Source organism: Sinohyriopsis cumingii, chromosome 6 (genome assembly GCF_028554795.1).
Source record: "Sinohyriopsis cumingii isolate HCF-2022 chromosome 6, ASM2855479v2, whole genome shotgun sequence".
NCBI lineage: Eukaryota > Metazoa > Mollusca > Bivalvia > Unionida > Unionidae > Sinohyriopsis > Sinohyriopsis cumingii.
Window position 1 is genome coordinate 33,729,271 of NC_142966.1, and position 72,089 is coordinate 33,801,359.

The 72,089-nt window shown below is 34.8% G+C and overlaps 1 protein-coding gene across 1 annotated transcript; it reads left to right on the plus strand.

The window, feature by feature from the left end:
* Positions 1-11,647: 11,647 nt before the first annotated feature.
* LOC149796694 (uncharacterized) lies at positions 11,648-59,337 on the plus strand. Its single transcript, XM_089960634.1, has 6 exons — positions 11,648-11,776; positions 33,395-33,616; positions 39,832-40,026; positions 43,481-43,618; positions 50,470-50,610; positions 59,210-59,337. The coding sequence occupies exons 1-6, from the start codon at positions 11,710-11,712 to the stop codon at positions 59,335-59,337; spliced, it is 891 nt and encodes a 296-aa protein (XP_089816760.1). The 5' UTR covers positions 11,648-11,709.
* Positions 59,338-72,089: the final 12,752 nt, after the last annotated feature.

The window sequence follows — 72,089 nt, forward strand, 5'->3', positions numbered from 1 at the left end:
GGCTCATAATAGATTTGAACACAATGAATAACACTTTTAATGTATGATGAATTTCAAATAAAGTTTAAGTCGACATGTAAGGCATGACCTGCATGTCACACATATGCTCTAAACACTGTTGTTAAACGAAATATTTCAAAGCTACTCATATTTATGGAGGTCTTACATATATTTAGTGATTGCTGTTTAAATGTGCTGCAAAAATAAAAAATTCTTACTTATGTTTGAAAATACACAACAAGAGTAGATTCAGTAAGGAAAATATATTTTATACGAAATAAGAAATTGTGTTCAAAACCATTCTCGACAAACAAAGCAAAGAAATATGAACGGCTTTGTTGCAGGACGTATTGTAGTTGCTTCTCAATATGGCTTTGAAAGTGCGAACATAATACCTTGCTGACTCCGGAAACGGTAAACGAGTTGAAAGCTCTAACATAAATCTAAACTAAACCTTGCAGCTGCCATAACAGCTTATCAAGAACATAAAATGGCATGTTTTGGCTTCTGCCTCTTTTGAATATGTTTACAAATGCTCATTTTGTCATAGTAAGTTTATTGGCGATGGACTCAATACAGTTAAAATATATACATCTGCCTCTGCTGTACAAAGACTCTCCTACAACCTCATAGTATTAGCACCAATTTTGGATCGTAGTCAATTAATAGAATTACTATTTTAATTAAATAGTTTTTATAGAAAACTTTCTTTTAACATAATAGTAGTTTTAAATGACAGAAAATACTTTGACTCATGTCCTATGTTTTTGGCAATATATGTTAAGTTTTTACGGTGTTCTTTCATGTACTTTTAAATTTGTATTTTGAGACAGGATAATTATTTGATACATTCAAATTAACAGTATCTTATATAATCATCTACATATAAAACAAAGAATCATCCTAGTGTTTTATTATCTGTGTTGCCAAATTGTGTGGTTACAATGTATATGTTTTATTTCAGTTGGCCTATCAATGTAAAATAAATGTTCTCAAAGATGACGGATCTTTATTAGTGTGATATATATTAGTGCATTAAAAACAATATTTGGAAGCAAATATATCGTACAGATATAGTTACAACTTCTCCATACCACATTTGATAATAAGTAAAATGAAGTTGGGGTGGGGGTGGGAATAAACGACGGTTGTGTTCGTAAAACGAATTTAATCCCATTAACAGTTATCAACAAACTGTTGCAAGCAGATGTCTTATCGTTTCAGCGTATCCTATTTACGTTATGACACAGGTGTACACCTCGTTCTGAAACGACGCAAAAGAAAAAACGCTCATTCCAAATACTTCCCAAACAATGCCACATTTTACATCGCTATTTCTATTCAGTATTTATTTAACAAATAAAGCGCTGCAGCACGGTTTCGATTATGCCGTGCAGTGATGTCTCTAAATCCAATGAAACATCAACTGCTCCATACCATTCCCATAAGCTATTAAACTGATATTTCACATATTACACCTACCTCTGTATCACCCGATTTAGTATAAATGTCTCATCCTGACAAGGAAGTCTGCAAACATCGGCGATTCTATCATCATCCAGTCTTAACTCTAATACAGATCTCATGATCCCTATTCCCATTACCTACCTGCAAATAACTCCGTGTATGATTCCCACGATAACCTCAGTCATCAATAATCCAGTCAACAGCCAACGTGGATTTTACCACTTCATTTTAACCCATGCCAGTATTCAACATTTAGATCACTCACATCTCTCTTGCATAATCAGATGGTCACCACATGGTCAATTAAGCCTTAAATGTACAATTTATACCGCAAGTGGATAGTATGTATCTATTCAGTAGGATGTTAATTCTTTGGATTTAGACCGGTTGAAATACGAATGAGCTTTGTTGCGGCTAAATCATTTATTAAGTAACTTGCAAGCATGTATTTCAGGTTATTATTTGATAAAAGTAATTCCAAATCGGTATAATTCGACTTACGATGGCTGAACACGTACCTAAAATATCGAATTACGTCGCAGGTCGTTCAGTTCAAGCAAGAAATAAGACGAAGAAATAATGTGAGCAGAGTAGATCGTAAGTGGCTGAGCTAGCGTTTGAGACTGAGATTTTGTGCCAACAAATCATAAAATATAAAGTTTGATTGGTTAACAGTGTAACATTAGCATCAAACTCAGTTTGGGATCTGGTGATCTCTGGTAATCTGTGGTAAAAATATATTGCTATAATATATTGCTATTGCAACGGAAACTGGAACTGATAGATCAATTAATTTCATATTAGACGTTCATATTCTTTTTAAACTATTTTAGCATCGGGAGGTAAGGCATATTTTACACAATACACCAAAATATTAAAAACTATGTATATATGATCCATTTGACCTATATGGATTTCTTAAAAGAAAATATAATTCCCATTACAATGTATGTAAACCCGCTAAGCTTATTCGTGAAATAAATGTGTCGTACGAATAGGTACTTTTATTTCTACATTATTGATCTTTTATTTGTAAGTATCTAGAAAACAAATGTATGCCCGTGATATTTAAATACGTAAAGACGTATATATGTTGCTGACATAAGATATTTATCCTGGGGTTTGTTCGGTGAGATGTCCAATCGAGTGCCCCCCCCCCCAACACAATATACATGAATTTGTTTATTGCCGCGATTAAACTCAAAATCACCATTATTGATATATAACCAAATTATCATCATCCATCACCATTTTTTGAACAATTTTACTATATATCACTATGTTGCTATTTACCGTTAACGTTGAAGCATCTCAGTATGCATTTGTAAGCAAATGCAAATATCCTAATGTAAGACAATCCCAAATAACACCGTCCATCACTATTAAAAAATTAAAAATCAGATTCCTGCTATCATGCACGATTTTCCTAAAAGGGTTTTTGCTATAGGTTCAAAATCGGTACTTTACATTTGTTCAAGTAGCATTATTCACTTTGCTAACTTGTCCTTATGTAGGAAATAAATTTTGTTTTATATCATAATGAAGCGAATCTCAGTAATAGTGTAAAGTCAGGAGGTCCCCATCGTCTCCATTGTAATTGTTGGAGTAGTGGTAATTGCAATATTGTTGAGGCACAGGGGCGCATGATACTTAGATGGGGCAGGCATGTAGATCCACCAGTAATAACTCAAGATCTCTGCAAAAATACGATTACGAATAAGGTCAGGAGGTTCAGTGGGAGTCACGCCCCCTTTGGTCATATCGTCGTACTTTATCCTATTACTATTTAAAGGACATTGTGTTACCCTTTCCATTATATTGCATAAAATATCTAAAACTATAAATCACCTTCGTTGAAGGTCTTTCTCTAGAAGTGCCAGCCTGTGTAAGAAGCGGCTAAGGTTGTACCTACATCAAAAATAACGTCAGGTTTCTCACGTGGGCCGTGTTGTCCACATTATTCCTGCGTCACATAAGATACATTTACGCAGCACACTAAAACGGGTTACATTTTACAGGCGTCAGTTTTCCGGCAAGTTAATATTTCGGTGAACGTCTTTGGTGTGGACGATGGCGCTTGAGCTGCGAAATAAAATTTAAACATCTAATAAATTCATCACAAGACTACAGATGGCCACTTATGCTGCGTAAAGCATTTTAGTGGACTGATGAAAGGACAGTACACCAGGCATAAGGTCAAAATATTCTACTGTCGAAATTGTCTGTATGGCATTATACAAGAAGACTTGCTCGTGCGTGCTCTAGATTGCAATGACATTACAAGTGTTGTGATGCCATACAAAAACATTCTTCTAGCGTTTGAGTGTTATTTTTAATTTGTGCCTTTTTTGACGCACTCAGTATTCATATTGCTGGCTGAGACTAAAAAATCAAAAGCTTATTTTATGAGAGAACATCAAGAGCAATTCCCTGCGGATATTCGTACCGATCTGCCTGTATTGGTGACGTCTTACGCAATAGCATACCTTTGTATCACGGTGCTGACTGAGTAGAGTCTTTCATAAGTAGTAAGTGGGATGGAGCAAGATCAGTAGACATTGGTTCAGCAACAAATGTGGTTTATACAGTAGAGGATAACAACCATTTTATTAAAGCAGACCATTCTTATATATTTAAGGAGACACTTAGTTGTGATCAAGCCAGAGATCAATGTAATTTAGCTGACAAATATATAGGTAAGGACCATAACCAATACAATCTTCTTTTAATTATGTTGGTGCGGCATAATCTACGCGGCTAAAATGCATACTCGATCGAAAACCACTTCGGAAACAGGATATCAGCTGCAATTCAAGCAACAGGGAGCGCCACATGTCATTTTTGCTAGGTTACCTGCGCTTTGTAAAGAGTTACCAGTGTTTGCAGGATTTGCTAGATGAACTAGTCAAATATACAAAGTGTTAGACAACATTGTTTTGGTCATGCGCAAAGGAATGTAACCGTATCATTAGATGTGCTCTTTGAACGTATTTGCCTTTGATGAAACGAGTTTGCAAGGAAAACAACATTTTTTTAAGCTGCTTAACAACGCTAAAATTTCGGATGAGGATTGCGAACATGCCTACAATGTATTAAGCCAAATCAATATAGAGAATCATTCCGCATATCACGAACATCATCTGAAAATGAATGTGCTGCTGCTCCCTGTCGTTTATGAAAATTTTCGTGACATGTGCGTGTCTTATTACGGGCTAGATCCTGCTTGGTATAACTCAGATCCAGGCGTATGTTAAGATGTCTAAAGCACAACTAGAATTGATTAACGGACATCGACATCTATCATTTAATCGAGAATGGACTTTTTCACGGTGGAATTTAAATGATTTCTAACATACTTCCTGTCGTAAACATCAAATATATATCCGAATAGCATGCCCCACAGCCATCCAAGGACTTTCTCTATTTTGAACACAATTTTCGTGATCGTTAGGCCTCGATGCAAATTAGCAAGTTTGCAGTTTTTCTTGGATGTAGCCAGAAAGTTTGACCGAAGAAATGTTGCGCGGCGACATTGATACTGGCTGCATTTAGAAGTCAATCTTGAGTATCCTACCGAAATTCATGATCCGCACAATGTTTCACATATTGGTGGATAAGACCCGTTATTTTATTTACTGAGAAAATACGATACAATTTCTTGGCTTAGGCATGAGCCTGGTTACAATGTATCGTGTAATCGAATTAGACTGGATGCAAAACTACAATGATTTTAATACAAACAAAAGAATGCATAAACGTTTTTGATAGAACTTTCTTTAAGCTGATGAACTTATCCCGTATTTGGCAAAATCATCCAAAAAATATAAAAGAGCGAGTCAGTATAGCACTGGTCTACAGACAGGAACGGAGAGACAAGCTGGTTGCAGATCCCGGTTTTTGTCGCGATGAAGATTCTTGTAAATGAAACCCTAGTGTCAATTGGCACAAAGAAAACACTTATCGTTCTCAGTAATCTCAATGTTTTTGACGCACCTTCAAACGCCAAGCACATTCTAATTAGGATCTTCTTTGGAAAACCTGCTTTATGTCTGGTTAAAATATATTGCCAATGGAAAACTGTATGCCACAATACTAACACAACTGATTTGATAAAGTATTTGTTATCTCGGGCTTTAGCGGCCTCATTATGCTCCAAGAGCCAGCATCTTATGAACGTTTGCCATAAACATTTTTTTGTAGATTGCTTGTGTTGAGTAAATCTCAGTATAATAACTCCACGTGCTTAGTTGTTCGCTTGTTCCTATTATCGCCAGGACAGTATGCCGTTTCATACAACAAAAAGTGTGGCACGTAGCTCATTCATGTAGCAGATATTAATACAATTAAGTTCATTCAATAGCTTTCGCTGCTTGTCCTTGATCAAAGCGTACGTCTTAGGATTACTTAATGGCTTGGTCTTAGTGCGATTTAAGTCAAACTTTGCATTTGGTTTGCATAGAGGGTTATAATAACGTTAAGAAGAGTGTTTAGTCTGCTCCGTAAAGACCTCTAATATAAACAAGTTATCAGACATATCTATGATCTGATTTGACAAAACGGTTTGTATAAGCATGTATAATTCCGATGCAAACGAACACGCTGCTGTCCGCGACGATTATAACGAGTACAAACAAGTGGTAATTGAGCACATAAGAACAATTCAACCAAGTCTTTGACGGGTGTGTTATGCTAGATCTGCTAGATTCCTCTCGTATGTATTTTAAAAAGATGTTTCTGCTTATAGGGCTTCCTAAAAAGGCTGTGTTGAACAGACCCGTATAGAGCAAACAAATAAACTAATAGCAGAGTACGACAAAATTGTTTCTCAATATTTCCCGTTGTAAGCCTAGAATTAAAACGATTAGTGTAGCCGAACCATTTTACAAGTGACTTGGTTCCGCGAGTTATGATCACATCCTCTATTCTGAACTCCTGCTCGCATAAAATATAATGGAACACTTTAACCACGAAGATTTACGATCCGAAAAGCTACAGGAGTTGTATTCAGCATCTCTCAAACGGTAAATATTTATTTGGTATAGCTTGATATACAACCCTTTCAGAACGTTTTCAAACCCAAGAAATCCCAACCTTGTCGTCAATAATATTCTTATTTCTGAAATATAGAATTGTTACTGTTACTCAGTCCGAGACCATCATGTCGCAACAATGGTGTTATCTTGTCTTTTTATTGAAAACATAATTGCGAGAAAAGGCTTTTTAATATTTCTCTCTATTGCATCTGACCATGTTTTCCTTCACGTACCGAATCGGAGGGATATTTTGCATCACGTGAGTACTTTTTCCATATAAAGCAATGCGTTCACCTGTTTAACCACCCATCGTTGACTAGTCAACAGCGTTAAACAAATGGCATCGAAAGATTACAAGAGCAATTGAAGCCATGTTGCTCATACATCGGGACAGGCAGAATCTGATAAAAAAAAAACCTGTCAGGAAGAACGCTATCGTTCTGAAAATGGAGCAGGACTTAGTAGTAAATGTACTGCTCCTGGATACAGCAAAGGGAAAATAAGACTGGGAGCGGAGACAAAGATTCCTGCAGAGGCAGAAATATGAACAGCGCTAGAAGCAACAAAACAGAACAACAACAAAAAAGCCGCAGCAGAATAAGGGAAGACAGAAGACGCAGTGAATACTGGAGGCTAAGGACCCCTCCTCCTTCTTTAGAGAGTCCGAAGCTTGTTGTGAGGCCTGTCGAGAGACATGGCCGTCCTCCCAGTATATAAATCCAAGACACAACTCGAAACAACACGGTCCTGTTCAGGACCAACAATATCTTGAAAAAAGATAATACATCATGGTGCCTCCCCTCCAAAAAATATGTTTACCTGTTTTGCGAATATTTGTGTATGTATTATTTATGTCATTCCCCTGGACTCGGTTCAAGGAAACATGATGAACTACTTGGTTCAATAAAATCACTCTCCAGCAACAACTCAATTTCATTTTTCCAAACATTCCTGTTTGGAGGGTTCATCCTGTACATAGGCTGACTTCTTGGTTTTTGTAAGAAGATCTGGAGAAAAAGTGCTCATATTCAGGTAATAGCTGTTTAAGTACTTTCTTTTCTTGTTGTTGCAGATGTAACATTTTTTGGTCAAGATGACTCATAGTTTTTAAACTTTGAAGACTAGTACCACAAACATCATTACAGTCCGATTGCATTCATCGCTTAAATCCTCCCTTTGCAGGATATGTACATCTACATTGCATACATGATTGATCTGACAATCTAAAACATACTCATTTAATATATTTATATGGCAAAGTTCTTTTTGTTTTCGCCTTCAAGGAGTATTAATGATATAATTTAAATCATACGCTTCTTTTTACTGTATATGGACTTAGCCTGAAAAAGGTTTCGAGATAAAGGTAAGAGAGCCATAACTCTATTAACAGGCTGAAAACTCCTTTTCTTTGTACTTTTGCCATACCGTAACATAATTTGTGACTGAGTAGTGTGCAGATTAGATCTTGCGATCCCACAAGCCTTTGATAACTTATACTTAAAATCAGAAACATGGTCGAGAAGATTAATGTTTGTATTTTCATTTGAAAGATGTTTCGTTTTTAACAACTTCAATGGTCCACGGACAGCATGTCAAGAAACTAGTTCAAAAGGAGTAAATGCTAAGGACTCTTGATCTGATTCCTTAACAGCGAAAATCAGTAAAGGATCACTGTTCCAATCTATTCCAGTATCAAAGTCATATGACTGAATCATTTTTTCAAAGTTTGATGAACACGTTATAAAGCCGCCTGCTTTCAGGGTAATAGGCAGAACACAATAATTGTTGGATGAGTAATTCATGCATAAGGTGGTGGAAATTTCCAGTTTTGTTATGTTTTGGCTCCTAATAAGATTGGACAAATTTGAGAAGGCCAAATTGTGTAAGAAGGCTCTATCAATGTTTTTAATATTCTTTTAGTTGTAACGTTCCTCAAAGGAATTGCCACTGTGAATCTTAGAGACTCACATATTATATCAACACGTAATGGTTGCCTGACTTGGTCATAGGTACAGGACCGACACAGTTTATCATTATTCTGCTAAATCGTTGGTCAAATTCAGGAAAAGGTTGCATATGAACCCCATGTATCTTCTGATTGTGTTCATGCAATTAGTGTAACAAGATCTAGATTATTTACGAAGATCACGTTTATTTCATTATCGGTCAATACAAATGATGTGAGATCTTGCTATCTGTCTTGCATTAAATGACCTGCCAAATACGTTGCATGGGCTAGACTAATACGATCCCGTCTAGACAACTTAGGAACAATAATTTAATAGTTCACGGACCACTCGTCACCAGCGGGTACCCCAGTGGTCTCCATTTCTCGTAATGACCCTATTTTGAACAAAGTAACACATATGTAATTCTGATGATTCTGTTTAGTTAATCGACCACTGAAACGAACAGGAGATCTCATGATCATTTTTCTAGTGAACGACAAGTAGATGGTGTTTTCATCTTAATTAGAATAAAGAAAATTAGTAGCTAAAAGAGAATCACAGTGATCAATTACCCTTTGATTGTTCCAAACGAGGAGCAAAAGTGACCTCATCCAAAGCCTGGCCAATACATGTGTCAGCTAAAGTATCACGTTATTGATCAACATCCATCTCAAGAGCTCTTGTTCCCATAGCGTTAGTAACTGCACAAGCAGGGTATAAATCATGGAATTCTTTTAAATAGGATTGACTTTCTGATCTAGAAAGGCTTGTCGTTTCAAGTTGATTAACCACAATCTTATCTCCAACTAATTCATTGCCTAGTAATAAATGAATACATATAATGGGAAGAGACGTCACAGTTCTGATTGTCACGAGTCCTGAGACTAAGTTTGATGACAAATTTACACATTCACAAATCCGCACTATACTCACGAATAAGAAAACTCTCATTAGAAGTAGACTACTCAGAAAAGGCAAATTACCAGATAAGAATATATCGAGAAGCTCCTTTGTACCGTAACATTTTAGTAGAGCTAAAGTTGGTAGAATCACTCATGTTTGATATGGAACATTTCTATTAAATGGTTAATAAGCCTCCATAGTAAAATCAGACTTGAAGTTGTTCGACCCGAACAATGCATTCCTTTCAATACATGACCGTGACCGTGACCGTGACCGTGACCTTGACATCTTAGAAATATGAACATCTGGATTACGCTTATCATCTTTATGCTGCTTATTTTCCATTGGTAGCAAACATAACGTGTCATTTCTTCTTACAACACGTGCACGTAGGAAGCGATAAGAATTTCTGATCAGTCTTATCGGTAAATTTATTCCTAAATTTTCTGCCGGATTGAGATTTGGGAGTGCTCGTATTAGACTGAAATATTTGTTATCGGAAGACTGCTGAGAGGAAGGCTTACTTAAAAGGAAACTTTGTGAGCTAAGCAATATTCGTCAGCTGTTCAAGCAGCATTTTCTAAATTTCGACCTTGTGCTCATGAAGGCAGGTCTATACGTCACCATTGACGCAGTTCTTGAACTCTTCAACTAATATGAATTTTCTGAGATTTTCGTAATCTTCACCAGTTGTCTTGTGTCAAATAATCTTTCTCTCACAGATTTGAGAAGGATTGTTCCAGCTTCTTTGTGTAGCTCCAAGCCTCGAGTACCAACTCATATCTTTCTTCAATTGTATTTGTTTTTTTCCTTCTTCTGTCTGTAACTGAATTGCTATCTCTCTCTTTCTCTCTCTCTCTCTTCTACTTTCACCAGTGTGTGTGTGTGTGTGTTTATGTGTGTGATTTAGATTTTTAACATAGCTTTAACAATATTCCAGTCATATAGCTACGATGTCTGCAGTATGGCAGTTTATAATGATGTCTAGCACAGGGGCTTCATGCCGCAGACATGTAGCATGATGTCCGACCCAGTCACATTATCTTGACACCAGGGCGACAAGTCCTAATACTAACCTCTTAATCCTGAGCTCCAATGTTTATTTATTTTTCACTCGTCTTGCACTAAAACACGAGTCGAATGTCGTAGCTCCCCACATACGCACACCATATCATAATCATATGGGCATCCTTTGATCTCAAAAGACTATAGAGTTACCAAATAAGTAGTCAGTCAGTTTGTTGATGACCATGGTCTGAATAGACACACTCGGGAATGACAATATAAGTTGCATTTGTCACACTTGTAGCCGGTGTCATGGGTTTCTACAAGTGACTTGATCTCATTTTTCTACCGGCACGTTTCGGGTCTGCCAATTGCGACTGTTGCTTCTTGCTTCATTTTAAGTCATTGGATGTGCTCATGGATCCAACTACATCAGTCCACTCTAACTGATTCCCATGAAATTAATATAAACGTAAAATGTTCTCATTTATGATCCAGTATTTCTACTTTATTATGACCTTTCATCATCGGTGAATTAGGTCTTTGGTTCATATTATTAACATGTTACCGTTGTTCAAATCACTTTCTGATAATATCCACATGTACCAAGTATGTAATGACACAGTCAAATGTTATAGCGAAAGATTAAAACCTTGTTCCAATATGGCCACTATAAAGGCACGTGTCTAGTGCCAAAGCGTGTTTACCTTTTCGCTACATTAATCTTGTGACTGCCCGATTGCCTAACTGTATACTTGCATAAACTATCAATAAGTGTGGGTTGTCATTTTCAAAGTACAATTTATAGCATGATAATTTTGAGTGCTGTCATTGTAATTGATACTAGCATGCTTTAAATAGCAAAAAAAAAACAAAACAAAAAAAAACAAGACTGACAGAAAATAAGGAAAGAAAGCAGAAACGAAAAGAAACGAAACTCAAAGAAAAAGAAAACAAGAGAGAAGAGAACACCAGAAATACCGTCCCTCAATCCTCGTTGCCCTCTACAAATATGGTTGATGAACAAAGTATTCAAACTTCTTTATTATTAATATGTTGGTGCATAACGACATATATAAAACGGTTACTGAAAACTTCATGACGCAAAGGGTCAATTTTGTAAGTACATGTATATCATAACCCAGTTAAAAGGTCTTTTAAGAAAAATCCTTCCTTAACCCGATAACAGCGTTAAGGGATAAAGTCAAGTGTCATTATCTATTTTCTTCCGCACTGCATTCGATTAAAGGGGATTTATAGTATTAAGTCTTACTACTGGACCTGGGGCAGTCATTTGTGTGCCTGTTAGAACCGTGGCGATAGCTTCTACGTACACTTCAGAGTTTCTAAAGATGAACTTTGCATTGTTGATAACAGTCAGCATTGGTGTTGTGATTATCGGTTGCAATATCGTCCTATGTAAGTATTACTAAAATCATTTGGATTATCTCAAGCTAAAATATAAGTTACATATATATTCATTAACGTATTACCATGCGACTGACTAGCCCAATGTTCATTCCAACAAAAATGTATAATATATTTCATAATGAGATATTCTCTATATCACTAGGAGATACGTTAAATCGCTTGCAGTGGCGATATCATTATATCATTAGAAAGACTAATTCTTCATTTAGGAAATATATTTGCTCTTTTGTGTCGTATTCAGACCCATGTTTTCATATGTAGGCCTATTTCGATTGTATTACTTTTTCTTCTTCTTCTTCTTCTCTCTCTCTCTTTCTCTATCTCCAAATCAGGATGTACAGCTCATAAAATGTATTAACTGTAGACCGTCTACTGTACATTTATTCAGTAAAAGATGTGTTCTCAAGAAATGCATAAAACAAACTCCAAACAGCAAACTATAAACTGCAAGTGTTCACATTTTATAATTAGTTTCTACACGAATCGTGGAAAGTGGTGGAAACTGTCAATGACTGAAATTACATGACCTATTGTTAATGTTAACCGTGTCGTATTGTATACCTGTGCAACACTATAACAAACGGTACACATTTTAAAGAAGAAAAAACGAACTCGTTATTAAATATAGCAGTATAATTAGCAATTTTAACTTAATCACAATTGTGTTTGATTACTATGGATACATTGAATATAGAAATAAACAAAATGAAGAGCGAAATGTGTGATATGATCAAGCAAATTTTATAAAACGTCGCTGACCTAATATAATTATATCAATTAGGCTCGATGAAGTGATGCGGCTGTAACTCGAATTGGTACAGAATGGTGAAACCCCATACAAATGGACGGCTTTTCTTTTAATCAATATATAATACAAAGACAATATCAGTTAGGTGAATACATACATGGAAACATTTCAATCGTGAAGTGGACGTAATTTTGCAGTGTCACTCGTGGCTTCGCCACTCGTGATATTACAACCTTTCAGCTTCTGAAATATGTTCGTTTATCTGCTCATAAAATGTACATATCCTATATCTATTGCTCCTTTCAGTGTATCCCATTTTTTTGCTTATTCACTTCTTGTTAAATGTTAAATGAATTTGAATTAGGGCAATAGCCCATTTGTGCTCGTGTACATAAGGTTTGGAACAAATGCATGAAATAAAGCAATATATGCTGGCCATCTTTATTACTCTTTATTATTTACTATAAAATATGATTTAGTTTTCTCTCTCTCTCTCTCTCTCTCTCTCTCTCTCTCTCTCTCTCTCTCTCAGGACAGCTCCAGTGACCAAGTGGTTAGAGCGTCCCTCTTGGAAGCGAGAGGTCGTGGGTTCGAACCCCGGCCGAGTCATACCAAAGACTGACAAAAATGGTACCAACAGCTGCCTCGCATGGCGCTCAGCATTAAGAGGTTAGTGTTAGGAATGGTCGGCCTGGTGTCAGGGTAATATGACTGGGTGGGACATCATGCGACATGTATGCGGCATGATGCCCTAGTGCTCGACATCACTATAAACTGCCACACTGCAGACATTATAGCGATATGACTGTAAAATTGTTAAACCTACGTTAAAAAATCTCTCTCTCTCCCTCATGGTACTCTAACTAATGATACTGACACATATTCGTCATTGAATCCGTTATCGCTGTGATACATTCAGCAAACTTGATATCTGCATACGACGCTTAAACTTCTTTAATACTATATATGTATCTCAAGGCAGCTAAACGCACACGTGATAGTTACAACGCAGGATTTTATATAGCTTAAACTATACCTGTTCCTTCAGCCTTCACTTGGCTTCAAGCTAAATATTATATTCGTATCTTTCGATGTATTGATTCAGCCTACTCTATTTCCACATTCATTTGCGTCATAGCGTCCTAAACACCGGTGAATAATAGTCATATCCTGCCTCACATGTAAATTTTATTCTGTCTCATGAACTACTGTGACCGTATTTGCCAACATAGTATACACAAAATAGCAAACACTTTCTGAGTTCCATCATCACTCAACATTCTTTTATTACAATAAGTAAGATAAACACTAATTGCAGCATATTTACTTATTAAAGGGAGCAGTAATTGCCCTTCAAGTGTTCCAAAAAATGTCAGTGTTGTCCTGAATGTCCTACATATATGTAAGACCTAGTGTCTGACACAAAATTCGGACTCTCTGAAGGAATATGCCTATCCCAAAACGAAATATATGATGTATTGTGTCATTCCTAACTGTTCCTTCCACTATAATCAAGTAAAATATCGGCAAATCGTTATCCTTACATAATATACAAGGCGAATTTAAAGTTTAAATGTCAAAGTCTCACTAGAAATATATTTACATTCTGCTACTTGTGGTACTGTTGCTGTTGCTAACGTTGAAGGGTATGCTACTTTTTATCATGGTATACTTCTACACCTGTGTCTACCACTACTACTATGTATCCAGCTAGAGTCACTGAAACATGAACTAAATGGGAAATAAGTAAATTCGATGTATTTTATCTTTTCGTTCCCCCTCAGCACATTTTAGTATTCGTACCACTAATGTCACAACGCATATATAGTTTCTTATATTGTTTTCAATGTAAAATATTTAAATTTTACAATGTTAGAAGCATGTAATTAGATATATTCGTTGTTAACACATGAATCGAGTGTTTTCAAGGAAGGATGGATGAGGGCGTTTTCAGATTGTCAGGTTAACGGGTAATCATCACATTCTGACAATAAGTAATAAAATGTCCAGACATAAATCAGACTGAAATGGATAAATAGTCAATATTAGTAGTGCGTGAGCAGCAGGGAAGGCAGACAGACCTAGGGTTCCCGACAAAGAATAAACCCTCCACAGAAAACTCTCTCGTAGAAAGGTTCTATTTACCGAATAAAGGCTTCCTGGGGAAGTTTACTTGTTACTGAACCCTGTTCCATCAATGAAACCTAAGTTTGAAGATTTTAGCTGAAAAAAAGTATTCTACGTGAATTTTAATTTTTTTTTGTTTATTGCCATACGACCGACCATAGGTAGGGCCCTCCCTGCTGCTATTATCTAATTGCATAGAATTATGCCAGTCGGCGTTAAAAGATTTTATCCAAACCTATTCGATATCTTGACCTGGGATCACATAAATTTACCGTTACAAATCCATAAGGTGTAGCTTGAGCTCGTGAGAAGAAATTTTTGAATTTATTTATATCCATGTCGCCACCGCACCAGGTCTGATGAATATTTCTTAATGTATGAGCATCGACGCCGTTAAAAATAACCAAAATATTACAATTATCTCTGATCACTTTAGGTATCTGAGTATACTTCTGAGTTACATAAATGACATCAGTGTTTTTGTGTCTACCACGGGAGAATATTCTAGCAGGATTAGTTTGTTTATCCAGCATCACGTCGTCGTAGACAACTAAATTATTGATCGACCCATCTAGATCATCAGCAGAGGGAGCCTCTTTGATGTCGGTGATAAATTCAATTATATTTTCACCGTCATTTAGCAACGCTGCATTTTCATTAAATTCTTTCAATACCTGATAACAACGCTGATCATCCACAGATGGTGCAACCAAATACAATTTATCCCATTTTAGCCATCTCATTATCAGATTCAACAATAATTGTGTTTTTCCACTACCAGATGGACCTATTATTATCATTCTAATTGAATTGGGCAATGCAGCATGATGCTTGACAGGAACGGATTTTTTTGATGCTGAAAAATCAATTACATTCATGATATAATAAATATTATGGATCTATATTGTCAAATGTAAAACACGCACACCAACGGTAGAGCTAACTACGGTTGTTACTCGCAATAAGAGATTAGCAGCTACCGGTAAATGTGAAAAATGCGGCACAAAAAAAGTTTAGATTTATCTCATCAACTAAAAAAGAAAATTCCACGGAGGTGACATCACCTCAAAGTTATCCTCGCTACCAGGATTCCCCTGGGCTAAATACTCAGGAGAAAACCACCTACTAGGATACAGCTACTGCGGACCAGGTACCAGACTCGATATCAGATTAAATAATCAGGATCAGCCAAATTCAGGTGAGGAGCCAATTAATGCGATTGATCGGGCCTGTTTGATTCATGACATAGCATATCGAAATAAAGATATTCAACAACGACATCTTGCTGATATAAATTTAATTCACGCAATAAATTACATAAAAAATAAATCTATCAAAGAGAGGTTAGATTCGTGGTTAATTAAAAACGCGATGAAGGGTAAATTAATCTTCGGTGCTGGTAATTAATATGGAATCAATTTATTATTCCCCTGCTGGATTTTGGCGGGGTAAACCAGCTATCAAGAAGCTTGCAAAGGCTGCTCGAGTAAAACCGTCAACGGCTGCTGCTTGGTTATCTAAACAAGCTATATGGCAAATTTATCTACCACCACCTAAGCGGATCGAATACGCGCACTTTGATGTTAGCGTACCAAATGAGGTTCATCAGGGTGATACAATGTTTCTGCCACACGATACTGTTGACGGTAAAATCTACAAGTACGTCCTAACCGTAGTAGATATCGCTAGCAGATACAAAGAAGCTGAGCCATTAACCAAGAAAACAGCCGCTGAGGTAGCTGATGCATTTGAGCGAATATATCAGCGAGGACCACTAACCTGGCCAATTTTACTTCAGGTTGATCCCGGACGGGAATTCCTCGGTGCGGTGACCTCATTAATGAAACAAAAAAATACAAAAATAAGACGAGGCAAGGTTAATATTCACAATGATCAGGCAATTGTGGAGAGATTCAACAAAACATTAGCTTAGCGATTATTTGGTTATCAATACGCGATGGAATTTATTCAGGATAAACGATCTAACGACTGGGTTGTCAGGTTACCCAGTGTTATTTCTGCGATAAATAACGAAACAACGAGAGCTATATCAATGAAACCAGCAATTGCCATACAGAAAGATTTTATACCGATAAAACGACGTGATTTTTCAGCTCGACCTGTTCTTGGTAGTGTCATAGTCAGATATTTATACAAACCAGGTGAGTCTGAGGGTGGCAGAAAAAGAGCGACGGATCCAATCTGGAGCACGACGACACATAAGATAGTATCAGTGACAAAATCATCAGGTAGACCAGCAATTTACATGCTCGATTCGTTAGCACCTCAGCGAGGTTTTACTCGCGAGCAATTACAAGTAATACTAGCTGATACTCAATTACCGCCTCAGTCACTTAGATAATCAACTCCGCGTCGGTTACACTCTAAACACGTCAGCGTAACATTATCGCGATTGTGGCCTAAATCATTATTTATTCTGTCTACGGTAAATTGTCTGGAATCATTTTTTGTTAACTCCACGTCATTATGCAATTACAACCGGCACAATGGTTTTTTTTTTGTTTCTCTTTCAGCGATAAAATAAATTCGACATCTAAATCGAATTCACGATTATTTTTTTATCGGTTTGTTTATAGCTGATCAATTTGTTTTAATCACATACTGGTCAATTTCATCATTAATAATTATTCTATCTAAAACGATCCGTCCTAGTTGGTTTATTTTTCTGACTCTAGATACGGCTAAATACACCAGATTAGACCATTCTATGTGATCGTCAACAATCCAAACTCGAATATCTGTTATGGTTAATCCCTGTGAAGAATGAATTGTCATGGCATATCCTAACGTCCACGGAGATTTTTCTGCTGTCAACATATCACTAACGAAATCGATATCAACATTGACAATATCATTCAACACAAGATTCTGCTTTCCTTGTCCTGGTATATCAACGTCAATATTCTGCAATCTGGTATCGGCTGGTCTGTAACATAATTGTACTGGCATCAGCGGAAATTTTTCTTGATGTAATTTAAATAATCTTTGCTGAAGGACGTCACGTATTATTTTTCTGCTAGCCAAAATCAAATCATTTGGAGTCCACGTTGATAAGAAATCTTCCATGGATGTTTTTGGAATTATTTCTCGCATCACACTGCATTGAATTTTATTTGGTTGTAATCGAATTAATCTCTTAAATTCGCTCAACCGACCATCAAGAGATCTGTAGTCGGTGTTAACTTCCTCATAATAATCAACGAAATTCTTTAGCCATTCATGAGGTGATTCTCCATCAATAGGATTGGGATGGCCGTGGTCGCCGCACATAATTACCGCTGTGTTTTTTATTAGCAACCAATCTAGAAACATCTTTAACGTTTTAACGAATACAGTGCAGATCTCATCCCATATAATTACTCTGTTCACGTATTTTTCTCCCATTCGCGAAGGAGTCCATGTACCACCATTGTATTTGAAAACAACTGTGGTACGTACATCAGTTGACGCCGCGTTGCCTCATCTCTCGTGCTAATCTGTGTGTTGGCGTCAGTACAATTACGTCAGAATTCTTTAATAATTCTATAATTCTGGTCGTTTTACCTGATCGACCCGGTCCATTCACGTAGACTGTCTTGTATCTTGATGCGGGATCATACACTGATGGTGCTGTCGAAATTTCTGATATACTATCAGAATAATAATTATCCTCAACAGGTACATCGGCGTTTTTACAATACCATAAAATACGTTCGTCTTTTACTCGCCACGTACCCCATGATCCATTGCCGGTTAATTTTTCCAACTCTGGTAGAAATTTTTCACTAACATAGAATGAATCAATAGCTACCCTAACAGCGTCATTAGGGAATCTGTTGATCATCGATAGCAGATTTATACTCGCCTTACGCCAGCATTGACGATCTTAAATGAGTATACTGCGGTGACTCTCCCTCGAGATAGCTAACTACAGTACCTAATTTTGTTCCGTTTGATAAATAAGCATTTTCTCGGTCACAAAATATACCTCGCTCAGCGGTATCAGCGATTATAAAATCTAAATCAGCTTCATCCATGATCAATCTGCAATGATGTCGCTAATGATCGCACGAACCACCCTGAGTAAATTTTCCGATTATTTTTCTGCCTAAATCTTTCGCGTCTTCATGTTCAGTTGGTAGCCAAACGTCATTTTGTTTTTTATATCATACAATAGCCTCGCTGACCGTCAACGATGTCAACATCGCAGAATCTAGCATATATCTCAATAAAACAATTGGAACCCATTTTTGTTCTGAAAAATGCTTAACAAACCAAACGTAACATATCTTATGCAAACCATCATTAAATTTAAACGATACAACACGAGCGAATCCTGTCAGGCGAATATCTGGCAATGATCCATTAATAGATATTCTGGTCATCTCATCGCGGGGATGGCCAAATTGAGTAAAATATTTACTGCACTCTCCTAATCCGAGAAAACTACCAGGATAACACGATATCATGTCAAATGAAATCATCTTCATAAGATTATACTCAGTATTCCATAATCCACCATGACCGTATTCGATACAGCTCTGCTGAATATCTTTAAGAAACTCACGTCGAGTTGGTTTCCACGAATTTTTCTCTTTCGCTGCGTGAGCAACAACAGATGGAATCGTGAAACAATTAACCAACAAATTTTCATCCGCAGAGTATTTTTTTGCTATTGCTGTCATCGAATCATGTAAAGATTTACTTCGATATAATTCTCCGTTAGGCCGTACGAACTGATCCTATTTCTGATCACTGGAAAACAACCAAATAGATACAGGGTCAGATTTCCTTATTTCATGAATAAAATCAAAAATATATCCGCTATAAAAATTTAACAACGCGCTCTCGAGGAAAAATTGTTACCGCGCTGCTCCATGCATGTGAATTATGATCAATTATTTCTATGGGTTCTCCTCTGGATTTATACGCAGATGAGTCTAAAATCTCGCCTGATATCGTTTTTACCGTGATGGGAAATTTCAATTTCGCTGATAACACAGCAACATCGTCAATTGATGCACCATCAGCAACAGATTCTGACCAAGCATTAATCTTTTCTCGCCGCAGATCGGTTAACCCATTCCCGCGTTTCGCGTTTGTAAAATGATCTATTATTCGCTCAGCTACGCAATTTATCTTCGTGGACATCTTCATCTTGGCAAGATTCTCAACGGTGGGTTTATTTAATTTATATACACCATAAACAACCGCTGTGACAGGATAAACTCGCACGTAGTATGGCTTATCTATTCCTCTTAGTAGTCCTGGTTTAGATTTTTTACTCACTGTTACAGATTTTTTCCGCTAATTACAGGATCGCGCTTGTCTCAATTAATCCATACGTCATTTTCGTTGTATACAATGAATTTGATTCTGAGTATGTATTTGTCATCACCGAGTAAATCAATTAATTTTTTAGCTCTTGTATCGTTCATTGTATTGTCTATGTCGTTTGTTCTCCATGTGGACCACACATTAGCCGCTCCATCATTGTAGAATTCTTTCTTGGCGAGATCTACCTCAGGAACGACATACTCGATATCATCGAGGTCGAATATTTTCATTATTATATTTTAGACAAATGTTTAATAAATAAAATGAACAATTGCAAATGGTTGATGGTCGGCTCGTTAAATTATTGCAACAGGTCATGTAGAAAAGAATACTGTGGAATACATTTAGCTTATATGAAACGAGGTGGAGTTGGTCCAACCAGATGTATCAGATGTAACTCGGAATACGAGGGAAAACGCGTATTTGTTCAGACTGCGGTGGGAAAAAATATAGAGAACTAAAACGATATTACAATAAAAAATCACAAGATAGTGATCTCGCTATCAAGTGCGAAGAAGATTATCTAGATAGATTTTCGGACAAACTTTGATTTAGACAAATGGATATTGTATAATGAACCCTATATTCATAAAGCATCCAATTTTTAATAAATACGAGGCATCGAGCGATGGTGCTGTTAGAAATTGCGGAACAAAAAAACGGTTGGTAACATTGGTAACACCGGTTCTCTTATGTTTGGAGCCGGAAAAAATCCCTATTAAAATCACAGATTTGTATTTGAATGTTTTCATGGACCAATCAAACGTGATCTGGTAATCGATCATATTGATGGAAATAAACTCAACAATGCCATATAAAGTCTTCAAGCCATAACACAGAGCGAAAATCTGAAAAAAGGCAATACGGGTAAATATAATAAAATTCCTATAGCGGTCAAATTAATCAACGTGGAGACCGGTGAGGAATTGTATTTTAAATCAATGACCTCTGCTGGTAGGTATTTTGGTATTCATTCTGCATCAGTACAGCACGTCGCAACAGGGAGAGAGAAATCAACATTCTCATACAAGTTTGGTTATTGGGTCAAATGCGGTTATTATCCTATGATATTAGATTCAGATGAGTATTAGATTCTGAATAAAGATCTTATGTATATGACTCAGACGAATATTATTTAAAATAATTATTATTTTTTTTCGCACATTTAGAATTAAGCTAATATAAATATGAACCAAGAAAATATTAAGGGAATAATCAAATCTATTGAGGTACTTCGAATCAAAGAAATTCCTTTACCGGATGATTTAGACGCCGACAAAATCACAATGGATTTTGAAACGCTGATGCAGAACGAACAAGAAGGCCGATATACCCTATCGTCCGAATACAGATTCATAAAGAAAATACACTCTGAGATGTACAAATCACTCATTAACATCGACGACACGCAGATATCAGATTTTACTCCATTAGCTCGTGCGATTGAGAAGACTAGATCAGCGCTATCTGACGAGTATGAATCTAAAAAAATGATTGATACACGTGCGAGGCAGCTGCGAAAACTGATTTCTGAATAATTTATTTCTGAATAATTTTATTTTATTTCTGAATAATTTTTTTTTCTGAATAATTTTAATAAAATCAACCATTTTGGTGAAAAAATCAACCATTTTATCCGATTTTGTCAAATTACAGATTTTCGTCGGGTCAAACCTCAAGCGATCCTCTAATTGATTTATCGATAAAATGCGAAAAAACGTCAAAATTAACCCCAAAACCACCAGGAATTTATCAAAAAAACCATCAGTAATTGTTGATTTTTGAGCTAATTTTGTTGATTTTTGATAATTTATCGATAAATCAATTAAAGAATCGCTTGAGGTTTGACCTGACAAAATTAGCAAAATTGTGGATTTTTCTTTGATTTTTTCACCAAAATGGTTGATTTTCATCAAAAACGGCCGAATTTTTCAAAATCTTCAGAACAAAACACAAATAAAATAAATAATTTTTTTTTTGTTGCTATAATGACAAAATTAAGATTTTATTAGCAGATTTATGCTCAGGGTCTCGCCACGTATATCTAACAAATTCCCAGATTGGTCAGTTAGTGAGAAATTCACTCTCGACAGTAGATTATTGTGACACCTCAAGTAAACAGGATTGATCGGTTCTTGCACAAGTTAAAATCCAGGTGGAGATGCTGGTGAAAACGAATATAAAACAAACCCCTGTTTTGCCTGATCAGACACAGACGCGTCTGCGCTGTAGCTGTTCTCGATGATATCACAATTAAGATTAACCGCGACAACATTTGTTATATTTACCACATCAGGCGAAATATGCCCTCCGGCACCATCTGGTGCATTATCGCGCTTAAGAATAGATGATGGTGGTAATTTTTTTCTCCACGCAGCGTGTAGTTTGGGAAACAGCTCATCAATGGTATCCTCGAGGGATTTTTCTAATCTATCTGCGTTGTATCCTGGAAATTTAAAATTTTCTAACTGATCCTCAGTGATCGAGTACGCGTCTAAAAATTTTTGTTTGTTATTTGATTCTTTTATTACCCGAATTAATTTTTTATTAAATCTTTTCATAGATGATACAAATCATATCATGATTTCTATTCGTTCAATAATTTTATCACATGAACTTGTTATATCAAAAATACAGTCCTGAAAATAATTTCGTAATCGTTGTAAATCTTATTCATTATGAATTCGCTCATATTCATTAAATATTTTGATAACATCACTCAATTCAAAGTTCGTACCATTATCAAATATCCATAACATATCATCTTTTTTTTAATGATAAAATTTGATACATGATATCTGCGAAGATCGTATTTACTTAATTCTACGATCATATCTTTTTTGAAATTAATAAAATTCTCTCTCTTAGGTTCTGGTGGTGCTGGCTGCGCAACCTCTGGCCAACCTAGTATGGTTCTTATTGAACTCGCGTAGGTATCTACGCTGTAATTTGAGCTCACTTCGATAACCGAGGCCAGTGTTGGCTCGTGCCCAGATATCTTTATTCCAGGATCCTCTCCGGTTATATTTTTTATTCTCCATGTTAATTCGTCGCTGATTTGCTCAATCTGATAACTGCCTGTTGGTAATCCAACTACGTTCCAATCAGGTGTTCCATGGGGTTTATTTTTATTAGCAAAAACAAATGAATTATTCGACTGTAAATTTCCAAATGATTTGGATCTGATATTAGGCCAGCTGTAATAAACTCTCAAGTGCGCCAGTGCTATTTCGCTAATAGAAATAGGTGTTGGAAAAATAATACTGAACTCGGGCTTAGTCGAGCTCGCCGAGATCATCGTTGTCTTTTGCGGATTTGTGTTTGTCGCTATGTGCGTCAGTAATTCTGTCATTATTTATATTGACATCTTTAATCGTTTGATTATAAATTTTAGTCATCAGCGAGAACTCTGTATCAGATACAATACCGTCATTGAGACTTTCTGATAACATCGAGGATAATCTTGAATACGCCGCCATCGTTGTGTTTAATTTATCTTTGTATTCGGTTAATTTTGCGCTGGTACATGAAGATATCTTTTTTTTGTTATTATACCAAACACACCGGATAGCGTGGTAGTCACAGAAACAACGATGGTTATCGCTGTCGGTGCTATCATTGTTAACGCGGATAATATTATTCCGGTACCAACAACAACGGCAGATACAGAATAAACAGTAACATCGATTACGACTAATCTGTGCTAATATTTTTTTATTTTTGTTTGATAAATATCGATTATGTTTTTCAGAGACTCCTGCCACGCACGAGCCTGATCGTATCGGTATTTTGATGCACTCATTTTATATTAATTAGGATGTTTTAAATACAAACTCAAGCACGTACGAATAATTTGTTCTAGATAAAGCACCATCAATTGACTGTAATTCAAATACTGCTTCAGTATCTTTTTGTAATTCAACTGTTACCGGGTGAGGCAATTCAATTGATAGTCCAGCTATAATTACTCTAAATTTCATTGGACTAATCACTGTTAATCTGTATATGCCGGTAACAACTGGAATATATTTTATTTTATTATCTGTTCTTGTCCACGTTACAAATGTAGATGATGATACCACACGAACCACTTCATCGAATATTTTTTTAATTTCTGAGTATTTTATACTGATTGCAGGTGATCTACCAAAAAATTCGAGAGTTATTTTGTTTAGGTCTAAAGTATTTCTTCTAAAACTTGTGAAAGCTGCGAATGCACTTAAATGTTGATCATGCTCTTCACGTAAAATACCTAATTTTAAATTTACGTCATCGACGTACTTTTTTTGTTACAGCATCCTCACCTGCTATTGGATCTCCTAGTGAAGATATTTTGTTTTTGCCCATGTTAAGTTCTCCTAACATTGTATCGCCTGTGATTTTTACATGATTATCGAATTTTGCATTAATATCGCGAGCATTTTCAATAACTTTTTTGATGGAGTCATCAATTTTTTTAATATCTTCCCTAGCAGTATTAAAATCACCTACATGAGTACTGTATTCATCTCGTTTGATTATATCGCCTATCTTAACGTTGCTGGTTTTTAATTTTCCATGCTGATCCTGAAAAATAACAACCTCGTCAGGATCTGCTCCTGCCATCGACAAAAGATTATTTATGTAATCTTTTGTTGCATATTTAGATAAATCAACATCGACGGGTGTTTTTTTTATTGATCGCGATGAGAGAGATCTACCAAAAATATCAACCATTATTTATACCTGATTGATCTAATTTATTTGACGTGTGCTCGTGGACTGTTTTATGGTATGGTTTGTTAGATTTTGATATCGCATCGAGTATATTAATCCCCTCATCGCCGCAAATCGGAGGATCGGTTAGTGTTTGTGTTGGTAGCGTAGAATACCATACTGGTATATTTAATTGAGATACATAATTAAGAAACTCACGAGGCGGAGCTAATCCATATGAGTCGGCGTAGATAACCTCGTGAGGATTTATCGCGTAAGCAACCCAGTGAGTACCTGGTCCGGTGTTTTTATCGAGATTTATAATTCCCGTTTCATATTTATTGGGACGAGCTGGTAATTGATCTCGCATGAATACTCCTCTGAAAATTTTTTTTTTGTCTTTTTTTTAGCAGCGTTAATTAGATCTAAATTTGACATCGGTGTTATTTTACTAATCGAAGACCTTTCCTGTACCACGAAGGGGGTGTTCCCGGTAGACAATAACCTCGACCTATTTTTTGCCGTATTTTCCACCGACTATCTTATTTACGGCTAATCCTCCTAGTGATCCAACAGCGCCTAACGCAACGGCTTTTGCTATAGCTGGTGCAGCCACGGCGGCTATCGCGGGTAACGCAGCGGCCTTTGCTGCGATTAGGCTGGTATCGCAGCTAACAGTGGGAAAAATCCACCTGTTTTTACCATATCTTTAATGGCACCAGCGGATAAATTAACCTGAATTCCTTTGTTACCTGATTTAGCTTTACTGAAAAGTGCTAGCTGCTTTTTGGTTAGAGATAGCTTATTTGGTCCAACTTGAATTTGATCATGTTTCAACGTTAATTTTGTCCCGCAGGTTTTTGTGATACTCGATTGTAATTTTTATCTGACCCGAAGTCAGAGTTACGCTAACGTGCTCATACATTCTATAAATAAACCGGTTGATTTAAATTACATTTTCTCCACAGGAGCGTCCATGATCCTCGTGCGACCACCAATACCCTCAAGAATCATGGTCCTGTCGCTGAGTAGAACAGCAATTGCTCTAAATTGAGCAGCACCTGAGTTGGTTATTCTTGCTTTAAAATCTATATCAACAACAGACTGTTTTATCAAATCCATATGCTCTAACGAAAAATAATAGATGGGGTAAAATGATTTAAAATCCAATTGAGCTATCTGCAGACTGGTATCTATATTTTGATCTCGCCCCATAAAGCTCCATAATCGATGATGACCACGCGCCACAGAATTACCTGTGTAATCTAATGAAATTTCTTCGATTGGTTCTTGATATCCATTTATTCGCAGTGAGATCTCGCTGGCATTAAAATGATCAAAAATTATGTGAGTTCGTTCTTGACTACCTAACCGATTAGCCGCTTGAAGAGCCACAAAGAAACACCCCGTTGTGATGCTATATGCCAAGTAAAATTACCGTTGATGTTACTTTGAATGCTATCCGTGAATGCTGTCAACCAAAACATCACTGATTTACCAACCTGATTCATAAATGATAGTAATTTTCATTCTTCGCTCACTGATGGTGTCATCGATGGCATCCACAGGGTTAGTTTGGTTAGTACAACCTTACCGGCGTCAACGCCAGCCCCCCTCCAGATAGCATCATTGCTGTCACCTTTTCGATAAAAGACAATTGTGTGTTTAGCTCCAAAAATAACCTTTCTGAAGTATCTGCAAAAACCAAAAACGTGAGATAATGGAATCGCGCATGAAAACCTTCGACGATCACCATCTAGCATAGACTTACGCGCAGCATATCCGAGGTTGTAAGTGTTAACGGTATTATGAAGATTTGTAAAAGCAGCACCTGGTCGTGGTACTGTTCCATCAACAGCATCAACCGCAGCATTTTGAGCCAATTGTATCTTAGTAAACATACTTGGTTCAGCACTATTTGAATTATCCTTGGTAAACATCATGTTAGGTCCAGCTGATCTGGTAAAATCGTCTGAGTATCTTGCTAAACCAATAATTGTTGTTGCCACATCAACATTATCATTGATTGACTCAATTTCTCTTCCATCGATCATATATGCGGCGCTCTTGAATAAAGCCATGATACCGTTGTTAACAAATCCAATATTGTCACCCGCGGCATACGCAGTACCATCAGCTAATTTGACGATCTCACCAACAACCTCAATATAAGCCTCGCAAGGAAGAAAATACCGCGTTGTGTCTTGTACTTGCAATTCAATTCTGCTGCTGCTATTTGGTGTCACCGCGTCATATGAGTAAAATTGATAATCCTGAACAGAGAAATCTTTTCTCACTGGCTCATCCATATTAAAAGCATCATTGGATGTCGGTGAAAACATTTTATTAATAAAAATATTTATCGTCTAAAACGAATATTACCTCCGTATGCGCTGGTGTTAATTACATTTTGAAGTTGTTCTAATGATTGTATCAGAGCCTCTTGTTGCGCTAACTCTGCTAATTTTTGATTAGCTGCATCATTTACTACCTTACTAACCTCGGCGGACATCTCAGCGGTGATAGGTAATTTTGCTGGTGGTTTTTTTCGCACCAAATTTGATAATTTTTCCTTGATGGCATCAAATCCTTTGCTAGCGGCATCACCAACAGCACTGAAGACCTTATTACGAATGACGCCTATTGCTTTCGCTGATAATTGTTTAGCAATAGATCCAACCTTAGGAGCTATCCTGGTGAAGAGATCATCCAATCCTGACCCGTAATTGTATTTGTATACAGGTAACCGCGAGTTGACCACGTGAATCTGTACTGGTCGCTGATTATATTTATGGATAATCATTTTTATTTATCATTTGATTTGTTTAATCGCTGTAATAATCAACGATCTCATCGATGCAATCGCGGTAAATAGATGCGTCGATGATACCACCCTGAAATAACCTTCTGCAGATATCGGTTGCTTCATTAATTATTTCATGAGAATTATTTCCGGCTCTCATTCCTCCAATTAAAACCTCCAACCGAGATGCATCGTTAACAACGCTATCGGGACAAATAGTATTGTATCCACTACCTGTTACAGGCTTTCGCGTTCGTATTTTATATGCATACTCTCGGAAAGATTTATACTCCGGATCATTTAGATCAACATTAGATTTCTTGTGAGCAAAATACACAGCAGGAATCCAATTATCCTCAGTAATCTCAGAATATTTTGGTATCACATATTTTCCTCGATTTTTATACTCAAATGCGGCTATTTCGGTAGCTCTTTCTTCATCTTCAAGCTCTTTGAGGGTATCTTTATTAAATATCCTACTAATATTTCCCCCCGGTAAATTAGATTTTTCCGGTGGGGCGACAGATTCTTCAGCTTCTTCATATATTTCTCCCTCTGGCGTTAATTTTTCCTTATTGACCTTCTTGATGAAAAGTCGATAATCCGGATCGTCATTCTTAAAATCCTTATTATAATATTTGAAATATAATGCAGCAGTCCAATCTTCTGGATCCATATTGATATACTCTGGCAGTAAATATTTATCTCTTTTATCATAATCATGTGCAGCAAGCTCAATTATTCTATCACGATTTTTGAGAAATTTAGAAACATCCACTTTGAATACATCAGCGGGCTCTGGTTGTTGCATAGGTCGATCCTGCTGCACAGGTTGAGATTGTTTTAATCTTGCAGTATACTTGTTTACTGCATCCATGTAATTAACAAACTTTGGATCGGTTGTCATGACCTTATTGGTATTGTGATGCACATTAAACACCCATCTAAACCAAAGTTTACGAGCTGCTGGTTTATAATCGGGTTTCAATATCGTTCTTTGTTTTTTAAGATTTTCCACAGCAAACCTAGCAAGATCATCGTCATTTCTGATTGATCTTATTTTATTGATATTTTCTTCGGTAAACTTTTCAATAAAGGAACTCTAGCAGAAGTTTGTTCTGTTTCATCCTCCTCATATACATCCTCTTCTTCGTCTGCGGTTGGAATTTCCTGTTCAGGTTTTTGTCTAATTCCACTAGGTCCTGCTTCGACAGGTACAGGCCGAGGTTGTGTTTGTTCTTCAATATTTTTCAATATAGGAAGAATACCATGTTTCTTATCCTCAATATATTTTGTATCACCCAAAATAATCTGCTCGGTGGTCTCGGTAATTGGTTTAAATAATAATTCGGTTGACTCAGTAAATCCTTGTTTTGCATCTTCGAAGGCACGTATTTTCTGCTTAACCGCTTCTTTTATTGGTATACATTTCTTCAGAGTTTCCTGTCGCTCTCTTGATATTCTTGGCCTCAATGATTCTCCAACATCCATGATTATGTCATTATTGATGTAAACTTTAATATAATTCTATGCAATTAGATAATAGCAGCAGGGAAGGCCCTACCTATGGTCGGTCGTATGGCAATAAACAAAACAAAAAAAATTAAAATTCACGTAGAATACTTTTTTTTCAGCTAAAATCTTCAGACTACGGTTTTATTGATGGAACAGGGTTCAGTAACATGTAAACTTCCCCAGGAAGCCTTTATTCGGTAAATATAACCTTTCTACGAGAGAGTTTTCTGTGGAGGGTTTATTCTTTGTCGGGAACCCTAGGTCTGTCTGCCTTCCCTGCTGCCGTGCGTGTTTGTCTCTCATTCGTAAATAATTCAAATTTCACTCAGACAGTGCATTCTAGATCTATTTATAGGCACAATGTGACAAAGGTATAGGCAATACAACAATGATCCCGTAATCCACGGGCCAAAAACAATAGATAAATATGAGATGACCAAAGAAAACAAATTTGGAACAGGTAAACACTATATCATTTCGACGAATATCGATAAAAGAATGACAACATTTGGCTCTCTCTAAACTGTAGGATGTCCTTACAGGTTTTGATTTTCATTGCAGTATGTTGCACCGCATACCAATCTGCTGTACACATCGTTAGACAATTCTATGACCTTTCCTTGAGTTTCTCGTCATACACAACAAAACTAATTCGCTTTGACAATTTATACGAACCCAAGCGAGTATTTGTATCTTTTTTTTCAAACCAACGACCATGCAGTTTCAAATCTCTATAAAGTAATTACATACTGGCAGTTTCTGATTTCAAAGCAATGAACCATGCGTTGTTGTGAAAGAGGGCCGAACAGATAAATGTAACTTCAGTTAGTGTAATTTGCGGAAGGATTTATAAGGTGAGAATTGACTAAGCCTGATTGTTGACTTTGGGCACGTTTGTTAATTGATTTCATATTTGTGCTAATAACAACGTAAATGTATATATTGTTTTAAGGTTATAAAAAGCTGCAGTCATAATGTAATGATAATTGAACTATTATTCTCACATAGAAAGACTACTTTCTCATTTGATTTCAAACATTTTAGTTTTCCAACTAGTTAAATGAAGGTTCCTGCATCATAACAAAATTGATACACTATAATTTCGATTATACAGCAAGGAGATTGTTTATAGCAAAACGTGCCAGAGATATTTATTTTATTTTATTTTAGTTCAAATTTGCCGTTCTTGAGCTTTGAAAAAGTTACACACTTTCAATTTCTAACCCTTTTAATTTCAAATGAAAGCAATATAAACAAGGAACTGACACGGTCTAAAAATTGCCTGATAAGGTTTATATCACAAATTGTGAAGAAATTATTTTCCTAAGTAATTAAGACATCAATGTTCTTGTTTCAAATTTATTTGCGAAATTTAAATGTGATTTACAATAATCTATTTTCTTTAGTATATTTTGTCTATTTTAATTATATGAAAAGAAATTTGAATATAAATGTATACACTTGCAAATTCTACAATTCACCACCCTTCCTCACATGTTTCTTTGTATTTTCATTGAGTCATTTTACATTTTAGCTTAAAGAAAGAACGTTTAAGCATAAAGGATTCCTTACACCAACCACACCAGAAATTGAAAACAATACATAATAAATAAGAAATAAAATGAGAAAAAATTAATAAATATAATCTAATGAAAGAAACAACTCTCTAGACAGTATTGCATCGAAATTGCAAGTGACATTAAACCTGTCGTTACATTTTTAAAATCGATTTCACCTCGAATTTATAAACCAGACATGCAATTTGCTAAAGTCGGAAATGACCCATTACTAAGGCACATGTTTTCGCTTCATATTCTGGATTTTTGAAACATAATTTTAGGATAAAAACATAGTTATCGTTTGTTGGGGGAGGATTTCTTGTTCATAGATAAATATATTTCAAGCAAAATTGTTCTTGTGCAAGTATTTATCTTCAATGTTCAGCATCCATACAAAAATATATGCACACAAATAAATAAGACTATATATATTCTTCTTAATACATGTAAGTAAAAAGAGAATGCTTATGCCGAGCCATGAAATTAATCTTTAGGATATTCGTTCATTCCACCATTATATGATATGTTTTTATAATATAAGAGTATACTGAATATAATTATGAAATATCACCGAATATTGTAAGCTTGAAAATGTCATCAAAATTTTGATTAAAAGTCCGTTAAAGTGATTGCACATATTGTTTATAATAAGAACACATTAATGGCATTTATTCACCTAAAAATACACCTTTAAATTACTAATATGATAATATGACGAAATTTGTATAAACATTTACTTATTTTTCCTGCACTCACCAAATGATTCTGCATCCATACAAAAATTTCCATGGGCTAATTTAATAGTCAACATAACATGACCCAGAAGAGGTCGCTCTCAGATCTGTGATCAAGAAAGAGCTCGCAGTGGCAGACGTGTAAATCAATCTGATTTACATTCCGACTGTCCTGCGTGAATATCTGATAGCAACCACTAAAGATACATGTTCTGATGATCAACATTATTATCATAATCTGTAATTTTGTCAGCCAATCAGATGAAGTGTTATATCTTCGCGTTTGCGAGTTTGAGCAATATGACTGAAGAGCATGAAGTTTTGCCAAAAGATTTGATTCACTTTCAGTTTCCAAAACCTGCATTTCCTTTGGCTAATTTTAATAGTCAACATAACATGACCCAGAAGAGGTCGCTATCAGATCTGTACTTTAGACAGTTAAGATCTATGTTAATCAGATTTGCATGTAGATATACTCTAACTTAAATACAACTAGTGGTTGCTGCATATGTCAATTTTCACTAATATCAATAGATAGTTAAAGGTAAAACATGTTGAATAGACGAAAGAATGTATATGTGAAAATATATGCACTACGGTTTCCACGCAATAATCGTTTTTTAAATATATCTTTGTAAAATGTAACCCTTGTTCTTTAAATTTGCCTATACTTTAATTCCCAATAAGCCTTGTGAAGGTAAAACGTACGGATGTCACAAGTTTTAAATTTCTAGAAAGATTCATCATGGTCTTATTATCAACAATGGAGAGTGGAGGGAGTGATAGGAAAGGAGGGAAGTGATAGGAGTGGAGGGGAGTGATAGGAGGGGAGGGGAGTGGTAGGAGGGGAAGAAGGTAAAAAGTGTTTGCAGTACTACGTTGAGTTAGAAAAAAGTTCCAATGAATATTTTAATATTTTTTTGGGTCAAAAAGTAATAAAGTAAGCTCATTAACTGTGAGGGATGATTACAACACTCGTTGCAACTTTTAACAAAGTATGGCAAATAGTTTCTTGGAAACTAAAGAGCATGGTAAAAACTTCCTTTTTCTACAAGTACAGTTAAAATACATCTAAAAGAACTCTGCTCAACTTTCACTGGTTTTCAACCATGTATTTTCAAAACCCACAGTCACTGTGTCTAAGCACAGTATAACATTAATTTGCATATGTAAACAGCTCATTGACTTGAACTAGGCTCGACTAACTTACCAGGACTGAGTGTATGATGTAGCCAAAGTATATTTTAAACTAGAAATTTTATTTAAACACGAGAGGATCCTCTTGAAATGCAAATCCGTTCTTCCAACTGAACTTTACATTAGAAAATATTACAATTTAGCCATGGCTTCATCGGAAGTTAAGGACCAAAAAAGGCGCTGCTGTATGAGCCAGTGCAACGTGATCTAGATATTTCTACACCGCAAAGTATCTAGAATGTATCGTATAAGGTTACATAAACATCATGAAATTGGTGAGAAACTTTGCCAGTACATAAGAAACAACTTGCACTGAGGTAAGAGTTGTACACGCAATGATAATTAAGTGAATATTGTACCTTCCTAACAATGGTGTTGACTGCTTTTGTTCTGAATGTCATGTCTTTGTGTTTTGCTTGGCCTGTCGTAAAATTATACATGCTTACCGAACCGATCCCTGTTAACAGTCAATTGTACACACTGAAGGATGTGAAATTCGTCGTCACCTCACACTGTAAACAGTTTATATTCGTAAGAGAAAACAACGAACCGTACCGACTTATCTAAAGCTCTTTCTTCCCCAGTAGAAGCAGATTTTCCGATACGTTTACTTCTTCACTCTTCGCTAGAAACTGCAATCATGAATGGTGGTGATGGGGATTTTGGAACCCGGGCGTTTCCGAATGAAACTGTCATCTGACTATGTTGATCGACGTATCACGATACAAAAACGTTATTACATAAATCGTTTGGGGTATCTTGTTGTCATTGGACAGTTAATATCCCATTGTGATGTATGTAATACCTGAATGTAGCCATTCAATTTCTATGACATGTTTATCTTTGCTAACCATGCCTTCAGTGAGAGAGAATTTTTTTATGTTTCCTAAGGTATGCGCAATTTTGCCCTGGGGAAGTCTGCTAGCCAGTCCTCTACATTATGGGATGCTCATTATGCCGTCGATGGAAATACAAGCGGAAGCAATCCGACAGAATCCAGAACATGCAGTGCAACCCATCCTTCAACCACTTGGAAAGACCATTACTGGGAGGTTGACATTGGATTCCCTATAATTGTCAAGAACATCACTGTTTATGGAAGAACGGATCAAGGTAGGTTGCATGCATGTTTCCTTCCAAATAACCATTTTTGCAAATTTAAATGCATGTATTTTGATATAAAGGTATATAACCGATATTTATCGTTGTTTATACAATTATGCAATTGCTAATCAAGTTCAAACATGTAATCTGTCTACTTGTCCATCTGCATATCTACATAATGTCTTTATCTATATATCTAAATATGTAAATAGTTAACTGTACTTTTCATTTGATTTACTCATTGCGTTACAAGTCGTTTGTCGTTAACTGGATCAATGCTGCTCAAGCACTGGCATTCAAAATCGTTTTTCAAACAATTGATTCTGAAATTACATTCAACAATCTACATTATTTCCAAAACTTAATGCAATTGTTTTTCATCTGCTGTGTTATGTATATTTAATTTATATTATATGCCTGCCTTTTGTCTATGATTGAGGATAGAGATTTTTCAAACGAACTTTTACTTTTGCCATGTTTTTAAAACATATTAATTAAAATTACAGTTCAATATCTAACCTTTATTTAAAAGCTTAGAATGTTCTGGAGGCGAACATGTTGACAATTCGATGGATGTTTCCATTACAAATGACACACATCTAGGGAAGTACAGAACGGTCTATTGCATCGTGGATCAAGTAGCTGTGTGTATATATAGATGATATAGATGATTTGACAAACAAATATTCATTCCTGTTTCATGTCGATCTGTGGAATCATGTGTTTAGAGTTGTAGTTGTGTTCAGATATAATTCTAAAAGAAGTATTTATTTAAATTATTCATTGGAATTACAATGTGCCCATCGACGTCTTGGAATAATCACTATTTTGGGGTTATTAAGAACTCGTTTCAAAACATTATATATTTTACCAATGTGGTACATTATAATATTCAAGAATATTGGTACATCATGTCATTCAAGAGTGTGCGTAAGTGTATGAATTGGATTTTTAATGTAACTTTAACAAAGTTTCAGTCATATCGATACGATATCTGATTTGTGGCAGCTTATATTGATGTCTAACACTGCGGCATCATACAGCAGACATGTCCCACCCAGTCATATTTTCCTGACACCAGGTCGACGAGTCCTAACAGTAACCTCATATTGCTGAGTACCTAGCGAGACAACTTTTAATACCATCTTTTATAAGTCTTCGGTATGACTCGGCAGGTGTTAGAATGCTCTAACCACTAGGCCACCGGAGCGGTTAGTCAAACAAGACAATAGGAATTAATTATATAGTTTTGGAATTGTGATAGGACATGTAAGATTATTTGAAATTTAATTCACAATGTTATGAGTGTCTCTTACATTTTCACGCTGTCTCTAAGATAAATTAGTTGTTAATGTTACTACACTTATTGATTTTGTTCCATCCTGTTACATAGTTGAAGACCTAGAGTCATACCATTTTTAACTTCACTAACTGACACGTGACTATGGACAGGGCAAGGGCATACATTTCCAGCTTATTTCGCGGTTTTTTCAGTCTCATTTACGCCATTCAACATTTAAAACATTCGAGTAAATTCTGAGAATACAAATGTCACCTCCATGATATAATTTGGGACTGTACTTCTGTTGAAAGATGATATAATGAATTTTAAACAAGTTAGGCCCATTGTTTCAGATTGTTCAAGTGTAACTCGGCATATTGCTAATTAATATACTTTTATTTATTGATAATTTTGTTAAAGCATCCGCATAACATATTCTGTTTCTCTAAAGGAGGTATATAATATAGTTAGTGTCGCTATAATATTAATTATCTATCCCATCTGATTTGCTCAACAGTTTCCTATATATAGCTTGCACTAGCATGTACCTGAACATTGCATGAGAAAAATAAATTGTTTGTTTTCATGATTTAGATTAGGCTCATAATATTCGCAATTTTCAGTTTTTTGTCCGTACAGAATTTGCAATTAGCTTCAGGATATGTATGCAGTTAAACTTTATTTCTACTTCTTATTCTACTCTAAATGTAACAGGAGCATATCGTAACATGTTAACATATCAAATTATAATTATGTTAGTATCAAACCTAGGCGGTGGACTAAACCTGGATTATTCTATGTTGTACGTTGCAATAACCTGGATTATTATATGTTGTACGTTGCAATAATTACCTTTCTAAACTTCCAAAAACAAAATTTAGATATAATCAATTTATATTTAGTTACGTAATGGTCGTGATGATCACCAAGTGTAGTGAGTTAAAAATAATCAATGCATCCTTAAGGTTATTGTAGTGATCAATGAATATGTTCGAATCATTTGGAGACAAGTATAATTTGTCTATCAGTAGTGTATCTTCTTTATTATATATTTCAAACATTAGATGTATGCAAATGACATATACCTCTCTCACAAAGTCAGGCTGAAACGTTGAAGCCATTTCATCATATTGTTGGACTTATCTTGGTTGAAATGTCCGAATAGCTGCCCATGAAACTGGAAACTATCTTCAAATCTAATTGTCGTTTTAAGTATTATTTCTCTTAATTCGTTTATGAACAGATAAACACTGACATCCTTGTTAAACAAATTTATATTAGCTGTTATATTATTGCCTAATATAGCCATTACGTACCGGTCAGGATCTTGTTCAATTCCTTCATAAAATGGTGGCTGAGCTGCCACAAAGTTGTAAGTAATGAAAAAACAGTTGAATGCATTTTGAGGATATCTAAATTGAAATTACATCCTTTATGCCCTGGAACTCTATACTTGCCCGCTTAGTTCTCGTCGGTTCATCTGTTATTTCTTTTCATGCAAATAGGACATTTGTTACATCAGATAAAATGTTTCTAATCTTATTTTATGTACACCAATGACGTTGCAATTATTGGTTTTAACTCAATATTTAAAGAATCAGTTCTGAAAGCGTTGTAAACTACATATGCAGTCTTTTCCTTTCTAAACCAAAGGTTTGATACAATCGTTGAAAGCTAATTCAATACATATACGGAAGTCAGATTTTGTGTGTTTAGAATTTTGTGATCTCTACATTAGTTACCTTTGTCTGCTACATACTGCATTTGTCTACATCACATATAACGTAACCATTATAAATTTTTAAAGTAAAATATATAGACCATGGAACATATAAATTGTGTTCCAAGTTTAATAACATTAAGACACAGCCTCTTTCGGGCAACGTTTATTATTATTTTGAATACAGCATTTATTATTTTGTGTCTAGTTAATATTCCTTCCGAACAGAAGCAAACTCTTGATCATTGTAGACATACACTTGTTTCCTGTGTATATTTTTTTAAACCTTTACATGAATTGTACATTCCCTATTTGTAGCCATCATATTTGGTTACATTTGCATTAGTAAACGTTAATGTATTAAACATTTAACCTTCCCAATATTATGTACGTACAAATTCATGCAAGTTAATCGTTTATCGTTAATCTCACTTTTATGAGTGTAGGTTGATGTTTTACACAGCGGCTCGATGTTAGTACTATCTGTCGTTTTGTTTGTGCCATTTGACGGATTCGTTTATGTTCATTGACATTATTTAAAGAGACATTATTAAGCTCAATTTGGTGACTTTTAGATGGTAACTTCCAGGCAATCTTAATGACTTTGAATGACAAACCTTTAGTGGCTATAAATGGATTTAATTGACAAATAGTTTCAGGGAGGTGTAGTTTGTCATTTATTCACTTTGTATGTTTCCTGAAAAGGTAGGATACATAAACATTGCCATCTTAGACCCTTCTTACCAAGGAATATATATATCTCAATTGTTCAAGGACATATATCCTAGTGAAATAAATGATAACAACACAAAAAGGCAGAACGTCTCGCAGGAGAATGAACATAACATGGAACAAAGTTGAAATATATCGTCGAAGAAATTAATGTTAATGCAAACATTAACTAAAAGATAGGTTTCGAATCTACCAAAGCAATTACGCATTGTTACAGAAAGAATGAACAGTTTTTATGACAATCTGGAGGAGATGGAACAATGACGGAACAGTTTAACTATTCTGAAAGAAATAGATGTTGAGCTTAAACAGATTGAAAATGAATATCTTAGTTTATGACAAGAAGAGACAAAGGAAGAAAAAAAAAGAAGAAAAAGAACAGGATTACTTGGAACAATTATTGTATCAAATTTCCTGTTACTTAACAATACTGGTTACATGATACACAAAATCTAGAGACAAGTCAAAGAGACATGGTATACAAAGTATAGCTACGAAAGAACAAATTAAGCGAAAAAGCAAAAACAACGTAAATTTAAAGACAATAATATGCAACTACGTTTATTTAATCCGAACTACTGTGACATCTCGAAAAAGGTATAGTTAGCGTGCCATTTGCATATTCTAGCATCGTAAAGCTCAGTTTTAAGCAAGGATTATGTGGTTGTAGCTAAGCGTTTCATTTCTTGCTTTTAATTAACTCTTTATCCACATGATCATTATCACATATTTACTGATTGAGTTTAAGTTATAAGTCTCTCTATCTGTTGTGTGATATAAACGTCTGATCCAAAGAACATCATACAAATAACTCAGCTTGCATTGTTAGAAGCTAGTAGCCTATTATTTTAAATATTATATTCGATTACAAGACAGACCCACTAATTAAAGTCAGTAGTAGTTAAGTTGTTTCTGCCATTCGCTAACTGAGATGTCACTATGGACTGTAAACCATTTTGCATTCGGTGGAAGTGTTCTCCTGCTTTGTCAGTAAATTGTTGTTTCTATATAATATCTCTCAATGACTACAACGTTTATTGTATTGCAAACATTATATATTATAATTTCTTCTTCATTCTACAGAATGCTTGCATCTAATAAGTTCATATTTCAATCATTTTGGATGTCGCTATCATTCTACTTGAAGCAACTGTGATTTTGTGTAATTATGTGTAAATGCAATATATAGCTTTGTAGAAGTTATCTATGTATGTATATAAGAACACATATCATGGTACAAAATACAGGTCTGTCTTTGAACACATTTCCCTATTTTAGTACATTATTGTAATTTTTAAATTTAAATTTAAATTTCATGTCTAATATAATATTTCTCCATTTATTTAATATAGCTAGTGTGAGTTAAAAGTTCATAAATTCATAAATGTAGTATGAAGGGGAGTGCTTCTTTTGATCAAGATTCTATGGCTCGAATTACTTGAGACTTTGGTCATTTAAATTGAAACTGGCATTGCCTATTGAAACATAAATACAGAGACACATTGATAATTTTACGTATCTAACATAATTACATTATTTATGCCAATATTTATTTTACTTATCATGTCATTGATTTTATCTACTGATAAATACAACAATATGCACATCATATAAAATATATTAACTTACGTGAACTGAAAATTATTTCAGCGTTGCATTTTATGCAACTGATATCCCAAACTCTGAGTAAAAACTAGTTACAGCGTGTAGACATACCACGGAAGAAACGGTACACAACACAACGGCTTTAATTTAACATGTTTTTTTTATTATATCGGAGACATGTTCGCAAATTAGAACCAATTATACGGTTTCAACATAATCTGTGTTTAGCAGTTCTAGTTAGTTACTTGAATAGTTCTTTAAAATTTCATGAAAGTCTTACTCCGCGTCATGTTGCCTTAGTCATTCACTCCTCCTGGCGTAATGCTACTGCATATATTATCTCAAAACTAATTACATATCACACGAGTAACGCCTTGACACTGACATACATAGAGGAATAAATAAGCATCACAATTGGATGTTGAGCCATGTTGGTGAGGCAAAAAAATGTTTCGTTGTTGCTCCTAATTAAATACAATGTGCATGAAGTTAAATGTATTTTCTATAAATATTGATTGGTTAAAAAGCGAGACCAACAGCTTGATGAATAGGCGGGAATATGTTTTATAGAAAGGAATTAAAGGATAGATATTTTTCTATGTTCCATATAAACTCCAATTACACCATAAGGAAAAACAAAGTCGCATTTCCGTCTGAAAAATAGTCAATTAGTAAATGTATTATTGAAGAAGAATCTGGTCATCCGGGAGTCATATATCATCAGATAAATTAATCAGCCATTATAAGGCTTAGGTGTAAAATACTGCGTGTTGATGATTAGGATAATATATTCAACTTGAAAACGTGATTTATGATGTGGCGCATAGATGATGAAGTAAACGCTTGCAGATATTCATTAGTAATTGTTGTTTTCTACTATTACAGAAGACGATCAACTGTCCAGCTTTAAAATTTACCTTGGAAATCATTCGGCATCATGGACTTCAAATCCGCTATTAAGTGTGGAATCATCAGGACATAACGTATACATTATTAATCCTGCAAACAGTGTCGCTCAATTTGTTTCACTGAAGAGAACAAATAATATCTTGACTTTATGTGAAGTTATTGTCCAAGGTGGTGAGTTATTGACATTTTGTATATATACAAGCATGCCAATTAGAAGAAATTACATCATATGGTTTCCACTGCAAATAATATCTGCTTCAAATGCAAAATATTATCGGGATATCTATCTAGCTAAAAATGTTTTAACTTGATGATAAAAAATGTTTCTGCCTCTTGGTGTTGAAATACGCTCTTTTATGACCGTGCCTGCGAGGTATTCATGCTAGTATCTATATTTTCGCCTTGCTTGTGTTGACGTTTCAAAATAATATTAATATTGACAGTTTCAAAACACTTGCTTAGAACCCGTTATTTTCTCAGGATGAGTGGGTGTACTTGTCACATTGTGGTCTGCTACTCCTTAGGACAGGAGTTACCATTATGCGGCTTTATGTCAATAATTCAGTAATCCTTACCTACGTTTGGGAAGAGGGTAATAAGAATTTTAAATGATTTGTCTCTTCTCAAAGATAATTTGGTGTCCCTGCTTTCTCCCTGATAATGTGGATCGGTTTTCCATTTTTTCGTCTTTCATATCATCTACTTGATGACAGAACAGTGCATGTTGTATCCTTGTCTTACTGTTTTGTATACGCAATAACCCGTGCAAGAGAATAGTGTCTTAGAGTTTATTACCGCCTCATCCGTAACAGATGCGAACTTCACGAAACGGTATCAAGTAGATTTAATGTCAGCAAATTAGATGCTATTTGCAGATACAACGGAGGATTGCCTTAAAGGGTATACTAGAAAAACAACCAATTAAAGATTTGGATACCTTCTTGACATGGCAAAATCAAAGTAATATGTTGTTATTTATTTCATATTACCTTATTTAAGTGGACATAACACAAAGTTAGAGTGGGTCTGTAATTCATGTAAATGTCTTAAAGACCGCTGAGTACTGTGAGAAATTGGGGTTCTGGCCAATTTTATCGCTGCGAGATAAAAATGCTTGAGAGATCTCCATTGGATCAATGCTACTGTGTTGTGTGGGTTTGGAACAAATTTTTTAAAGCTCACTTTTGTTGGAGCTGCTGCGTTTTTTTGGGTTGTATTAGAGATGTGATTGTAGTATAGCGAAGATGTCTCTTCTATGTGATCAAGAAGTGTCGATCGATTGGGATGTAGTAATGAGGTTCGCAAAAGTATTCCAGTGGTGTATATAAGTGGAGAGGAGTCCAAGGGGTGGCTGAAGCTTGTTATGTAGCTTGTAAAGTATGCGAATAAGCTTTTAGTCATGTTCCTGAGATGATATATTGGGATGAGAGTGAAGACGATTATGAGAATGAGGAGTTGGTGAGGTTTACCTATAATCAACATCGTCTGTTGCAGCGTTATAATCAGCAATACTACATCAAAACGTAAGCCGAAGCGTTTTAATTCTTCAACGCCACAGGGAGATAAGTTTTATTATTTCTGAATAATTGGAGCCGAGGTCAGTTGTTAGTTCGTGGGAAAGTAATACATGTATAGCATAGCTCTTTACGAACATGCGGATAAATGTAAGACGGTCTCTGTGAAGAGCATAGGCGAGGCGTATGATAAGATTATTTCAGAGGTGTTGACGTCTGATGAGGCAATGGCGTCAGCGATGCGGTTGGAATCCACGAGGTGAAGTGTAAGGATAAACAAACACCTGATGAGAGATTGTTTATCTAGGATAGAGATCACATTTACGATCATGAAGACGTCCTGTCTGGTGTTTTGTAATTCCTGCTCGTAAAGAGAACCTTGGATGATCTCTCCCGAGAAGTCTTTGAGGTTGTAGGTGACTGGAATGGTGTTTTGAACGTTATCGACGACGAAGACTTCTTCGGTCAAGTTTTCTCGTCTAATAATTATGATGTGGTCACCTACTTTGAATTTGGATCTAAAATATATGGCGTCTGTGACCTGTTGTTTTAATTGTAAGTGAAGATGCTTCCATGAGGGGTCATTGTAAATATAAGGTACAATGTGTAATTGTATTAGTCATTGTTTTCTGATTTAAACAATCTAATCTGAAACGGTTTTGTTATAAACATTACTACCATAATCTGCCTATCATTTACTGGACTTTCGTGCACCTACAATACTATCGAATGCTTCAACGATAGAATTTCCTTTTTTTCTATTTGAGAGGAACCACCCATGCTTATTCGCTGATTACGTCGATGACCGTCATGAGATATTTGAATTTGTACGCGCTGTAATATCTCATGTCGAGGAGATCTGCCGACCGTACATTGTCTGAGTTGTTGCAAATGCTAGTGTGCAGGTCTATGCAGCTCTTGTGTAAGCGTTGAAATATCTTTCATCACAGCTGTCGATTTCATTTTACCTGTAATCGATGCCCAGCTTATGTTTGGTGCCAATGATGCCACATACAAGAGATCGGACTGCACGTTCTCTGAAATATTTTGGCTTGAATGGTTTTAAGTCTCTCATCACGATTGGATCGCATCCCGCTTTTTCGTCGGGATGATCTCTATAACATATATTGTGTTGCATCGCGATTGCATCGACGCCGTTGTGGGGCTCTTGACCGGTCAGGAGCTGATCGTTTCCATCTAGTTGCTGTTCTGAAGGATTCCACGGTCCGGTATCTTTATCTCCGGCAACATCTATTAACCATTAAGCCTTGAAAGTTTTCCATTCAGCTCATGAACGTCTACGGCGCCACAGAAAATACGTCTTTCCCTCAGCATTTACCGTCTCACACACATATTTCTTCCCACGCGAAGGTCTTTGCAACTCATGTAGTTGTCACAGTGTCTACAATGTCATAGTTTTAATATATAGCCATGACAATAATTCGCACACAACTCTGTTGTCGGTAGCATAGTTGCACATAATCTACATTTTAGTGGTCTCTGCTGGTGACAGCGATGCTGTCGGCGTCACTTTACCTGTGACTTATGCGCTTTGTTTGAACCACATACGGCACACCTCCATTTGGTCATGAGGAAATGATTCTTCGTGACCATCTCGACGGGATAGATACTCTCCGTTCTGGTTTTGCACTTAAGGCACCACGATTTCATGTTTGATGTTTTATGTTACATTGTACATTAATTTAGCGAAAAATGACTTCCAGGGGTGATTTTCCTTTCTACATACGTTTTATGTAATTGATACAGTACCATCCATACGTGCTATCATTAACGTCTTGAAGCTGTAACGAGTTTTACTAGGCTGCTTTGTGCGGTTTTAAATATATTGTTTGACTTCATCGGGAGGATGTAAACCCAATGAATCAAAATATTCTACGTCTCCATAACGTGGATCGTTAAGCACGGCGATCGGGTATGTGCCATGTCCATCGTGATAATTTTGCATGTTAATCAGGCAACTCTCGTCAGTATGATGAATTCCGGAAGCTGACCCTTAGAATGTAAAAAGTAATTTTTTCACATGCATAGTATTAACATAACTATATTGAAATCCTTTAAATATGCATCTTACCTTTGTGCAAATAATACAGATTGTCTAGATGGCTTTTACTCCGAGACATGCAGCCAACAATGTGGAAAGTGTTACGATTCTTGGACCTGTGAAAAGGAGACAGGGGAATGTTTCAAAGGATGTGAACAAGGTTGGAAAGGATATCGTTGTGACGAAGGTAGGCCTATACTTGACGTTACATGTAAATTGTGTATTGTATCCTTCCTGCATTTAGCTGTTTCTTTACATTGTTGACACATTCGTGGCAACTGTTCAATGAACCTGTTGTGTGCACTAAGAGACACCGTCTAAATTAAACACAATTAAAGAATTGTTTATATTGTTTAGAAATCTACGAATGATTATTATTCGTTAGCATGCATATGGGTGGGAAGGTTTTATATTCTACGTAACTTCATCTTCCTAAGTGCCTATGGATAGGGAATAAATATATGTACTATCACACTTTCCAATTACAACAATCCCAATTAAAGTTTGATTCCAAGGAGAATGATCACTATAATTATATGAAATCGTTTAACGTTTCTAAATGACTAATAGAATCTTCTACTCTTCATTCATGCTTGAACGTTTCTAGACCGTTGCCACCGGATGAAACCGCGTGGTATTGGCTCAGGCGAAAACACTTACCATATTTACCTGATTGAAACGTTTTATTAAAGTGAAAGTGAATGCTTAATTAATCTCATGCATTACTCGTGCGCATAACGTTCAGTAATGGAAATGCCAAATGAAGCGCACAATATTCAATAATGGATATACTAAACATAAATTGTTCCTAAATGGAACTGATGAAAAGAATGTAATTTTAACAAATGCATCACAAACAACTTTGTATATCAATGGAAGTGATCAATGTATGAAATTTTTGAACCAATATGACTGATGTCTGGAGCTATCAATATACGACAAAATATATGAAATCTGTACAAATATGAACAGTACATGGTACATCAACTAGCATGGTTGATGTATGATTGATCGTCACACGTAAGTGACATTCAGTCAGGGAACTACAAGATACTTTTGATTCCATAACTCCCATCAACGTCACGTTGTCCACTCTTCCTAGCCTGTTGAAGGATAACTCTAGAATCTAATGAAAACGGATACCAATAAAATTAATAACCTTTGACCTCTCGAACGCAGTACACCAATATCATCCTTCCAGCCAACGTTACTATCGACCGTAGTATCCTGACTGCGCAAACCCCTTCCTAATTTGACGATTCTTTATAAACAGGTACAAGTGCAATGCCTGAGCTGCGTCATACATGTTGCACAGTGCAGTACGAATATCATGATATTATTTACGCATTCACGCACATGAATTAACTTTGATATGCATTTTATTCTTTCATTAGAACGAATGTACACACTTATTATTCACAAAACCAGGTTAGTACACACATCTATTTAGGACAAGATTAACCACTCTGGATTACAAAACTCTAAAATTATTCGTAATTTAATGCAAAATATGATTGAATTGAAACTGTTTGTTCAGATATAAAAGTGGCTAACTTGAAAAAATACATATCTAACAGCATGACGTTATGCGACATAGTTCTATTTTTTGGGAGATTTCAGAATCAGTTCCAAGGCATTCGGTAAAATAAAGAATTCCATCACATATACGACATTACACAAAACTAAATATCGAGGTCTGACTTCCTGTATTTATTCCTACGCCGTATAAAACTAGTTCTTTTGCCCCGACTAAGCTCAAACCACGTACGAACCTTTTTCATTTATTAATTTAAGTTGTTCCATATTCCTCATTTATGTTGAAAACTTCATGTCGAAGATTGAAGATGAAAGACAATGTGACAACTCTGATTTAGCTTTACAGTCGTTAATATCAAACTGCTGGAGATAATTTGATCAAATGTAGTTTGTTCATTATTGTTACATCATCATTATTTGAGCCTTATGTCTGTCATCACTAATAATGCAAAAGCTAAACACATCCAGCGTAAGATACATACACACTTCATATTGCTTTAACATTCAACATTTAACTTTTAAATCATTTCGTATTAAGTATCATTATTATTAGGTGAGATAAGGAACTCCTCGGAGCCAAGAAGAAGAAGAAAAAAGTCATGAGCAGTATTGCTGACCCAAGAAAAGGTCAAAGAGTAGACTAATACCTACTTTGAAAGGACAATTATGCAAAACATTTAACCGCTGAAAACGGCATAGAGAAGATTCCTTTATCTCAGACGGTTTATACTGGAAATGCATGATAAAACTGAGCTGAATTTTGACTCTGTAGTAGGTGTTATCCAGAGATAAAATAATAACAAAAATGTGTGCATAGAACACAGATTATCTAGTATGATGTGTGTGTGATTTGGATTTTTAACATAGCTTTACAAACAAAATCAGTCACATCGCTACAATGTCTGAGGGGTGACAGTTTATAGTGATGTCTAACACTGGGACATCATGCCGCAGACATGTAGCATCATGACCCATCCACACACACCCAGTAAGATTATCCTAACACCAGGCCAACCAGTTCTAATACTAACCTCTTAATGATGAGCGCCAAGCGAGGCAGCTGCTAGTACCATTTTTATCAGTCTTTGTTGACTCTGCCGAGGTTCAAACGCACGACCGCCCGCATCTGAAGCGGATGCTTTAACCAGTAGGCCACCGGAGCCTCGCTCCAGCATAGTACATGAAATGGCAGAAATACAAACTTTATCCGATGTATGAGGGACTGACGGAAAAGGTTAATAACATGTGCATCTAGCACATACCATTGTCGTAATGGGGCATAAAAGACTGCTCGCTCTTGAGCAATGTAACGGGGTATCTTAACTCTTTTTGTCACACAACTACATGAACTGGCATTCAACTGTACACGAAATTATCAATCGCGACTCTTTGGCTTCACGTGCCTTTTATATGCTAATTTAACTAAAACGGAACCTACAGTTAAGGATTTTATGTAGCTTGTGTTAACTATTTAAACGAAGACATTAGCTACTCAACAACAGTTTTACAGAACCAAAAAGGATGTCTAACCCGATGGCATGACAAAAATGGAAAACTATGTAAGCTAGAAAGACACTTTTAGTGAAACGATCTCTGTAGAAATGTCAATTTATCTTTCTTTCAGTCTTGTTTTTATTTTAACAACGTGTCATTGTATGAATAGCATGCACTATAATCATGTAACTGAAAAAGGTTTTTATATGAATGTAATGAAAAATTATACATATAATTTATGTGAGATCGTACTATGCATATGACTACAGTGTACAATATAGTAAGTTTTCGTTTGGCGCGAAAAAGTCTGCAAATTTTAAAATTCTTCTCGATTAAAATTTAAAACAATATACTTTTCATCCAACATTGGCTCGACGTTGATTATATTTGGACGTTTATGTGTGTTTCTGTGTGTGTGTGTGTGTGTGTGTGTGTGTGTGTTTGTCACTGTTTAGTGTCAATCCTTCTTTTTTATAAGACCAAGACATACAAATAATTCCCTCTCCAGAAAATGCATTTTAGGTCAATAATCCAAGAATGTGGCCGCTGTTTCAAGTAAACCTTGATGATAAATGTCAAGCCAAACGGCGGAATATATCTTGCAAACTACGTCTATTGCACTGTCACTAATTTAAACACACCTCCGAAGAAATCTTTAAATTTGTAAAATTTGAACTTCTATGTTTCTGTCTTTAACATTTTTCTGCTATACTAGGATCTAAAATACGTTATGTTACGATAATAGCCTATATAATGCTTATGACACAATCTCTACAACGCTAACGTTTATATTATTGATTTTAATAAATATTTAAGTATTGCCAATCAGCACGTTATCAGCCTGTCCGGTTAGGGCAATTGAATTGAAAACCTAAAACAGACATAGACATGTCTCACATATATATGCACTGTTTCCAGTGTAAATACATAGTGTTTAAAGTCTATTTTAGTATATTTAGATGAGTCGTTGAAGAAGTCTCTGAAACTTAAAATGCTTCTCGATTACAATTTCAATCGAATATATTTCCCATGTCAAACAATTAGGTTTCTTTAGATGTTGGATGTAATTGTAGACTTTATTTTCATTATATATCTCAAGCTTAAACTTTATTATTTCAATAGTAGGGGCAAATGATATCCAAATGATATCCAAATGATCTCCACGGTGAATCTTCTATCTGATCAAGATTATACATAGGAATGCCAAAAATATAACCTCTTCAGTAATGCTGTTTTATGCAAACCTCGGCTGCTCAAAAGCAGATGCACAGTACATTAATTCCACTATCGATTTAATGCATTCAAGTAAGTCATCGAAGAACGAGTCTGTGAATTGTCTAATTTTGTTTCTCGATTAGAATTTCAAACAAATGTAATTTCCACATCACACAAGTAGGATCTCATCATGGTGGATATATGTTTACGTTTTACTTTCATAATATATTTTAAGACTAAGGTTTAGTTTACATTTGTAGGGAACAATGATCTGATCAATTGGTACGAAAGGTATATTTTCTATCTGAACAATAATGTACTTAGGGTTGTTAAACTCTTTCAGCAATGTTTTTTTTATGTTAATTTTCTTAGAATGCAACGTAGGAACCTACGGTTACGAATGCAATGAAACATGTGGTAATTGTTTGAATGGAAACATCAACTGCTCAAAAACAGATGGACAGTGTTTTGGTGGCTGTCAAACGGGATGGCGGGACAAAACGTGCAAACTAGGTAGGTTATCGTGCATATCTGTATACAGGTAACGAAAATTCAACTTGTTTTCTTTCTGTCGTTGACACCATTCCTGTTATATTGGTTCATCCTGAGTTGCAATCAGTAATGGTGCGAGAATTTTGATTCATCAACTCTTGACAACCAGGGCAACATTTTTGCTTCTTAAAAGCGTTAATCAAGTATTAGATTTAGTCTGAAATGTACTTAATTTCGAGAATGAAAGATATTTAAAAATGTTGAATCGTTTGGATTCCTAGCCATCCAGCTGCCTAATGTTTAGTTACACTATTTTAAGATCGTGTACGATTTTCGACTGTTCATTCCAAAGAGCTATTTCCGCAATGGAAAACACCTACATCAGCATTTTTGGTCAAATGCAGCCGCTTAGCCCAGCTATAAGTGATAACGCGTTACAGTTCACAACGTTTCATTGAAGATACAAGAAAAGAATGAACAGAATAAAAAGAAAGAATATATATATATATATATATATATATATATATATATATATATATATATATATATATATATATATATATATATATATATATATATATATATATATATCTCTGTGTGTGTGTGTGTGTGTGTGTGTGTGTGTGTGTGTGTTAAATGCCCCCTTCGGAAACGGAATAATTGTTAACCCCAGAGAAAGACGAACAATTACAAGATTAGATAGCTCAGAGCCTACCTTCAGCAAGGCATATGGTCTAGGTGTATACATTATAAAATATAATAAGGTGAAACGTACAACACTTTAATAAAGCATATCACGATATTTAACAATTACAGGGCAATGTTTCAATACCATTACTGCCAACATATACAAGACTTATACAAATAGGCAGTTATTTCATCGCGCGAAATTAAAGGTGTGAGTATTACCTTCCCGTGTTCCTGTGTTGCCCTACGCCTTCGCACAACTGTATATTCTTCCGGGTCTGCTCTTTCGAATAAGTGCCTATTCTACCGTGCTCTCCACGCTTCTCTTCTCTAATCATCGGGTGGTGTCCAATCCCAAACTGAACACTTCCTGTAGATTAGAAGGGATATACAATTTTGTCTCCTTGTTGAATCACACAAGAAATAACACACTGTAACAACCCTTTCATAAGCGAAATGGCAATTAAATCATTAGGTTAACACATACACTCATATATAAATATTCCATACACTTGTTCTATAATAAAGACTATAACAACAACAATAATATCACTCCTTCTGATACATACTCGCATATCCCTAATTCTCGATATAGTAAACTATAAACATCAACACTATTTCCCCATATTTACTACCATACAAATATGAAATGCCTAATTATACGCACAAGACCACCAACACCTAACTTTGCATAATCCACACCTATATATTTAAATACAAACAGGTACAAGTTGTAACACTGCTCACTATTAAATTCAGCTATGGACCAAGCATCATCGTAGCAGAATACACTATCCACTTCGATTATATCATAACAACTTACATACATCAATATTGAATATTTATAATTTGCTATACACTACGTTACGTGAAGTTCATAATTCACCTATACATAAAAATTTATACTAAATTGAATGTACATAATAACGTATAGATCTTACAACACCTAGTTTGGAAAGTAAGACAGATTCGGGCGAGAAAGTTTTACCTCAGAAGCCTTTGTTCCAAATGTTGTCAGAACTTCCTAGAACGTCTTTTTCCCATTAATTTTATGAGTGCTGAATTTGTTCTTGGAGTATGTGAAGTTTTTCTTCGTTTATCACTTCCAAAACTGTACATACTGACTCTTCCAGAATGAATGTAACGGGATAATGTCTGGATGCGTGAGAAACCCGCCCAAAATTTGATTATTTGTAGTTCTGATTGGATACCGGTGGTCTTTTTGAAAATTGTCTGAGGTTGTAGCATTGATATGTTATAATGTCGGGTTTTCTGGTCTCAAAGGCTAAGTTGACCGATGACATCAATGGCTGATTTCAAAACGTACAGAGTTTCTCACCACCGTCGCAAGGGTCTCTTTGAATTAACCGCGAACTTGATTGTGAGGCAATGGCTAAGTCACCGGCATATAGTTTCTTTGTTTCAGAATCGATCTAACGTTGTAATAATATATACCACGTATTGACATTAAACAAAGTACTTTGAATTACGAATTCTATCAGACATTTGTAAGTACTTTCAGTGCTGTTTTTTTATGAATTTTCTATCTGAACAATAATTTACTTAGGATTGTCAAACTCTTTTAGCAATGCTTTTCTATGTAAATTTTCTTAGAATGCAACGTAGGAACATACGGCTACGAATGCAATGAAACATGTGGTAATTATTTGAATGGAAACCTCAACTGCTCAAAAACAGATGGACAGTGTCTTGGTGGCTGTCAAGCGGGATGGCGGGACAAAACGTGCAAACTAGGTAAGTTATGTTGCATATCTGTACACGGGTAACTAACGTTCATCTTGTTTTCTTTCTGTCGTTGACACTATTCCTGTTATATTGGTTCATCCTAAGTTACATTCAGTAATAGTGAGAATTTAATGCACCAGCTCTTGACAAACATGATAACATTTTTGTTTCTTAAAACCGTTAATCAAAGTACAACAGATATTTATATAAAGTTGAATCACGTGGATTCTTTGCAATTCAGCAGCCTAATGCATATTTGTGTTATGACAAGATAGTGTGAAATTCTTCACTATTCGATTCATGGACCTATTTCTACAATACAAACACTTATATTTTCGAGGGTTTTCGAATGTATCGGCACTCCCAACTATATGTGATTAAACGATCCGCTTAAGAGTCTTACATTGGATAAATTAAGTAGATAACTAACACATTTATGTGCACAGGATGCTTATAAAAAATGATAGATTGCACTGTCGATGTAATACATTCAAATCGAAGAAGTCTTTGAAACATTTATCCATTACAATTTCAAACAAACTTTATTTTTCACATGGAACAAGTAGGTTCTCTTATATAGTGTATTAGGAAATAATTTGTAAACAAACTATGTACACTCATTTAGTTCACGCTTTAGCTTTTGGTTTATTAGGTTTGTTTGTAGATGAACTAAACAATCTGTTTAGTACATTTGAAAGAAGAGATCATAACGTTAACCATGCGGAAGAGTTCACCGAGTCGCAAATGAAATTTTCAAACAAGCAAACAAACGAAAATGATATTAGCGACGTCAAAAACGTACGTGAGAGACACAGTAATTGAAAATAACATTCTGGTCATTTAGACAATTATTTAGGATTTTGTTTCCGCAACGGAGGGATCATGCTTGGGCCAGTGCTATATATATCAGAGACGTACGATTTTACTGGTCAGTCAAAACACTGAATTCGAGAAGACAATGCAGCTGAAGGTGTGGGTAGGAAACCAAGGGCATGAGAGCCAATATGCCAAGCTATCCGCTAGCTAAATGGTTTGGCACACAACATATAATTTGTAAATGCCTCCGTTCAACTAATTGACACAATGTTAGGCTAGCAATAGAAGACATACACCTTATGATACAAATCATATATGGGCTTCTTCCAACAGAGAACATACAAGTGAAAGGGCATAAACATTGGTTCTTTAGCTGGTAATAAGAATGGTAATAAACATATATTTATGCATCTTAAATTTCCTCAAAATGTACCTTTTACATTTTCAAATCCGAATGACATGACCCATGTCATGAAAAACCTAATACTCACCGAAGTTGTACTGCAGTTTCGACTACATTTCCAACTGAAATCACATTCTCTTTACTGTACTGAATTGGCCAAAACAATCGAGAGCCCATCGTAAGCAGAAAAGCAGAATTTAGTTGGATCAACACAAAAATAAAATCCATCCATCATAGACCTAATGGATAATTTTTATTTCAATGCGCATTTATTCAAACTATGACCCTTTCAATTTTAAGTAAACTAGATCGATAATCTAATTTTAAAGCCAAAGTCAACGGTCACTGGGCGGTACTAAGAGCGCATTAATAGCATTACTGTGTATTGGTGGATCTACAGTTGAGTATTTATTTTGACATATTGCATAAATTTAATTACTTTGTTTCTTGTATTATATTCAGTTATTATTAGACCTTATAGAGGAAAACGAAATCAGTACATAATAAAAAGGTTACTGCACGTTTTCTCGGAGTAAAACTGAAATTCCAAGTTCGTGCGGTATTACTTAGAAAACACGTGTTCAAATTTTCACATAACAGTGCAGAAACCTATAACTACAGTATGTGATATGTGCGATCTTCGTATATTACGGAAGAAGGAACTAGCATAAAATGCATACAAGGATAAGGAAAAGGTGAATCACATCACATCAACGTCCCATATTTCATCCAAGTAGGACTGTCTTTAAAACTCACCCCCACAAGCACACACCCACGCTATATATATATATATATATATATATATATATATATATATATATATATATATATATATATATATATATGTATGTGTGTGTGTGTGTGTGTGTGTGTGTGTGTGTGAACTGCATATATGTCTGTTTATTGGGTATTTTATTCTCATTAAAAACTCCTCAGTAACTTGTATTTTCATTACTTTGGTCTAGTCCATGCGACCCATATCTGATACGTTTGCCAAATACAGCAAGATGATATTCGTATTACGTATGTGAGGTTCTTTCGTTTCTACTACATATATAATACCACTGTTATCTTCCCTAATATATTGCATAATAACAATAAACATGCCACACATACATGCAATGATCCTCTGTAAAAGCATGGACGGAAACATTGATTTCAGTAGATTCAAGTAATTTATCGAAGAAGACGTCATTTGTTTCAAAACAACTTTAAAATCGCACAGATAGTTTCTTTTCATGCTGGATGTATCACATAATTTCTTTTATAAACAAAAAAGATCAATTTTATGTTTAATCATTCATTGTTTTGTGACAATGGTCTTAATTAATAGATCAGGAGGATTACTAATCTGATATGAGATGTACTTTCGGAACGTTTTACATTTCTACGTGTTGCGTAGTAACAATCTCTTCTATATCCATCTTGTAAGAATGCGACTTAGGCACCTAATCAATCATATATATGTGCTAATAACTAAACCACTGTGATTATGTATAGTAATATAGCTAATAAGAGTAGATACATCTGACATTATCTATTGTGATAACTTTCTTAGAATGCAGCGCAAGCTCGTACGGTGTGGGATGCAACGAAACATGCGGAAACTGTTTGAATGGCAGTACGAGCTGTTCAATAACAGATGGAGAGTGTTATGATGGTTGTCAAAGCGGATGGTCGGAGAAAACATGTAACCTATGTATGACTGTTTGCAACAGCGTATGAAGATATGATTCCAAAACAAATTATTCCAGATGCTAAATATCATCATGTTCATCATTTCATGGATGTGTTTGCTTCATCGACATCGATATATTGGTTCGTGTCTCGTAAAAGGTCTGAATAAATAGTATTCAATTGGATTTTGATATTAATTTTAATAATAGTCATGAATCTAAGCAAGTAAAGTTTAATTAATGTGCACAAGTTATATATATATATATATATATATATATATATATATATATATATATATATATATATATATATATATATATATACATATGCGTGCGCGCAAGTATTTGGCATGAAATCATATGATATTGTATTTTCATGTAAATATCAAAATGGATAGGATATTAACTACCAAAACGGTTAAGAGGAAGTTGAAACATTTCAAGATCTGTTATCAATAAAAGAGCAGGCTACAATTTATTGTAGACAATTTACCCAAGGCACCTTTTCTAGACCTTAATTTCCTCTTTGATATGTTTTGTCCATATACAGCGTATATATATGTTCAAGTTTGTGTTTCAGATGCTGCTTGCAAAACAATTTGCCTGACATGCTGGCTTGCTACTTTTGCTGAACGTCTGCATGAAATAAAGTTTTCAGAATTAAATAAAAGGAATTTTTCCAATATATGATCGTATGAAGCACATCAAAATGGTTACATTAATTTGGAATGTATCTTATACACATATACACCGACGGTACTAAGTGAACTTACGGACATTAATGCAATGTAATCCGTGGTAAGTACAAACATAATAGAAAAAGTGTGAAAAGATTGCAAAATGCTATGTCAACTGTACTCGAAAACTAAATGGAACAATATTTACTTTAATGGTGTGCCTACAGTGAGTTAAAATATGGAGACAAATAAACAAACACAAATCATATATAAACTGATATGAATTATTCTATCAGTCATTTTAAGTATACACACATGTAAATATCTGAAGTAAAGTGGAGATGGACACGATTTCCCTAACTTAACATGTATGCACTGTACATCATACTTTTCTTGACTTAAAATTAATCAGGTACAACCTCAAACCAGGAAAATGCCTTTACCATTGGAGTGACAATAAACAGCTATTATTATCGAATGAAAATGCATGTTCTGCTCGTGACCTCCTACAGACCATGACTGATGATTGATAATCTGGACTTCACATGTGAGTGTATGATTCATATTTCAATAAAGAATAAGAAATAATGACAGACAACAATACAAATAAACTAAAGGTGAATTAACGTGGTTACCATACGTTAGCTAATTAATCGCTAGTGTGATTCAGTCAATGATCGCCTTAATAGTTGGGGTGGGGGTGGCACTTATACCTTTTGCTTTAAGGAAATGATTCTAATTTTATTGTCTGTAAAGCGACTACCCCACGCTTCCTTATCTGTAATCAGAGTGTTAGGTAATTTTCCATTTTCCATAGTTTCGAATTCAGCCATGCTAATTTTCCTATCCTTCTATAGCCACTGAATAGTTTATAGATCGTATTAACAATGATTTTTGCAACCATGAGAATTCTGTGTAAACGCATATTATCGAATAAAACTGTATCTAAATAATTGTAACATCACCACAAAACAAACAGGCTCATGTTGACAGCCTGGATAATAATTCCGATTGAGTTCCTGTCATTCCAGCCATACCAATAACCAATTATTTGTTGACTGCGAATTATTAAAAGATCATGCCCTGAAGCAGAAAAGATTGCACAAGAAAAACTGATACCTCAAGAAAAACTGATTGCCATACCGATTCATCACAAAATCACGAGAAGAGTTACACAACCGGGCATTACTGACTGCGATTATTATTAAATCACGACCAGGTATTGCTGACTCCGATTGAGTTGCTGATGATTAGCAAATCACGAGCATGCATTTGTTGACTGCACGGCGGAATCATTTATTACTGACTGCTATCATGAGTAAATCACGAATAGTCATTTGTTGACTTACGGACTTAAAAAATTATCTTTTACGACTGTGGATTATAAAAAAAATCTGACAAGAACATTGTTGGCGGCGAAAATTATCAAATTAATTAATTGGTGACATGCGGAATCACGACCAGGCATTCTTGACTGCAATTAATAGCTAATATACTTATTGTTGACTGAGAATATCCGCAATCCTATTCATGGTTGAATGCAATTATTAATAAATTTATTCATTGTTGACTGCGAGAATTAAGAAATCATAAACATGTCATTTCTGACCCATTTTATTAACAAATTTCGTCCTCGTTTAATATGATTAATATATACATATATTCATATTTACTGCGATTATAAAAAAATCTCTTCATGGTTCACAAGGGATGCTTATCAAATCACGACCAGGACACTGTTGGCTGCGATTTGACTTACGGATGATTAAGAAATCACAACCAGACATTATTTGGTTTGTGCTGATTAACAAATCACGCCCAGGCTAATGTTGATTGTGAGTATAAACAAATCAAGACCAGAAGATAGATGCTTGCGATGATTAACGAATTTAGTCATTGCTGACTGCTATTTTTAGCAAGTTTATTCATGGATAACTGCTCTTATTAATACATTTATTCATGTTTGACTGCGATGATTAACAATTAACGACTAAGATTTGTTGGATAAGGTTTATTAAAATTTTTTACTCATTTTTGACAACGATGATTAAAACATCTCGACCAAATAATTGTGCAACTTCCGATTGTTAATACATTTCAATCAATATTTGTTGGCTGCGATTGAGAACTTATTATATAGATTGCTTCAAACCTGCTCACGTTTCAGCTCACTTTTTCAACTAACAGCAATCAGACAATTGTCAAACCAAAAAGGAAACGTTAACAACAGCATGAAGTCTATTTGCTTATGTTTTTCACCACCAAAACCAATACACAAGACATTTAAGGAATCTGCCACCAAATGAGCAAACAATTATAACAAACCGATGAATATTCCGAATACCCGAACAATTCCATTTACAAGGATTGCTGCATTATTAACAAATGAAGACAATGCCTTCTTAATCGCGATTATTATCAAATGTATTCATTGATAATTTGTACTTTTTTAACAAATTACAAGCAGGACTTCACTGACTGCAATTACTAATAATACCTTTATTCATTGTTAACTGTGATCATTAGCAAAGTTATTTGCCACAGTACTGAAACTACTCTTCTAAAAGTAGTTAATGACATTCTCTCTGCGTTGGATAGCGGAAAGATTACAGTCCTCACCCTCCTTGATTTGTCTGCAGCATTAGAAACAATAGACTATGAGATATTACTTCACCGTCTCCAGCATGTATTTTGCATTCATGATTCAGCCTTACTGCGGTTCAAGTCCTTCTTGGTTAACAGAACACAAATTTTATCTGCAAATGGAATACACTTCAGCCCAGTTGATCTATGTTGTGGTGTTCCACAGGGGTCTATTCTTGGACCTGTTCTCTTCATTTTGTACACCCAGTCGCTCTCAAGTGTCATAGATCATGATTCAGTGTCTCAACAATTGTATGCTGATGACACCCAAATATACAAATCTAGCCACCCAACTGAAGTTGATGCTGCCATCCAAGGTGTAGAGAGGTGCATTTCTGATGTGAAATCATGGATGACATATAACAAGCTGAAGATGACTGATGATACAACTGAGGCCATTCTGATCACAACACAAAGACTTTCTCATTCTCATTCAAGAATACCTCAAACAATACATATCAGCAACGCCAACATTAAATTCACACAATCAATACGAAACCTAGGTGTTACTCTGGACAGTACTCTCACATTGCACCAACATGTCATGAACATATGCAAGGATGCATATCTTGAACGATGACGCATCAGCTCAGTTCGCAAATATCTTTCAGTTGATGCCACTAAAACACTTGTGTGTTCATTAGTACTTTCAAAACTGGACTATTGTAACTCAATTATGTCTGATTCATCTCAATATCTGCTCCAAAAACTTCAAAAAGTTCAAAACACCGCTGCTCGGATCATACTTTGAGTACCACGATCAGAGCACACCTCCGCGATGCTCTGTACCCTACACTGGCTATCCATTAGATCAAGAAGAAAATACAAAATTTGTTCTCTGTGCTAAGTTTCACTGTCGGACTCTAGTCCAACATACCTATCCGACCTTTACCCATGTGTACACACCAGCAAGATACTTACACTCCTCTTTAGACAATCGTATAATCATTATTCCCACTATGAAAACAAAGTCATATTGACAGCGTTCTTTTGAATACCAGGGCCCAGCAATGTGGAATGAATTGCCCACTGAACTTAGACACAAAGACACAATGATCACATTCAAGAGGGCTCTCAAAACTCACTTATTTCGACTGCAAGAACAAACTTAAAATCCTAATAACGTTTCCTACCTGAGATATTCTCAGCATGTTTTTGTTTTTTAATGTTTTTTTTCTTCTAATTTCTCGGTGTTTGTTTCTGTAATAATATTATTATATGTCTTTTTATCTTATAGGTGTTGTCTAATGTTGTAAAGTTCTTAGAGCTTCTAAAGATTGGGCGCAATACAAAGTCCTCATTATTATTAGTATTATTTTATGGTTGACTGCAATGCTTAATAAAACACGACCAGTCATTGGTAACAGCGGATTATTATTATTTACGGTTTCCTTGTGGATGATTAAGAAATCCCGACAACGACATTCTTGACTGTCGATTATGAATAAATTATTAATAGTTGAAAGCTAATAATTAACTCCGCACAGCTATGGAACCGTAGAGTAGCGGATTTACAGACAAGACCAGTCGAGTCAGGTCCGTAAAATAAACCATACAAATAGAAACAAAACCAGATAGTATGATGATTACTGACTTAATCACGCAGGTGATTAAGCAGACATATGTTGATTTTTTATTTGATTCAAATAATCAATATGTGTACCACTACATTTCGGATTTGGTTTTCTTTTTAGTGCAATAATTATTTTATTTATTGGCATATGGCACATACACTCACGTGTAACGGCGACATTAAAAATCAAGTCATGGACATTTGAAGGCCGTCCACTTTATCAATACCTAAATACAAAAGATCCATTATGACACGACTGCAGTAAATTGTCCCTTGTATACGTCTGGAAATAAAAAAACATAATTTAAAACATAAGACCTTTGACCATGCTTTTACTGGTTAGTATACCTAATAAGTTAACATTTATCAGAAACAAATACATTTCAATCTCAAGCTCAGTCACCTACATGCTTCCTCAAGCTCCGATATTTAAACAAATGCAGATATTACGCTCATTATACATTCTTCTTCGAAAATAATACCTAGAAAATCTGATGTGTAAAGATTTAAAAGCATGGAAAGATGATTTATATATCTTAGTAATTCACAAGACACTAGGTAACAAACGTAATCTTCGCAAATATGTCAAAGAAAATATTTATTATACACACCAATATATGAATCAATGACAGCACAGAAAGAAGATATTTAGCATGAAATATTGAAACACTAGCTGCAAAATCATCCCAAGTGAATTTTAGTTTATTAAGACACTTGGATTAATAATAAGACAACTGAACTGCAAACTTGAATAATTTTAAATGAAATGGCATACTTGCTCACAGTGCTAAGATCTTTTGTATTCGTTGTCTGATTTCAGTGAAGCTAGAGACATCGAATCCATCTGACAAGAAGATTGTTGTAATTACAGTTGTTTCCTCTGTGACACTTGCCGTAATTGTGATAGTAGTTGTAATCGTCCTCAGAATGAGAAGGATCCGAAGGTAATGATCTGCTCAGTATTGTAACTTAAGACAAAGCCTCGTGTAGTTTGTTTTTCGCGATTAAATTGTTGGACCTTTAATTGGTGAATTTTTTTTAACCAGTTGCACATGATGCTAGAAGATTGTTTTAATATTTATACAGTCAGCCTAAGGAAGCGGTTCCCGGAAGACAGAAGAGACAACAAAAGATGTTACACACAAGGGGCGAGGAAGATGTTAGAAATGATTCACAAGTGCAACTCAAAGAAGTGTATCTTCCAAGCGGTAACCTATGTTCACGCCATTCTCCTGACTGTATGTAATTGAGTGCGTACATACCGATGTACACACGTATAAGCCTCTCAACGTAAGCGTGTTAATAGTACATTGACATCCCAGAAACTACCTTTTTATGTTAAGTAAAAGAGAGCCTATACTTTGAGCACCTATTAAGAAAGTGGAATTAATTTTCTTAAAGTTGTATCATCTGTCACACAATATAAAGTATGAACAAGCAATAATGATTACATGAAACGACTAATAAAGAGTTAAAGAATGCTATGAGTAATTTATCCTCAAAGCAGACTGAATAATCATTTTGAAATTATGAATGAAAATAATAACTAAAATGTTTTTTAAAGTAAAAGTGTTTTTTACTTTATATAATACAGTAATATGCTAGACGTTCAATCAACTCTAATTACAGATGGTACTTACCAAAATACAGATAGAAGAGCACATCTGATGGCCCAACGTATACCAATCCTTTCCTTTTGGTCCCACGTAGTTAAGAAGAAACGCAACAAAGCAGAATATGAATCAGAGTTCCAAGTGAGCAAAAGTATTCACTCAATAAAAATAAAATCATGCAAAAATCGTGAAAGGATCATCGGTGCATTGTACTTAAATAGTGCGAAAAGAAATGTTTGTTTAATGGTCTATTAGAACCTACGCACAAAAAACATTGTTTTTAATTTGGATTTATTAATATTAGCAGAGAGACGTTGGCAGGGGATGAGGTCGTAACGTAATTGCGATGCCAATTAACATATACATCTAAACCTATGGTGAACAAATATCGCTGCGATTATGAAGAGAAATGTATATGTAAAGGCACGGTAATTAAGAAATGGAAGCGATAAGCAAGGATCATTTGCTAACAAGATTACAACTTTAAAGGTAATGAAACCATTTCTATTGAATTAGTAATTAGTAGTAGATCATTTATTTACTTTATTCACCATCGAAATCGTTTAAGACGTTTCATTCTCTAGTTAAAAACGAAATGGTAAACGATCTTTAATGTAGTACAATGCTAATGTTCTATAAACATGGAATGTGACTATAAACGGAAAACCCAGTCTACATGAATACCATCAAGACCTCATGACCAAAATTTGTTTATTGTCTCCAATTTTTCCTTTCTTAATATCTTCGTTTTTCTGCTGTAAACCGAAACCATACAGCTCCGAATACTGAAACAAATAAAAATCCAAAATTTAAATTTTACGCTTAAAAACCCCATGCTAAACTTTCTGCATGTCTGTGTCTTTGTCTGTGTGTGTGTGTGTGAGAGAGAGAGAGACAGACATTCATTGAGAAAGAAAGAGAGAGAGAGGGAGAGCCTGCAAAGAAATATCAATAAATACTTTTAAAATTGGCACTAAAGAACAGCAATTAACACAATAAGATCCTTCGCGTGTCTCGAATATGTATAAAAAGTAATATATACGAAATGACTATGCATTTGTGAAGGACTCTATATGACTTGTTCATGTGATCGAACGGAAAGTAATGGCCGAGATTAAAGAAACATAAAGCAGAGCTTGATATTGTCATACAATCTATGCTGAGCGGATTGTAGTCTTATATCAGTCTTTTATATTCATTTGTCACTGTAACATTATATGCGTATGTTAATAATACTACTAAGTAATACCCTCTGTAATACGCATGGATGCTATTACCTACAACATATGATGGATACTTGTGACGCTTAGCTTGGAAAGGTTATCTTTGCTCTTAGTCATTCCATGCAATGCGATTATTCGATCATGATATAGGAGTGTTGCACGAAAGAATTATAATCCTGTCATAAAATAAGAATGTAGTTTTCAACACCATTGAATGTTTTATTGTGTAGGATTTTAGATATTTGCTTCTTGTCTTTTTGTTCGTCTTTATCATCGATGGTTTATTGACTGATTCATGTGAATATGTTTCTGATGAGGTACCCGTGATTCCCTACTTGGTTTACAATGTGTTGTCAGTTTATTTCACACATACACACATACATATATATTTCTTTCCTTTCAATTATAAGCATCTGGTTTTGTTTCACATAATAATTGTTTCTTTTTGTAAGGAACTAACCCATGGACTATCAAAAGCTCACGAAGCAGCCCTGACAAATCCTTCCAAGAACCGATACAAATCCATGTACCCATGTAAGTAGCTTAATTAGCAGTCATATGTGAGAGTATGCTGCGTATCATTAGTTTATTTAAAGAGTCCCTTTATTTTCCATTACGTCTACAGATGATTTTAATTTGTTTTTATTTTATTATATTTTTACGCCTGACAAATATATTTCAATAAATATCTAGTGTTCGGTGATTAAAAGACAAGATTCCGTTTTATTTTCCATTAAACAATCACGAATTTATGTCCGTAATTCAAATTTTTAATTAAGTATGCCAAGAAGATCGAATGTGGCCCATTTGGCTCCACATTTTATGAGACTGAAAAATGCCATATACACGATATCTTAAATAGATTTTGACGCATTATTATAATTAAATTTTATCCAAAATATTTAGAACGAAATACGCTGAGTCTTTTAATCTGAAGCATAACTTAAGGAACCTTTTGTATCTTCACTTCACGATTGTAAAAGAGAACATGATAACGCCACGATATTTCCAAGAAATGAAACGGTAATCACTCCAAAATGTTGTAAATGAATAATATTCACTTGTGTCAGCTATCCCCTAGAAAATACATCCACTACCATTTATATTCGACATAGCTTGTGTTAGACAAAGGTTGGAAGCGAAATCGTCAGGTTTGTTTCATTAAATAACAGAACGTGTTTGTAATACATTGAACAATTGTGCAAGGAATAATAACATTATTTGCTATAAAACCAAGTTTGCTTCTAATTCAATTTTCATAAAATGGTCACTTTAGATTGCTCAAATAGAAAATGTATAATTCGAAACAATACACAAACTAATTTTCAGATGATTTCAACAGGGTAGTTCTCAATAGAAATTCAACCAAAGATGCAGAATACGTGAACGACCTGAACTATATTAATGCCAGCCATATAAAGGTATGCCTTTATAACAGAAAGAATTAGAAATATTATATGATAATAATAGTGTGCTTAATGGTAACAATAATGATTCATAAGTATTAATGTTCCCTATTAATTGTTTTGCGCATACAGTTGGACAGTGTTAACTTGATTGTATTATAATTCATATTTGTTTCATCCTGACTCAATTACTACATAACGGGTTCTATTTCGGATTCTGAAACATGTCTGTGTATTCGGTTGCAGAGACGAGACAACTCTAATCAATAAATTGACGGTATGCAATTTATTTTGCTAAACTTTTATTAAAAAAAAGTCCTGTTGCAAAAATTATATATTGATCACTATTGAAGTAATAATACACATCAATATAAGATCGACAGTTTTTGAATATTTACAAATCCGTGTGTAAAATAGGCTGCTGCTATGTTCATTTAATTAGTATTGTTTCTTAATGTTTCTTAACGATTGTATACTTCGTATAACTGTATTTTGTACTTGTCCTTTGTTCAAAACCAAGATAATAGTGTACCTGTACAGTGCAATTTATTGTGTAAAGGGATAATACATATCTAATATTCCTCTAATAGTAATTATTAAATATTCGATCATTATTACTTGCGAACATGTTTACTTCAGTTTGAGTTAAAGATATAGTTTTGATTCTGACCTTAGAAACTTCCAGTAAGGATAATTCCTATTAACTTGACGGAGTATTTCCAGAAAATGGTAATTGCGAACTAGGTCAAATAGAGGGGTATATAAACTTGTTTATATTAGGATTATTCTTTCTTGTCTTAACTGCCGAAGCAGAATCATTCTTATGGTTGTTTTCAGTTTTTAATTTAAGTGGACTAATTTATTCTGATTATTATTCATTGGAATTACAATGCGTTGAATGATATTCTTGGACTAAAACAACAATTTGGAAATAAATTGAATTAAGTCAAGGAATGTATTACTGTGATACATCACCAAACGGTTGACATTTGTCCACATTCCAGGCTATTTGCACATTAGCACACTCTAGACTACATGGACATCAACAAATTCAATATTGCAATTTATTTGGAACATCACTGGAATTCAATTGGAACAATGCATATTTGAATTTGAGATAGAACATTTAGGACTATTTGGGATTTAATACAAAATGCATAAATTATTTCTAAATTTTCACTTTTATTAAAGGGAAATATAATACTTGTTGAATGTTTCAAAACATGTTGGTTTTATCTCTTTCCTGTTACTTAGTTTAAGACAACAGGGTCGTAACACTATACTGTTCACTAAAATACCTTGTATGGTTTCTATAAAACTCATCACTCGTAATTATAAGGTTCGGACATAATTTGTGAAGAAATAGCCACACAAATGAGTCTTTTAATCTATGGTTCAAAAGGCGCGTGTGTTTGTCATATCTAGAGGTAGCGAAACATCAGAAAACGATAGAAGATCTACATAGAAATACGAACCATTAATATGTGTTTCAATTATAAAAGAGTCTTAGGAATTTATTAAAACATTTCCAGGAATTGGGTTGATAAGACCGAACCCTGTACATAACTCCCGATAAAAGAATCAAATGTTTGAAGCTGAATTCCCATCAGTAGTAATAATAAACTAGGTCATAAGGATTCTAAATCAAATAACATTTTACCTTTGATGTCATTCGAAACATTTGCCAAGACACAAATAATTTCTTCTTTCCCGAGGGCTCCATAAAATGAGTCCGTTTACAGTCTCTCTCTCTCCCAAACATACTAATCGAGATAATCCTGGCTAATACAAACTATACTGAAATCACCAGCTATGTCATTATATAATTATAGGTTACTGCATTTATATAGGACAATATGACCGAGCTTTTCAGATGAATATACTGCACGACCTTTTTATTGTATGTTCATTTTCTTATTCTACTGACGACTTAATTGTATCAACACAAAGATACTACAGGAAACAACGTACCTGAATTTATGCCGTATTCCAAACTAAATACACAAGCGCAGGTTCATCAGTACATAACGAAAACGTTGTTAATGCTCACATAACTCCGTCCAGATAAATTTGAACTTAGTCGCGCCCTAGTCGTAACGTTATAATGAAAATTGCATCATAGGCTATTTACAATTGAAATTTAGATTCATATTGTAAATGAATGTGCATTGCAACAACTTTTCCCTTTAGTCTGGAATGAATAGATTTTGGTATTTTTGTCGATGCTGCTAAAGTTTGTGATAATGACTGGATTTACCTGTGTACATGACCTACATTTGATTTTAGCAGTGAGCGAACAGCGTGTTGACAAGTGGGTTTCTGTTCTGTCATTAATATATTTGAAATAATAATGTGGGAAAAATGTGAAGTCTTTCAATTGCAATTATCAAAATGACGGTATGGAATGTAATGTTTGTTTCCTTTTGAGTGCAGTAAGAAAGACGTAATTGCACTTGGAATATAGTCGAAATTACAGTACAATTTCGAAATTTGTAATCAAGCTTGAGAACACATGACATGGCTCATGTAATTAGGATTTGCAGAATTAATAAAGTACATTTTGAGGAAATTCAGGATATTAAACTGTAAGTATGTTTTGCCATTCTTATTACCAACTAAAGAAGACGGTTTATGACTTGCCACTTGCATGTTATTTGTAGGGACCCAGATCTGTCTGGCTTCTATATCTAGCCTAAATCCAAAACATTGGATCTAAAAATATACCGCGGAATATAGCTGAGCTGCTGGTATGAGCTATAGTTCATTCAGAAATTTATTTAATCAACCAAAACGTAAAGCGTCTACTATGTGAGCGTAGACGATTTGTTTACAAATTAGCTTCTAATACACTACTGGGATCACGTGAATGCAATATGAAGTGAACGTGATTGCAATATCGTAAATTATTGAACGATTCTGATAATGTTAAGTTAACGGGAAAACAATGAACATATAATAATATTATACATTTTCCTTATGTTGAAATACCCTTAATAAATATCAAATATCAATGGTAGATACGAAATCAGTTCAACATTACTACAGAGTAATATTAATAGGAAACATGAATCCAAGCTGTATATTCATAAACTTTGACCAAAGTATAAAGGGACATAATTTTATGAGTGAGATTTATGACGTGATTCTAAACTGATTTTATGATTAACAATCATACATTCGACGAGCAGAAACTAGTCTTACAGAGATCATGTAGTGCATAGTAGGTCCGATAAGGTTATGAAGACATTATCATTAAATTTATACAGAGAGCATAAATCATCAATATGTGGTTTTAGTTTTGTGGGTTTGATACCATTGTACAGCATATGATGGGCTGAACATGGCGACCAGCATATTTGATGAAGGAAGAAAACTGGAACAAAAAACCAAGGTCCACAACTGACCTTGGCCTGAATTTCACCTCTGAAAAATCTCTGAAACATTTTAGGTCTACCCTGGACCTAAAGTATATAATTCAGTAATCTGTTATAGAAAACATTAGGTCCAACATACTTAAATTCATTTTACTGTGTTAGTTCAGAATAAAATATCTGGGGCATGGTGGTTGTGTTTGATCAGGTTATATAATGACTTGTTCACAGTTTTGTTCAAAGTTCAAAGAACAGACCACTGTCACGAAACCTCACATCTTGATAAAGAAATAAACAATACATGTTACAGCTGAAAGTAAATAAGATTAACCACACGCATACTTCTTTCAATTTACCATAGCATTTTCTGCATATTAAGACACGATGCATACCATATTGTAAATTTAGGGAATATGTTCATTATGTTTATGGGACATTGAACATTATCAGTGATTTTAAATATTGAAATTATTAAAACATTAAGGAGTATTTTACTACACATATTTGCATGTTTGGGTCATAGAAAACGTTTTGTTTTGCTTTATTTTGTTCAGGGACATGAAGGTCGAAAACATTGCATTGCTGCACATGGTAAAACTATTAATAAGCTAGTAATACATGTTCTTTTAGAACAAAAATCATTACATTATTCCATTCCATCATCTTTATTATGATTTTAAAACTTTAATATATTCCTTTGAATTGCTTCTCTTTGTTTACTGCTAGAGTTATGTTTATCATCTGTCAATAATAGAAATTATCAGAATTTTTTCTTTTCTATTCTACTGTTTGTCTTTTAGGATAATACGCATCTGGTGAAGATATGTCACTCTTTCTCCCACTTTAACGGTAATGTTTGTGTAATTATGAAATTTCGTGGGTTCATAATTGGGGATAAATAAAGGTGGATTAATGAAAGAAAATGTGCATTGATGGATGAATGACAGGGTGAATTAGCATTTCTATCAATGAATGAACCATTGTATGAAACAGATGTAAAACATGATATTTAGAGGTATTCTTATTTATAATTTCATAAACTTAGGTCACATTAGATATATAAAATAATAAGCTTACACATTTGAAATGAGAAAAGTTATGTTAATAACTTGTGAATCTGTATAAAGTGGCGACTTTTGGGAGGTAGAATGTATGTGAACATTTAATTCATGAGCACGTATAATTTTCTTTCTTTCCATCACAGGTCCAACAAACCAAAGAGTGGACGACTTTTGGTATATGGTATGGCAAGAGAAAACAGAATGCATTGTCATGTTGACAAATCTTACTGAAATTGGAAAGGTTCGTTTTATTTTGATTAACGATTTAGTTGCCATGTATCTTTTGAACTCCACTTGTACAGTGGAGATGCTTTCTATGACTAATGCCAGCATATGTTGTAATGATCGCCAATTTTGATAGGCATTTATTCATTAAATTGAAAATTCGATGCTACATTATTGTGAATGAGTGTCGATAACAGCTACTAACTGGATAATTGTCAGTATTATTGTATCTCGGGAGAACGATGCCGTATCCACTTTGTACCAAACAAATGGTATGATTCGGCAAATATATTTAGCAATAATCTAAAATGCATGTAACAGTAATGCAACTTTGTAAACAGCTTAAAGAACAGTCTTGGATACTAGTCTAACCAAAAGAGACAGGAATATCATTCGCAAATGCGCAAAAACATTTCGTTTTCTTATTTAATTTATATTCATTTGTATTAAGATTTGAGTTCTTGTATCTAACCATGTGACACCTTTCTCACTATTTTTACTTATTTCCAGTAAATGTATTTGTTCATAAAATTATTTACTTTTGTTTGTTGTGAATTATGTAGAAGAGATTTTGATTTTAACGTCTGAAAAAAAAAACATAAGATTAAAGAGTATTTATTATATGCTCATTTTTTCCCCGTTAACTTTACAATGACAGAATCGTTCAATATTCCCCGATACTGAACGCGCGCGATAATACACATATAGCATTCACGTGAATAAACGAACTACTTTATTTTGTAAATAAACAATGGACTCAGACGCCAGCACTTTTGATTTGTAAACAAATCATGTACACTCGCGTAAGAGGCTCTTTATGTTGTGGTTATTTATTTGTTTCTGAATGAACTAAAACATGTTTCGTGGACTGCAAAAAACCCCAGATGTCTTGACATTTTGCGTTGATACAATGTTACGGATTTAGGCTAGCTACCTTGTATAAATGACGGATGTGGTCCTTGCAAATAACAAGGCATATGCTGTTTTCTTTAGCTGGTGATAAGAATGGCAAAATAAAATATACTTACAGTTTTACATCCTGAATTTCCTCAAACTGCTTTTTCTTAATTCTGCAAATCCAAATTAAATGAGCCATGTCATAGGTTTTCAATCTGGATCACACATTTCGAAAGTGTGCTGTAATTTCGATGATAAGTGCAATTGCATCCTCCTTACTGCACTCAAAATGAAATACACATTAAATTCCATAGCGTCTTTTTGAAAATTGCAATTGAAAGACTTCATATTTTCCCCAAGTTATGTTTTCAAACATCCAGTGACAGAAACAAAAACACATTTGCAGACGTAAACACGCTTCTCCCGGTCCACTTCAATCCGATGTATTTCATGTATAATTTGGACAGATGAATCCAGTCCAAAATCACAAACTTTCGTCGAATCGAAACAAAATACCAAAATATATTTACTCCAGATCAAATGGAAAAGTCGCTGCAATGTGCATTCATTCACAATATGACTGCAAATTTCAATTTTAACTAGACAAGCCATTTTCTTTCGAAAGTTTTGTCGACCGCGCGACGAAGTTCAAATTTATCTGGGAGGAGCTATGCGCGCAATAATAATGATGTCATTTTGTAATGTCAAACATGCGCTTGAGTATTTAGTTTGGAATACGGCATTCATTCATTTACATTGTTTCTTGTTGTGTATTTTGTGTATATAATTAAACCTTAGGTTGAATAAAAAATGAGCATATAATAAAAAGGTTACTGCATTTGTATAGGAAAATAGGAATTCGTTTTGTCGGAAGGATATACTGCACTCACAAGTTCGTGCAGTATTCATTCCGAAAAACTCGTTCCTATTTTCCCATACAAATGCAGTAACCTATAAATACTATAACAAAAATATTATCATTCCTTATATTAGATATTTGCCATTGATTTCAGTAGGCCGTATAAAAGTTTAAATTTTCCATGCAGATTATATTTCCTGTCTCTGGAGACATGTTCAGTATTTGCCATTCAAAGGTGGAAAGGAATCTTTCAAGCAATCTTAGTCTTCAGTGCTTGATAAATTATGATTGTATTTCTTAATGATTAGGTGAAGTGCATTCAGTATTGGCCAGACAAAGGTGAAATGATGTACGGAGAAGTTAAGGTGAAGACTCTGTGCATAGAATCCTACCAAGACCACATCAAAAGGGACCTTGAAATTAGCCTGGTATTTACATCAATCTACACGTTCTTTATCTGAAAAATGATTTTACAAGTAATCAAACAGAATGAATAAGAAAATAAACAAAGTACCATTTCATACCATGCAGAGATTCAAAGAAGTATACGTAAACTGACTTGTGGGAACCACATTACGCCGTTAAAGCTTAATGCAGATAAGTTATTAGTTACTAGCTCGGCCTAAAATTTGCAACAATCAATCGTACTCGAACAGGATAATTGGAGCAAAGGAGAAACAAGGAATCGTCTTAATAAGTTTATATGTTGAATGAAGAGTGGCGTTTAAAAATGTATTTTTATGAACAGAAAAAATCCATTATTATGAGGTTTTCATTTATATATATATATATATATATATATATATATATATATATATATATATATATATATATATATATATATATATATATATCCTTTTATGCCTCTCTTTACATTTTCTTCAGAATCAATATTTCTTCCAGCACGAAGCTGTAGCAAAAGCTCTCGAAGTTGGCACTATGCCGGTACATCATAATCAGTTTCCAGAATTACTGCGACATTTAATGGAGAGAGATGAAAACGCTGGAATAACGCGTCTACAGATGCAACACAGCGTAAGTAGTATTCAATAAGATTTTCCAGAGTAAATGTTCAAATGTATGGAAGGGAAAGATGCCTGTTACCTTTGATATTAAAGTAGGTAACTAGCCTGAAGGCTTGCCGTATCGAAGATTCCCGACGGAATTACTGTTTGAAGCTTCCCTTCCCATTTAAACTGATATATTACATACAGTATATATTAATTTGTCATAAAGCGGCAAACCGAACGTGATATATTTCTCTTTAATTACTTTGAGCCGTTTATTTTTCATACGATTTCAAAACTACTGATAAACTCAAAGTAGAACACATGTAAGATCATCTGTAAAGATAGCATAAACAAATGTCCAGTTACTTTACTTTTAATATAAAACAAGAGTTACAGCATATGCGAATTTTCTTGCGTGAATCGAGCAAAACTGTTTACTTGGAGAAAATGGTGCGTATATACTTTATACTCGGACACTTTTTAAACAGAGAATAAAGTTATACTTATATAAATAGGTATAAGCATTATCAATTTACTGCTAAGATCAAGATGCTGCATGAAGCCAGGAACTGGTGTATATTTACATCTATAATTATATGTGTATGGAAAACATACATTCACACTCGCATGACATATATAGATATAGCGAAGCACGATGAAACAAGTTTGAAAAACATTCAAGCGTTTTCAGATCTTCAGTAAATATATACTTATATATATGCTTTAAGATCACGTTCATAATAATATTAATAAGAATAACTTTTTAGGATATCTTGCCTCCTCTAGAGGAGCTATAACTTACACAAAAATAAACGATACAACTCGTTCGTTTGGCCAACATGCAACAAAATGGCATCGCTGCCAACGTTATTGGTCGCTCATGTTAGACTTTAACTAATGCACCACACAAAAACACAACAGAGTCAATAATTGGCGTACAGAATTTCAAGGAACAAAATATCATGTCTTCTTCATTCGATCATGTCTCCCTCACGCGACTGTGCCTTAGTATTTGCCATTCAAAGGTGGAAAGGAATCTTTCAAGCAATCTTAGTCTTCAGTGCTTGATAAATTATGATTGTATTTCTTAATGATTAGGTGAAGTGCATTCAGTATTGGCCAGACAAAGGTGAAATGATGTACGGAGAAGTTAAGGTGAAGACTCTGTGCATAGAATCCTACCAAGACCACATCAAAAGGGACCTTGAAATTAGCCTGGTATTTACATCAATCTACACGTTCTTTATCTGAAAAATGATTTTACAAGTAATCAAACAGAATGAATAAGAAAATAAACAAAGTACCATTTCATACCATGCAGAGATTCAAAGAAGTATACGTAAACTGACTTGTGGGAACCACATTACGCCGTTAAAGCTTAATGCAGATAAGTTATTAGTTACTAGCTCGGCCTAAAATTTGCAACAATCAATCGTACTCGAACAGGATAATTGGAGCAAAGGAGAAACAAGGAATCGTCTTAATAAGTTTATATGTTGAATGAAGAGTGGCGTTTAAAAATGTATTTTTATGAACAGAAAAAATCCATTATTATGAGGTTTTCATTTATATATATATATATATATATATATATATATATATATATATATATATATATATATATATATATATATATATATATCCTTTTATGCCTCTCTTTACATTTTCTTCAGAATCAATATTTCTTCCAGCACGAAGCTGTAGCAAAAGCTCTCGAAGTTGGCACTATGCCGGTACATCATAATCAGTTTCCAGAATTACTGCGACATTTAATGGAGAGAGATGAAAACGCTGGAATAACGCGTCTACAGATGCAACACAGCGTAAGTAGTATTCAATAAGATTTTCCAGAGTAAATGTTCAAATGTATGGAAGGGAAAGATGCCTGTTACCTTTGATATTAAAGTAGGTAACTAGCCTGAAGGCTTGCCGTATCGAAGATTCCCGACGGAATTACTGTTTGAAGCTTCCCTTCCCATTTAAACTGATATATTACATACAGTATATATTAATTTGTCATAAAGCGGCAAACCGA

Bases quoted from the DNA above. Each gene is read 5' to 3' on its own strand.
- LOC149796694 (XM_089960634.1), top strand. From the start codon at position 11,710: ATGAACTTTGCATTGTTGATAACAGTCAGCATTGGTGTTGTGATTATC. The intron at 11,777-33,394 runs GTAAGTATTACT...ATGTTTCCTAAG, and splicing joins CGGTTGCAATATCGTCCTAT to GTATGCGCAATTTTGCCCTG. The intron at 33,617-39,831 runs GTAGGTTGCATG...CTACTATTACAG, and splicing joins TTATGGAAGAACGGATCAAG to AAGACGATCAACTGTCCAGC.